The sequence below is a fragment of the Solanum lycopersicum genome, chromosome 12 (assembly GCF_036512215.1).
Source record: "Solanum lycopersicum chromosome 12, SLM_r2.1".
NCBI classification, from domain to species: Eukaryota; Viridiplantae; Streptophyta; class Magnoliopsida; order Solanales; family Solanaceae; genus Solanum; species Solanum lycopersicum.
Window position 1 is genome coordinate 47,273,804 of NC_090811.1, and position 72,089 is coordinate 47,345,892.

The 72,089-nt window shown below is 32.6% G+C and overlaps 2 protein-coding genes and 2 long non-coding RNA genes across 4 annotated transcripts; 1 reads left to right on the forward strand and 3 right to left on the reverse strand.

The window, feature by feature from the left end:
• Positions 1–7,435: 7,435 nt before the first annotated feature.
• On the reverse strand, positions 7,436–16,579 carry LOC138340737 (uncharacterized). Its single transcript, XR_011213499.1, has 4 exons — positions 16,507–16,579; positions 15,051–15,114; positions 8,528–8,594; positions 7,436–7,704 (listed from the first exon to the last, which is right to left on the reverse strand). It is a non-coding gene; the product is annotated as an uncharacterized lncRNA (long non-coding RNA).
• Positions 16,580–20,752: 4,173 nt separating this feature from the next.
• LOC101255276 (uncharacterized) lies at positions 20,753–22,887 on the forward strand. The gene is made up of 3 exons (XM_004252380.1): positions 20,753–20,806; positions 21,832–22,104; positions 22,783–22,887. Exons 1-3 carry the CDS (start codon positions 20,753–20,755, stop codon positions 22,885–22,887), a joined length of 432 nt encoding a protein of 143 aa, XP_004252428.1.
• A 9,295-nt stretch (positions 22,888–32,182) lies between these two features.
• LOC112940480 (uncharacterized) lies at positions 32,183–36,016 on the reverse strand. The gene is made up of 2 exons (XR_003244717.2): positions 35,767–36,016; positions 32,183–32,631 (listed from the first exon to the last, which is right to left on the reverse strand). It is a non-coding gene; the product is annotated as an uncharacterized lncRNA (long non-coding RNA).
• A 30,373-nt stretch (positions 36,017–66,389) lies between these two features.
• LOC101256262 (protein SAR DEFICIENT 1-like) lies at positions 66,390–69,692 on the reverse strand. Its single transcript, XM_004252182.4, has 7 exons — positions 69,459–69,692; positions 69,290–69,365; positions 68,619–69,168; positions 68,158–68,318; positions 67,870–68,064; positions 67,663–67,768; positions 66,390–66,933 (listed from the first exon to the last, which is right to left on the reverse strand). Exons 1-7 carry the CDS (start codon positions 69,548–69,550, stop codon positions 66,755–66,757), a joined length of 1,359 nt encoding a protein of 452 aa, XP_004252230.2. The 5' UTR covers positions 69,551–69,692; the 3' UTR covers positions 66,390–66,754.
• Positions 69,693–72,089: the final 2,397 nt, after the last annotated feature.

Genomic DNA, 72,089 nt, shown 5'->3' on the forward strand with positions numbered 1-72,089 from the left:
ATTTCCCAACGACGTCAGAAAAGTCAGACCTTTCCAACCAATGGCAAGAGTTTAAGGAAAGTGACTTGTCTATACAATGTCACTTTCCTAAACATCATTCATTAGTTTTTCCAACTTGAAAAAGTACTCTCAAGAACACTTGCAAAGGCTATAGAAAATTAAAGTGAAGAATTATTCAACAACAACTGAAAACCTAGGAGCATATCGTGTAGTTGTTTAAGAATATATTCTTTTGGTCTTACATTATAAACATTTCCTAAATCTATAAAGAAATCAGTGTGGTGGTGTCGAAATTCTAAGTTGTCTAGAAGGGATAGCTTATTGGGTAGAATAACTTCTACTTAGGCTTATCAAGCAATAGCGTCATTGCTTGAACGTGAGATTAAAAACTTTTTCTCACATTTGTGTAACTGGTTTTACTTTTGCTTGCAAAGATTAGTGAAACAAGTGTGAAAATCCTGTGAGACAGGTCGTGGTTTTACTCCCTTAAGCAAGGAGGTTTCCACGTAAAATTGTTGTGTTGTTAAACTGCATTTACTTTCTGTTCATACTTGTTTGTGTGTCAAAGGATCTGGTCCATTGACTGATAAGTGCACACATATAATCTAACACACTCATAAGTTCGAACTGAAACACGCAATACATACACTAAAAACACAGCAATTCGAAAATGAAAAAAAAGTCGACAACAAGCAATTCGAAAATTAAGAAGAAGATGATAACAATTCGACAATAAAGAAAAAGTCGATAATAAGCAATTCAATAACTGAGAAGAAGTCGACAACAATTCAAAAATAAAGAAAAGTTAAAAATGAAAATTACCTGAAAATTGAAGCGATACGACGGAAAAAGAAAAACCAAAAGTATTTATCTGTAGCAAAGTTCAAAAATGCATGGCACATTGAAGCAAAATTAAAGCAACAAAATGGAAGAGGGAAAGATGAAAGATAATACCCTTTTCTTTCCTTTGTGAAAACTAAAAAGAGATCTCGAAGAACCAAAAGAGTTATCTGCTCCCTTTTTCTATATGAGAACTGAAAAGTGTTTTCCACTATGAATAAACTAAAGTGGAAAGAGGCATGGATGTCACGTACAACACATCACTGGCTAGATGACCACGTGAAATGAAAAGGAAGGGAAGTTGTAAGCTAAAATGACCAAATCGACCTTGATAAATAAAAATAATAACGAAAAGCAAACATGTTATTAATACCAGTTAGCATACTGAGACTCCACTATGGTAGAATACCTTTATAAAAATAAAATAAAAACTAATATGGGATATTAATTGCAAACTTCATTTATATTTTAACTTTATTAAATAATTACTGATGTCTTTTCATTTTTCTATATTTTCTTTTTTCTCTGAAGTATGTTTTAGATAATTTATATTTATGTATAACATATGAATATATGAGAATGTACATACTATTAGTTTGCCACTACTTATTTTTAAGCAGACAAAAGAAATCAAAGGGACACAAGAAAAAATAAGGATTTATATCCTACAATTATTATTTTTATTATTAATAATAACAATTTTTTGTTGGTGTACACCACAAAATTTACAATAGTCATCTACTAGCCATTTTAAGAAAGACATATGTTGATTGAAGTTCTATACTACTTTTACAAAACATAATCATTATTTGACAACTGATTCTTAATATGTATGCAAATATAAAAAGATAGAGAATAGAACTTCTTTGAAAGGAGATGAAAACTTAAGATGAAAAATATTTTCAAAACACACTCGACATTTAGCTTGCGAGTTATGTTATATTAAGCAAAAGAAACTTTTGTCAAGTTGAATACATGATATATTATAAGAATTGCATAAAATTAATGTTTGTTCTAATATTCCTTTTGAAATTTATTCAACAATAATATGTCGATATGTCGATGTATCTTGTAATTAATGATAATAATATCAATTGAATAAATTTATTTTTCTTCGATTTGAACCTGTGTTTTTCTCTTCAATTTTTGTATAACTTATGACACACTTTTTATAGTATTTTGAAAGTGTTTGTACTAACTAGCTTGGGATACACATGGTGCAAAGCATGTGTTCAGATTCACACAAGTTAGCATGGGAAATACGTGCAATGCACGTATTCGGAGCTAGTATCTTTTATAAACATAAAAGCACATTAAAGTCAAACCTACACTCTACCCAAACCCCAAATAATAATAACTTAGCCAGTACATTATCCTGGGAGAAAAAGGCTTATACTCTCATTAATCCTAAATAATCTACCACCTAGTAATCTCACTTCTCTTCTACAAAGCCGATTAAACTATCTTAAGGGATCATCTCCATCACATCAACAACAAAAATAACCTTCCACACATTACTAATACAAATAAAATTAAAGAGCCTGATTTGGTAGACATTATATTTGTCACGTATTTCTAAAGTAGAAAGGTCAATTCAAATATTAATTACTAATTCAATAGTTCAACCGATAAAATTTAAGAACGTAAACAACATCAAATTTTTCAAATTTAGAGTATTTAGAATTAATATTACTTTCTCTCGTAACTTCATCGACATAAATTTACCTCTTTGAATAGCAAGACCAAAACACCTATATGTTCACACTATTGGAAAAATACCAAAAAACTCTTCTTGTTCTTCTCGCTCATTCCATCATGGATCAAAATAAAACAAATTTCATCTTTCCACCGATTCTCATTAAACTAGTGAATGAGCAATCGGCGGGAATAGTCCCCATTTAAATGATATCATTTCCAGCTTTCAACACAAACACATCATCTTGGATCGTAACAGGGTTAAAGAACGATCAATAACTTTGAATATCTTAATAGAAAATCAAGAAAAAGGGCTAATGATTTAAAACTCATATGTACTAGCACAAATAGTATCAGAGGAGATAATTATATTCGTAGAGACGGACACACGTGCATTCCAGAAGTAGTAATTCTTATAAACTTAAAAGCCTAGTGGAGGCAAACCTACACTATACCCCAAAACCAACTATTGATAAATTGACCCCTACATTATCTTGGGAGAAAAAGACTTACATTTCCATTAATCCTAAATAATCTACAATCCAGTAATCTCACATCCCTTCTACAAAGACAATTAAACTATCTTAAGGGATCATCTCCATCGCATTATCTGCAAATTGGCCTTTGCACGTTCATAGAACAAGTAACATTTAAAGAGCCTGATTTGGTAGACATTATATATGTCACGTATTCCTAAGTAGAAAGGTTAATTTAAATAATCATTACTAATTTAATAGTTCAACTCACAAAAATTTTTAGATTCCAAACAACATAATTCTTTTCAAATTTAGAGTATCTACAATTAATATTACTTTCTCTCATAACGCCATTGCCATAAATTTACCCTTTTAAATAGCAAGATCAGAACACATATATGTTCACACTATTGGCAAAAACAACAAACTATTCCTCTTCTCGCCCAAACCATCATGAATCAAAACAAGCCAAACTCTTCCTTCCAAGTGATTCCCATTATACTAGTGAATGGCTATCTGTAGAAATAGTCTTCATTTACATGACATCATATGAAGATTTCAATTCAAATCCATCATCGTGGGTCGTAATTGGGCTACAAGAATGATCACTAACTTTGTATATCTCAATAGAAAATTAAGAAATGGTGCTAGTAATTACAAATTCATTTGTACAAGCACAAATAGTGTTGGAGGGTATAGTGATAGCCGTGGAGATGTACGCATGTGAAATGCACACATCCAGAACTAGCAATTCTTATAAACTTAAAAAACCAGTGGAGGCAAACCTAGACTCTACCCCAGCCCCAACTAATGATAACTTGGCCCCTACATTATTATGGGAGAAAAAGACTTACATTCTCATTAATTCTAAATAATCAACTACCTTGTAATCCCACATCTATTGTACAATGACGATTAAATTATCTCAGAGGATCATTTTCATCACATCAACTGCAAAATGACCTTTCACACGTTAATAAGACAAATAAAATAAAAGAGAAGGTTTGGTAGGCATTATATTTGTCACGCATTCCTAAAGCATAAACGTGAATTCAAATATTAATTACTAATTTAATAGTTCTACCCATAAAATTTATAGACCCTCAACAATATCAAAATTTTAAAATTTAGACTATCTACAATTAATATAAATTTCTCTCGTAACTTCAAAGACATAAATTTACCTCTTTAATAGCAAGATCAAAACGCCTATATGTTCACACTATTGACAAAAACAACAAACTACTCCTCTTATCGCTCATTCCACTATGAATCAAAACCAAACAAACTCCATCTTCCCACCGATTTCCTTTATTCTACTGAATGGGCTATCTGTGGGAATAGTCCCCATTTACATGACGTCATTTCCAGCTTTCAACAACAATCCATCATCTTGAGTCAAAATGGGGCTCCAAGAACGATCATCAACTTTGAATATCTTATTAGAAAATCAAGAAACGGTGCTAGTGATTCAAAACACATCTATACTAGCACAAATAGTATCGGAGGGCATAGTGATAGACATGGAGGCAGACACACGTTCAATGCACATGTCCAGAACTAGTAATTCAAATAAACTTAAAAGCCTAGTGGAAGGAAACCTAGACTTTGCCCAACCCCAACTAATGATAACTAGGACCCTACATTATCCTGGGAGAAAAAGAAATACATTCCCATTAATCCTAAATAATCTACCACCCATTAGTCTCACATCCTTTCTAGAAAGAAGACTAGTCAATCTTAAGCAATCATCTTCATCACATCAACTGTAAAATGACCTTTCACGCGTCAATAACACAAATTTAATTAAAGAGCCTGGTTTGGTAGACGTTATATTTGTCACATATTCCTAAATTATAATGTTAATTGTTTCTCCTATTTCTTAAATCTTATTAGCTATTAAAATTGGGTGATGTGTTTTGGAAAAGTAGAGCTTTAGAAGGAGAAGAAATAGATATTTAATCATTAATAAGTTATATATTGTTTGTCAAATGGTCTTTGGAGGCTTTGTGATATCTACGTTTTACCTTTTATTTCGAACATTTGCTTAAATATCATTTTTCTATTTACTTTTGATCTTCTTTTTTTTTCTAGAAATATTTATTTACAATAATCCAGCCAAAAAAATCACGAACCAAATCCAAGACTATTCGAAATAGAAAAACTTCAATTATTCTTATTTTTTTAAGGGATAACTCCCAAGTACCCCCTCAACCTATGCCCGAAATCTCAGAGACACACTTATATTATATTAAGGTCCTATTACCCCCCTAAACTTATTTTATTAATAATTTTTTACCCCTTTTTAGCTTACGTGACACTATCTTGTGGGCCCAACGATGGTTGACTTTTTTTTCGAACTAGTGCCACTTAGGCTAAAAAGGGGTAGAAAATTACATATATAATAAGTTCAGGGGGGTAATAGGACCTTAGTATAGTATAAGTGTGTCTCTGAGATTTCGGGCATAGGTTGAGGGGGTACTTGGGTATTTTCCCTTTTTTTTATAAAGGAAAAAAATTAATAATTTTCGCATTGAATTCATACGTGCTTGTATTTTTGAGTTACCTTGAGATCATAAAATCTTTCTCTTTTGTGCAAGTTTGAACAAAGGGTTGTCTTCCAAAGGGTACTTTGAAAGCATGGCATGTATAACATGAAAATAGGGATGCCTTTTTAAGTTCTCTCCCTACTGTTTTAGAAAAATCTTTTTTCAGATGATATGTTGCTTACATTTCATGGATTTTATTAACTGGTTTACATTTCATATGCTTTTCAACATCCTTTAGTAGTTTTGTGGCCTCAAAATGGTTTTGGTTTAAATATAGTAAGTTTTCTCTTCTCGGTTATACAAAATTGACAGGATATAAATTGTGTATACTTTGTTCTGGTTTTTTTTGTTTGTTGTGAGAAGAGACAACTGCAAAACTAAGTACTACTCTTGGATGTACTCTTTTTACGCTATTATACAATTTTATCACTAGAATTGTAGATAAGAGGATTTAATATTTCTGTTGGAAAATTCTATTGCTAAATAATATTTCCTCCGTTTCACAAAGAATGACCTGATTTGACTTGGCATGATTTTAAGAGTATAAAGAAGACTTTTTAATGTTGTGATCCTAAATTAGAGTTAGTTTAAATGTACAAAATTGCCGTTTGATCTTGTGGCCTTCAACATGCCATGTGGAAAACTGGAATCAAAACGTTACCAAGAAAATAAAGAGGTCTTTTTGAAACAGACAAAAAATGAAAGGATATCATTCTTTTTGAAACGTAGGGAGCATTATATTTCTATAACTCGAGTTTACTTTTTGAAATTGTATATATATGTTGGTATCAATACGATCTGATGTGCTTATTTTTTATTTGGTGTGGCAATTGCAACATCATTCTGCTCTTGCTGAGATATATTTAGTGTTCCAAGAACAGAAAAGATATATTAACATGTAACTGAGTCTGGGATTCCGTACAAGGACGCGAAAGTTATGTGCATTAAGTTTGCTGAACTTAAGAAGTTCCAAGAAAAGGTTGAACATGCCTGTGCACTATAAAAGCACTCATCTCAATTCACGGACCCTAGATCCGACCTTGATTTCTGGAACAAGTGGAATGAGTTAGGGTGCAGCACTGTAACAAGATCATCTTCCAAGAGATGCTCCATGTAAAGAGGACTGTGCCTTCAAACTACAACCAGGTTAAAAATTGCTATCCTATTATTCAAATTTTCATATGTCCCACACCTAATAGGCTTGTATGGTTTGAATAGGTTATTGTAAAACTTGCCATTTACAAATCTGTTCATTAATTATATCAATTTTTTTACGTTTGTTTTTTTAAAGTAAAAAATGCTGCCTATTTGTCATCAACTATTGTACGACGGTCTGTTCATTGAATTTTATGTTCAATAGAGAAAACAAATGTCTCTTTTTACTTTATAAATCTAATATCCATTTTTGCACTTCTCTTATTTTATATTCATAGTTGGTTGAATTATTATCTTTGGATCTTTGAACGCACTTCAAAACTCCTCCTCAAAAGATTCAATTTGTAGAATAGCAAACATTGACTATTGAGATGGAAAGTATTGTGCGAGCTATGAAAGTGTAACTTACAACAAGGGTCCAAACAACCTCTGAGTTGTTCGTCTCAAGCTTTTTGTGTTACTGATAACATCTTATAGTGCAACAACTTTGAAAGAGCTAGTACAAGACTCTTAATCACGACTCTTAAAGGGATTGTTATATGAAAATCTACGGGGATAACGACTCTTAAATGAGATCACTCAAGAACCATTTTTGGTCCTCAAGCGATCCCTAATCATGAATGACTAGAAGCGATAGACTAACTTAAGCATGTAAAAGCTTAAAACAGAATAAAAATCATGAAACTGAAATACAAAACCTTAACTCAGAAGAAACACTGATAAATATAATATGTTCAATTCTCCATAAAATAGGCAACTTAAGTCTTTAAAATATTTAATAAAATAAATGATTAATACAGACTCCTCAACTATATTGACTAGCTAGGAAGCCTATAACTGCTAATGATGGAAGTCGGGATAAGACCCATGACATAATGACTAAACTGAAAAGTAAATGATATCCTACGGAATCAAGGAAGCTCACCATAGCTACTCAAACTCTTGGATGTTTCAACGAAGCTCCTGTTGATGATCCTGACTACATGTGTCTGCATCATGAGAAGATAAAGGACAAATGGCTCAGTACGTGGAATATACGAGCATGTAAGCGAAATTCTAAAGCCTAACATAAACTGAAATTTGATAAAAATGGAAACATACTTACCTCTTTTCAAACCTACTCAACTCAAGGAATACTCAACGATACTCAAACTTACACAACTCAAAAGTATTGAAGGATAAGATACTCTACTCAAAGATTAGATACTCAACTCAAAGATATGAGACTCAACTTTGGATACTCGATTCAGTATAAAACAACAATACACATGCAATATATGGAAAGATTTATAAAACAGTAACATCAACTTAGTTCGGTAAAGAAAATGTAATAACAAACTAAACTTTACTTATAAAATAATGTAATATAGTTTTTTTGGAAGTTTCTCTAACCGACAACGACCACTATGAGCCTAAGTGGTGATACAATACTTCACCTCATGTTGCCAAGGACCATTGTCACGCCTCGAGACTATCCCCGAGACGCGGACACGGGAGCTAGGACCATAAGTGATCCCAAGCTTACCCCGTTGGCATGATTATGAGCATACTAAAGAATATAAATTATTGTGGAAGCTAAATCATAATGTAATCCGAAAAGATGGAGGATACCCATATTTTATAACTGAGATATTTGAAAATAATGAGTTTAATATAAAGGAAATATTTACTCAATACTAAGCTAAAACTAACTATGTCTGAAAATAGCCTCTAAATTTACTAGAAATGCTAGGACAAGCCCTAGCTAAGTCTAGCAAAAACTGAAACTAAAGGACTAAATACTGAAAAGAAACTCATGACTATTGTCCTCACCATTGAATCTGCTGAACTGGAGATCGGATATCGATCTAAGCGTGATCTGGATGCTGAGAAACTAAACCTACATCACGAGAATATGTAGCGCAGGTATGCGTCAGTACTTGAAAGTACTAAGCATATAGGATAGAATAAAGCATAAATAAAACATAATTGAACAAGCACAAAAGCAAATATAATAATATGAATATGATATACTGAATAGTGAGATAACTGGATGCAATGATCAATTTATAGCATGAGGGAACTGAATATACTAATAAATGGTCAATGCAAGAGTTCTGACCAAACTGTGGGAGCTAGTAATGACCAATAATAAAACCACATGAGCTAAATGTGGAGTCTCATGTATACGCCCCTTTAGAAGGACCCAATATACCTTGCCAGAGGTATTAAGGCATGATGACATGATCACTAAACTGATTTCCCACATAGGGAACTTACAACCTACTTGGCTAGTAGTTTTGGGACTAATGGGTACGTTGAACCCTAGCCCAACTTGGTATTATGCTACTCCCATTGATTTATTTACTTAACTGATTATCTTTGAATTTTCCGTAAATACTGGATAGCTCAAAACTATACATGCAAACATAGATTGAAAAATTTAATCTGACAATGATCCATTAATAACTAAGGCATGTACAACTGAATAACTAAAATATCTGACCTAGCATGTGTAATTCAAGAACTAAATAAATACATAGCTAGGGTTCTAAAATTCATGTAATAATCTTAGTAATAACATGATAATCTGATTTGGAACATATAACTATTGAATTCATGAAGTTCTATTGAAGTTCTAGAAACCCTAGGTCTAATCATGATTTGGGAATCATGAATATGACTGAAAATTAGGTACCCAATGGGTGAAAGGAACCCACTAGCGAAATCCCACATACCTAGTGATTAAATTCACAGAGAAATGTTTAAATTTTGCGGCTGGAACTGTTGGAACCTTGTTGCATTCTTGAACTACGGTTCTTGACCTTTTTCTCTATTCTTACTTCTAATTTTGCAAGTTTTGATTAATTATTTAACTTAGATAAGTTTTAGTTATGTTTCTAGGCTTAAACTGAGTAAAATCTGATGATTTAGGGTCAAAACAATATATCTTAGGGTTTAAACAAAGTGGAAAAATACCAAAAGACCCCTGAGTTAGTTGTCGTCGGACCAAACGACGACCTGGACTAACGGTCCGTCGTTTGGGTCCGTAGGTTGGGCCTGTTTGACAGGACCTTACTAAAACATGCACAACTTTTTACTCAGAGGTCTGATTTTAGCAAGGTTGGTGGCTTTGGAAAACTAATCCAACAATCTATCTGTGGGTATGTCATGGGAGACCTAATTTTGTTTTTGCTAAGAGTTATGATCAATTAAAGTTAACCCAACTGCATTCTCCCCATAACTGTCTGTTAATTTTCATCTATGGTTAGACCTACGGACAGTAAATCAAACGACGGTTTGAGATGGTCAACCGTGGTTCGTATTAGAGAGTGGGTGAATGGGGTGTCGATCGACGGACACAGATTACGGACTGTGCTTTGACCTACGGATCGTAGGTCCATCTGTCGATCTGGTTTTAGCTAAATTTTCTGAACTTGAGTTTTTTGGGGGGTTTCTTACTCAATCGACGTATGTGCAGGACAGGCCGTGGTTTAGGCTACGGTTCATCGATTGAAACAAACTTTCCACTGCACCTACAGATTTTTAGAAAAGCTGATTTTTGTTCTATTTTGGCTACGGGGTGTTACAGCCATCATATACCTTGCCATCAGTATAAGATCTATCTTAACTTAGTGGATCAACTAGAATAACTTAAAGAGTCATGTAAAAAGTATGATCATTTACTACCCATAATGGCTACATGGTTTTATAGAGACTTGAGTTAATATGAACTCGCATCCCCGTATTGGTGCTCAATACTACTCCCAAAATATAAATAACTCATATGTTTTTAAAACAAACTTCTTTCTTTGGGTTGAGATAATTACTTACTACTTAGCCTAAAAGCTCTCTTGGAATCATTGTTCCATTTTCTTGCTCAAAACTCTTTCGATAATCTCAGTTTTCTCTTATCTTAAATGTGAACATTTATAAATTATTTAGTAATTACTTAGTTCCCTATAGCTTTTTGATAAGTGAAATCAAATTTTTACTCTTAGCTTAACTTGAAACTTTTATTATTAAAATAAAGTTAAAACATTTGCAAAAGACCCTTCAAAACTTTGGTAACTTCACTTGACCTGCTCTTAACTTCTAGACATGACTCTTAACTTCTCTTGACTTTGATCTTAGCTTTGCTTAAATTAAATTATGGATTCAAGGTTCTTGATCTCATGTTTATGGATGATTTCATGATGTTCCACTTAGAGGGTTAATGCATAATTATGAGCATTAACTACTCAACTCAAGGACCCAAAGACACTTCTTATCTCAAGATTGTTTGACTTATAGCATTGATGGGAATTATGGGCATGAAGTAGTTAACTGAAGAGCTTCATGGGAGCATGTGTTAGTCCCATGATTAAAATTATAATCTCAAAGGGGATAAGGAACTCAATAATCAAGATTTAGAACTTGAAGATACTACTCCTCACGGTGATACTCAAATTTATGGAGTCCATGCAGAAATTATAAGCATGAACAACTCGACTAAAAGGTCTACAGACATATTTGGAACTCATGTATACAACTCTTCTCATTCTCTTACTTGCTTCCTCGAATCTTAACTCAAATCAATAGTTGATCTCAAAGGATTCACGATTGTACCCAAATACTTTCTTGAACTCCACTCTTTATCTCTCTTGAATGTGAATTATGAATTCAAGAGTTATGGTTCATCATGTGAAAGATCTCGTGATGACAAGGTAGACTCATAAAAATGTTTTTCAGATACTCTTACTCACTTACTCGGTCCTTGAAACAAATTATTAGAAGTTTTAGAAGACTCCTCAAAAAGGCTTAGGGACACTCTTAGAATGTTCGAATAAATTCTCAAAACTTAACTCTTAACTCTACCTTGAATGTGATTTATGAATTCAATATTGTGATTCTTGGTAGGAAGGATCTCATGATGTTTATAGTATTTTAAGATAGCTAAATATGAGAAAAAGTCACGAAATCACCGTGTTGGAATAAGTTCGTGACGCGAAATCATATAAATAATTACTCATGAAATTAAATTTTGAGACGGAGGAGTCCGCTTCCTAATCGTGTCGCGGAGAAAACTTTTACACATAGGGGGAGCAAGTCAGCGACGTGGACTTGCATTCCATATCACACTCGACTTTTTCCTTCTTCATTTTCTAACCCCAATTCGTCTAAATTCGATTTTTATGGCTCAATCTCTCTTTAGATTCAGATACCCAACAATGTACACTATAATATAACTCTAAGAAATCTATAAATTGACACAATACCCTCAAGAACTCCTCACTCTCATCCCAGTTCAAGAACAAAAGCGACTTCAAGAATACATGTCAAAAACATTAAAGCTTCAACTTTTAGAACGAATGTAAATCTGAAACTAACATGATTGTCATGTGGGTGAACAAACTCCAATCTATGAAAGATTACGTACCTGAAAGAACCATCTTCTTGAATAACTTGGAGCAAAATCTGGGAAGATAGACCTAGACTTAGCATTTCTTGATTTCTTGAGTATAGAATTTTGGAGTGGATGACAGGGTTTTGATTTAAGAAAACTGATTTTCTACACGTTTAGTGAAATTTAGATGGATTTCTAAGGGTTGTAAAGACTAAAATACCCCTAAAGAAATAATTAAATGAGTGGGGAGTCGAAACTATTTTTTATCGGGCAGTGAATCCGTATTGGCTCCGCATCGTGGAGCTGCTGCCAAGTTTGTGCGTCTTAGTAAATTAATCATAACATTTTACTCAGAGCTCGGAATTGAGCAAACTCAGTGGTGGTTGAAAGAGGACTTAAAGGGCTTTAATTCTATATCTTATGAATCTACTAACTCATTCCGTACATAACATTATGGCCAGTTAAATTTGACCTAAAACTTTAGAAAAATTAGGAATCACTTGAGTACTTTTCTCTTCGGTTCTTCTTGGAACTTAAGGTTCTACATCTAGTGACCTTACCACTCAAGAAATTTTAAATTCCTTGCAAAAAATATATTATTCACTGGGAATAACGGTTCAAATCTTGGTTCAGAAATAGTTCTTGGGTGTTACAATATCTTCACCTTGAGTTCATTCATCCAGGAATGATGGTTGGACTGGGTATAAAATGGAAAGTATAAATCTCATTTTGCATAAATATGAAAAGTGGAATCACCCATCAAACTGCTGCCCTATTCACCTAATCTAATGGGGGAAAAAACCAAACTTTAAACGAAATGATGGGGGAATTCCTTATAAGTTCAAGTTTACCACAAAACTTGTGTGGAGGAACTATCCTTATTTTAAAAGGGAACAACAAAAAGTCTTTCTTTTCAAAAAGAAGGCAACTTTGTTTGTTCAGGACACAATATATTCCATATGAGAAATGGAAAGGAAAGAAATCCAACATGAAATATTTCAAAGTGTGGGGGTATCTAGCCAAAGTCCAAGTTCATAAATCTAAAAGGATTAAAATTGGATCTAAGAATGTGGAATGTAAAATTAGGCTTGAGTAGTTTAGTGAAATGTCTAAAAGACCTTGGAAAGAACAAAAAAAGAATGTACTTAATAAAGAGATTCATAGGCGTAGTAATTTTCAATAGCACATCTACTTTCTTCAAATATGATTTTGTACCATTTCTTGTGTCTTATGTAGACTCCTCCTTTTGAATAAATAGTGTCAATAGTAAGATTGACTTAATGTTGAGTAATACTATTGGAAGTTGGTTGATCTTCCTCCATGAAATAAACCTTTTGGGTTCAAAGTGAATACTTAGAATGAAAATGAAAGTCGATGGAACTGTTGAAAAATATAAAACAAGACTTTTTCTAAAAGACTTTAGACAAAAACAAGGTCTTGATTTTTTTGACACTTACTTGCTAGTAACTAGAATTACATTCATTTGGACGTTAATTGTGTTAGTTGTGGTATATGAACTACAAATTCAACAAATGAATGTGAAAATAAATCTCTTAAACAGATAATTAGAGGAATAAATTTACATGAAACAACCCGAGAGTTTTGTGGTTCATGGTAAAGAAAAGAAAGTGTGAGAACTTGTTAAGTCAATTTATGAACTAAAACAAGAACCCAAACAATGAGATAAGAAATTTGACCAAACTATGTTAGCAAATGGATTTAAGAATGATGGAAGTGATATATGTGTTCACATTAAAGTCACAAGGTCAATATTTGTTTATATATTGGTGATATGTTGATCATCACTTAAGACACTTATAACATCAATGCTACAAAACATACGCTAGAAAATAAGTTTGATATGAAAAATGTTGTAATTGTTGATGTGGGATAAGAATCCTTAGAACTCCGTAATGTTTAGCATTATGACGGTCTCATTGCATTGAAAAGGTACTTGACTAGTTCAAATATTTGGATTTCAATATCGTCAAGTCTAATTGTGCTAAAGTATAAAGAAGTATGTTGTCTATTACGAAGTGTGCGCGATCAGATATATCATGTGCTATTAGTGAAGAGAGTCGGTTCACGAGTGATCCCAATTGAACTCATTGGATGACAATGAAAAAAGTTTTGGAGTATTTAAGAAACACTAAAGCTATGTCTTGCATTATAACCATATCCAATAGTAATGAAAGGATATAGTGATGCATATTGGATCACTGGACAAATGAAGTAAAATCCACAAATGGATATGTATTTACTCTTGGTAGAGGAACAATATCTTGGAAATCTTCCAAAACAAGAAGACATGTATCGCTAGCTCTACAATGATCTCTAATTTAGGTGGTCTAGATAAGGCTAAAGAATGAGTTGAAAGACTCCAAAATTTCTTGATAGATATTCTTTTTTGCCCCAAACGATTGACATTAGTATGCATACACTTTGATAGTTAAGATGCAATAGGTAGGTCATAGAGCATGATGTATAATGGAAAGTCTCGTCATATAAGACATAGACATAATATGTTAGAAACTTATTCTCTAGTTGAATCACAAAACAGGCTATGTAAATTCAAAGGATAATGTGCCAAATTCACTTACAAAAAGGCCTAACTGGAGAGAAAGTGTCACAACCCAAAATGAGTCGTGAGTGGCACCCACACTTACCCCCCGTAGGTGGGCGAATCAACAAGTCTGAACCCCAACATACACCAATAATTCAACTATAAATAGCATAAAAAATGTGGAAGCTCCAAAAGTTATTAAGTAACCAATCTAAATAAGTTTCTAAAGTTTAATACTTTTATCCAAAAATCTGATAGTCATCACATTAAGGACATCTATTTTCAAATTACCAAGTCTAAAAGTGTTTAAAAAAACAAAATAAGCAAAAATATGGCCCATGTCCGAAATTCAAAGACATCAAGACGTGAATGAGAGAATTCAGCACGAGCTAGAATTAATAACTTACCCAAAACTCTGATATGCTGGAGACTGGCTAGGCTGAGGGCGAGTCGAAGTCGATGGTACACTTGCTGCACTCCACAAAAGAACAGAGAAGAAAATACAAGTAGGGGTCAGTACAAGGAACACGTACTGAGTAGGTATCATCGGTCAACTCAAAATAGAAATCAATATATAATGAATAATAATATAAAATCAACTACGATACTTAACAGGTGGCAAGCAACAAACACATGAACCTTTGACAACAACAACACCATAATAGGTACAACATCAAGCACACCTATGAGGACTTATGCCTCCACACCATACTCATTTGGAAAATAGGTTCCTAATTGAGATTAAGTATATTAAGTTACTTCAAGATTCTTTGCCTTTAATATTATTGTGTCGGAACGTGACACTCCGATCCCATAAATCCGTGTCGAAACGTGACACTCCGATCCCATAATATTGTGTCGGAACGTGACACTTCGATCCCATAATACTGTGTCGGAACGTGACACTCCGATCCAATTTTCTCATTATTTTATTTCAGCAAGTCTTCTTTATTCAAGGCGTCATTTTAATAGGGAGGGTTTAAGATTAGAAATTCAACACTCTCATAATTTTAAGCCAACCACAAACCACACAATCAAAACATACAACCACACAATCAAGTACATAGGAGACTTTACAATATCACTCAATACATATCAATCGCTATTTAGAGTTTATCTATCAAATAGAAATAAACCATAACCTCCCTCCACCGAAGAACTGAAGTCAAGCAAGTTACTTCTCCAATACTTTTTCTTTCCATAATGCCTCCGAATCTTTCCAATCTATCAAGTATATATGCATAATTTATAAGTTAACGAGTCTATAAACACTTACGTTATTTTATGTGCATCCTAAACCCACAACACATCTAACTTATAATCTTCTTTTCTAAAATTTAAACCTAAGGGCAAGTCTTAATTCCTCCAATTAGCATAACTTTAGTGGAATTTAAATAACCCAATACACCTAATATTTTATTACTTCACTCAATAGTTTAATAATTTAATACGCCTAATTAAGTGATATACGAACTAGGAATAACCTAAGTCACACGAATTGTAACAACTGCATATGAAGAATATGCAAAACCCATTAACAAATCATTAACTTCACAATTTGTCCCATAGTTTAATTCTATTTTATTTATATAAGTATCTATATATGTTGTGTCCTATCTTCTACCTTAACCAACACATGAACACATTCACTATACATATACACTTTAATGCTCCCACTTTAAAGTATAATAATAATAAATACTCAAGTCAATATCACCTAAAATTGATCCAATCATCACGCTTGTACTTGAATTTTTTTTTCTTTCAATCGATTTTGTGAAATATATATATGATAATAAATGTCATGCATAATTTCATAAGGTACTCTCTGCAAACAAGGTGCATATCAATTCAATAATTTACCTGTCGTATTATCTTTGACATGCGGCTTCTCTTGATTCCCTTCTTTTCTTTTCTAATTCAGTATAAGAAAAATGGAAAAAACCCTATTGATTTTATAATTAATTATAACTATATAATAAATGTGACCCACTATTAATTTTAAAGTTTTTCTATTTAACCACCAACTAATTAAATTATTTAAAACTACCCCACTAATTTTATAATTATAATTATTAATAGTTCAAAACACCCATTTAAAATCTATCGAAAAAATATTTATGAAATAAAAAAGCTCTAGTACTCAAAACGACCAAAAGAGTCGTTACAGAAAGTTTAAACATCATCTAAGGGAATGGGGTTTACGGCTTAGGATAAAATTGTGACTGACAGTTCAACATTGTCCACAAAGTCAATCCATTGTTATGATGAAGACGATGCTCAGGAACAAGGATGCAACATTAAGGCTTGTTAATGAGTTAATCAAACTTAATGTTTTTCATGATATTCTAAGATTGGCTGATTTTACCGAATAGTGTATCTACGCGATAACATGATTAAAAATCACCTATGTGAGTGGAGTGTTAGCAGCTTCAAAGAGAATTATTGTCAAAAGTCTATTCTCTATACACTCATGAAACCAGGAGGTATTCATTACTAAAACTAACACAATCGTAAGAATCATAAAAGGAAAAGGATTAATTGTGTGACATATGATTGTCTAGGTATAACTAGAGCTCGACGGTTCAAACATATCGCATCTATCAATTGACTGAGTATATTTGACATATGTTCACTACAGAAAGTCCAAGGGAAATTCTACTTATCCAGCTGCAATAAATTTTTCCTTGTAAAGTACACATACTTTTCCATTTATTTTTCGTGGAGTCATTCCCCATTCCTGCGGGGGACTGTTGAGTTTTAAAAGGTGTGAATGGAAAATGAAGAGTTGCAACTTTTATTAAGAGTTGCGACTTAAATGAAAAATTGCGACTTTTATGAAATATTGTGATCTTTCCCAAAGATTGTGGTTTTTCCAAAGGTTTGTGACTTTTTCGGTAAGGCACAATATGTGATTTCCCAAAGGTTTATGACTGTTTCGGTAAGGCACAATAAGAATTTTTCAACACTACCCTTTGTTTTCTATAAATTGAGAGATTTCCTCTCAGTTTAGTTGAACCATTTTTTCTGAACTTCTTTTTCAACTACTAAATCTAGTATTCAATGAGTATTCTACAACCGTTGAGTAATTTGTTGACACCGTGGGTTTAGGTACGATACACCGGTGAGTAAGTGCATTCTATCCTGGGAGAATATATTCTGTTAACCTCGGGTACTTGAGGGAAATAATTTCCTTAAGGACACACTCAGTTTGCGATTCTATTTCCTAATCAGTTTGTGATTCTATTTTCTTAGCTTGTCTTATATTTTCTAGTTTTGAAAATACTCTTTAATGTTTGTTGTTTATTACCAAGTTCTTCAAAGTTTTGTTTTAAGTATCTCAAGAATACAAGATGAACAACGTAGTAATTTGCTGCCCTCCAGAAATTAGAAATGTCTTAAACAAAGGTTGAAGTATGTTGTGACAGAACCAAGTTCCACATTTATTTTATAAAAGAAATACAAAAAGAATATTCTTCTGTTTCAGAGTAAGTATGGTATTTCAGAGATGATGTACTGTTTAAAATTTTGTTAAGTTTTCCAATTCGAACAGCCTGATAGGGTTGCAAGATTTAAAAGACTATACATTTTTAATTTAAGATTCCAAAATTTAAAAATATTGCGTAATTTTTTAAATTTCATATGTCAAGTTAAACTATGAATTAGGGGATCGAGGGGATGAATGCAGTCCCAATAGAAAAGGTGAAAAACCGAATCACAACTTTAAAATGTATAGTAATATCAACATTTGATAATATATGAATGCTAACTGCCCATGAAATTCAGGAAACAAACTGTTAAGCTCTCCTCACATAACTATATAAATACTATTTATTTCTCCTTTTCAAAATCATAAAATACATAATAGTTGAGATACTTAATCTCCCAGAGATCATAAGGCTTAGTGTTTTAATTAACTATTAGACAGTAGATATATAGATGTTGAGAATTTTATTTTCAAATATATATTTGTCCATGAAATTAGATTAGATTTTGATTTTCATGAAATATTTTCAAGTTTCTAATAATCTTGCTCACAATGCAAGACTAACAAATTTAGATTCAAGAAATCAGCAAAGACAACATCATTACTCAAAGTAATTTACCGAATTAAGCGTCCTTGGTAGAAATGAATGTTCACCAATTATTTGGCAAGTGTAGTATTTAAAATGATTGTCTTAATATGTAATCATGTTGGTGTATTGATAATAATGAAATAGTCAACATTAGTCACAAGATAATGGTCCTACCTGTCAAACAAAATACATAAACAACTATATTGAGAGTAAATTTTTGCACGGAGTAAAATAAGCTCATAATATAAAATCATTGATTTCTTTAATTTGTTTGTATTTAGACCAATTTAGGTGATCTGTTTATTTTATTAACTAAATTTATTTTAATATGTTTAATTTAACCTATTTTAAGATTAGGCTAATATAATGTCTAAATTGATCCATGTAAAGTTTTATTTAATATGTTGATGTTGATGTATTATATATAGTCATATATAAGAAAAAAGTTGTATTAGAGTACACAAATTAAAGAAATAAAACTTAATAACAATTTGGTAGATTGGGCTATGACTCGGAATTTAGTCCACTTCAATCCAAGTAACATGACTCGTTTCTTTTTTAACTCAATTCGATTGAATATGCCCAAATTTAATCTAACCCATTCATTTGACTATAATAGTTTAAAATCAAATCGAAAAAAATTATTGATCGATAATGAGTTATTCATTGGTGATTTTGGTAATAGTTCTGATTTTTTTACTATCAGATATTGCTTTTTAACGAGTTAATGTCTTTTCTTAACGAGTAATCGATAACCCCCTAGTAAATTAAAAAATTTATATTTATACCGTTTAGTATATAAAGTGTTTGGCTTAGAGTTTTGTTTCATGCGCATATTTCTGATTGTTTTAAACTCTCAAATATTCTAAAATGTGAATATATTTGCTTTTGAGCAAGACACAATTTGTCCACTTATATAAATGATTTACTTAGTTTGTCACCTTGTTTCTAAGTTATTTTTTATGATTTTTTAAATCAAATTTCAATGGTTAAATCAATTAATCAATAACCGATGGATAGTATCTTAATGATTTAACATGTCTAACAACAACCGATAGATCCAATCAATAAATTTTAAAATCGAATCAGACCAATCAACACACCACCCTACATTTGATACTTCTAGAATAAACAATTTTTATAAATAAATAATTAAAAATTATCGATTATACTTTTTATTAATGAATTATCAAAATAAGAATTGCTAGCTACAAACTAGTGGAGGATTAGCAAAGAATTAATATCCTAACTGATTCCTTTTTTTCTCCTAATAAAGGAAAAGTCATGATTATTATTTAGAGGCATTTTAACATATTAGCTAGAAGTTGAAATAAAATGATCTTTTTTTTAATGAAATGTAATTTAATGATAAAAAGTTTTATTCACTAAAAAACACTTGCTTAATTACTAATTCTAGTGTGATCAACTTGAATAAATGAGTAAAAATACGCGTCAAATCTAATGTATATAATCCGATCCAACTAATGACATTAATAATCACATGAATAAGCTATTATTGAAATCTAATTAACGCTAGTGATGTAACCTCTTATATTATAAGACTACAATTTTGGCATACTAAATTTGTATAACTTAATAATCAAGACTTACATTTTTTTTAAAAATAAATCTTTAAGTAAATTATATTTATTTAAAATCATTTTAATTGTTTATTATTTTAATTGAGAAAAAAACTTACATTGTTCGTGTAGATGAGAATAATCATGATTTTCCATAGAAACTAATGATTTCTTGTCAGATCTCAACTTGTATGACAATCAAATTGGGAGTGGAGAGACGTTTGAAGGTGACAAGTTGTCAGATCTGAATAGGTCTGATACTTGTCAGCCGCTTATAGCTTTTAATGAGGTGGTTGAAATAAAAACTGGTGTTGGTAAGAAGAGAAGTCCACCAAACCAAAAAAGGAATGGTAAGGGAATGATTGAATCAAATTCTGATGTTGATGGAGCCGAAGCTAAAAGAGAATCAGAACATGAGATACACATATGAACGGAAAATAAAGGAGAAAGAAGATGCAAACCTTGTTCAAGGCTCTTCATGCATTGGTTCCTACTCTACCTGCTAAGGTAAAAAAAGTTCTTTCAATGACATGCCTTGTTTTTTACTATTCAATTTCTTATCGAGGAAAATTATTCAATAAATTTGTGATTATCTAAAAAAAAATTTATTTTTATTTTATTGTCTTCTGCAACCTTAATTAATAATTATAATCATATCATCAAGAATTATTCCAAAAATGGACATGGTTTTTTTTAATCAAATAAAAACTTGTAAAAGATTATTAAAGGAGATATGATTTTATATATATATATATATATATATATATATATATATATATATATATATATATATATATATATATATATATATATATATAATATGTTTAGTAACAAAAAAATAGAGAGACAATTTCTTGTAGAACCTCAATCAAATGGGAATAAATTTATTTGGTAATATACACATTCCTCTTATTACTAATTTGTACATATCTACATGTTAGTTTTAAAATAGAATAATAAGATGTGTTTTGTTTATCAAAAAAGTGAAGAATAAAACAATATAGATCTTCTGATTTTTCGCAGATAGTTAAAAAGATCCACAAATTTATTTATATTTTCTGTTCTAGCATAAGAATATCAAGTTCTCAACATTATTCTAAATTTTCCAAAAAGAACATTTTCTTAATATGTATAAAGTACTTAAAAAGTATATCATTAACCATATAGAACCATTATACTCGTAGTAATGTATTTTCAGTTGTTATTACCGACAAACTTGCTTTTTTCATATTAATTGCAACCAATAACATTTTTTAATGTATAAATCAGTTATTACAATTAATTTTATTGTCTGCTGCGTGATAGACAGGATTTAAAGATTATAAATTTATAATTATGGCCTTATTTTGTAATTTGTACTTATTAAATGAATCTTTTTAGACACTTATAAATGACTTGAAACTAATTAATTCGTATATGATATGTTCTTGATTTCTTCATGTGTGTTTACTTTTCCCTTAGTTAGTGAAAATCTCGACTTCGCGATATGAAGTAGAAATAAATTAATTTCATATTTGTTTTTGTATATGCAGACTGATAAGTCTACAATAGTTTATGAAGCAGTGAACCACATCCTAAAGCTGCAGAATACTTTCAAAAAACTTGAAAGTCAAAAGCAAGAAAGGCTAGAAGAATATATCATAAGGTTGATGGATTCACAACAAGTTGGTAATAGTTGGGAGAAGGATGTGAGTGATCAAGGATCAATATGTAATTCAACAGCTATTACACCAACTAATCCTGGTGCTAGTCCCCTTATTCCAACAGCTTCTTTTATATGGAGTTCACCAAATGAGATACTAAATGTATGTAGTGGAGATGCACATATTAGTATTTATTTGTTGTCCTAAGAAGCTAGGGCTATTTACCATCATTTGTTATGTTTCGGACAAACATAAGATGGACATTGTGTCTGCTCAAATTTCATATGATCATTTGAGAAGCATGTTCATGATCAAAGTTCATAGAAGTCCTTTCTTTTTTTTTTTCAAAATTATATATAGGTCATTTGAACACTGTGAACTAGGGTTTTTAGTTAGCACACTCTTCGATTTATTTTACGTTTCTTTGTTTGATTGATCAAGAACTTGAAGAATTACAAGTGTTAGTAAATTCTTTTAAATAGGGTGTTCGAGAAATATATAGTTGTTTATTCTTTTATAAGTTTGCGTCTAATTAAACATATATCTTCACATGAAATGGAAGTAAAATAAAAGAATATATGTCTATCCTTTTTTTAGAAATGCCTCCTCCCACCTAGTCTCACCCTGAGGTTGAAATTCACTATTTGCTACTACTTATAGTTTAGTCATAAATTATGTTTAGAAATTATTTAGATTAACTTACCTGAGTCAAGTGTTTAAAATAAATATACAGTTTTTCTACTTTTACAAGACCATATGGATAACATGTATACATATATATTTAGTAAGTATATTATTACTGCTTAGTTCTAAAAACATGTTTGATCAATGTATACTCAGGCTAAAGGTGGAAGTGGCATATCTCAATTATCGAATGTCTTTACAGTGGAAAAAAGGTTTAAGCAAGCTGTAATTGAGATAATGTCCTTGACAACCCCCAAATAAAAAGTTTAGTTTCAAACTAAAGTTCATGCGGTTTTAGAGGATGGACGGTTGTTTCCGTGAAGGCCATATAGTTCATCCAATTGAGAATAAACGACTGCGGCCGTAAAGGCTATTTTATTTACTTTTGTATTTCTTTTGTGTATCGCTGTTTAGGCATTATCTATTTACTTCATAGTTCATCCGTTAAAGAATGAACAGTTGTGTCCTAAAAACTATTTTATTTTATTTAGCATTTTATGATGAACGTCTGTCTCCGTATAGGATGCATGAAAACTATGAAAAGTTTCTTACAATGATATTTATAAATTAAATAGCAAAATGTTCGTTTATGTGTTTGCTTTAAGGGTGTGTTTGGTATGGATGGATGTTTATCAATTCCAAGAACCAAAGTTTTAATTTTCCAACTCTCACCAACTCTTTTTATAAATACAAAAAATAACTTATTTATTTTTAAAAAAATTATAACGCATGAGTGCTTTTTTTCTACTTCTTAAAATTCAAATATGACGAGATGCAAAACATGAATCACATTTGTAATTATGATTTTTCTATAATTGAAGGCCTATTATAATAAAATTAAATTCGACTTTAAAGCGCTTATAATTAATTTTTTGAGCTGCTCCTAATTCTCGACCCTCATTCTATAGCATTTTTCTAAATTATAATTTATAAATAGTCTTGACATAAAAAAAAATCTTACCTACCAAATAATAGAAATAAGAAATAAACTGAAATTACTCATTCTTACTCCCTTCCAAACAAGCCCTAAGAGATAAAAAAAATTATCACGTTCCTTAGGTTTTCTGAAGAGGGTAAGCTAAGAAAGTTATTTATATTTTGTTATGTAAAGAGAAATTCTCTTTTAAGTCGCATGATCTATAATTGAAGTATATCATTATGAAACTAATCTTTTATTAGCCAAATCTTTATACTTATTCGTTTCCCCTTTTTTCTTACTTGCTCATCGCGCGGTTCTATGAAGACTAATATATTAGTTGTTTATTTGGTTAGTATTTACAAAGTTTAAGATTGATGTTTCAATTACTTTCCCAACACTTAATTCGTCCAAATATCGGTACGTATCACACATGAACAAAAGCAAATGCCTAATGATAGTAGTTCTTTTTTACAATTAGCATGTAAGTATAGCTTATGGATTGGTTATTTGCTTAAGGGGTTGTTTAGTAGGATGTATAATAATAGTACTACTGAATAGGATTATATGATGCTTGATATATTTGTGGTGGAGTTGCATAATATAAATAGAGGCATGAGGTTCGACGTTAATAACATGTCTTATGAGGTAATTAAATATGGTTATATTTTGCCATCACATAATTTCTTAATACATTTCGCATATTGTATCACCCTTTACAGATTTGTTTTTAGTTATATATATTGATTTCAAGAGATTTTCATCCCTATAAATAAGTTTATAAAATTGTAAAGGTGTTGGTTCAACTTATCTCTTCTGCTTGCATTCCTTAGGAATTATTGGCATTGGAGTGTGAGTCGTGCAATAACCTTATTGTTTTCCTTGTAATTGGCTCAATGACTATTATTCATCTGCTTCAAAAACTTAATTATCTTTTTATTTTGTTTTGCAATTACTTGATCACATAGTTATATTTACATGTGAATCTTAAGAAAAATTATACTCTTGTACTGATTTGAAATATGATCCCTAATGTATTAAAAATGACATAGATTTATTTTATTTACCTGCTAGACCATAGTTGTCTTTAGCTTCGGTTATGGATTAAAATAGCTCTTTTTCTATATATTGGATCTTGATTTTTTTTATGGTAAAAAATGTCCGTACTTAAAACATATTATGAAACTTTATTTATCAATTTTTAGTTTAATAGATGGTGAAGAGTTATTGGTACATATGAAAATAAGTCTCATTTTGTTTGAATTTATTAATTGGTGGGGATGGATTTTTAAGGACTAACCGTTATATGGTTAAAGGATGATCATTAAGAAGTTGAGTTAAATCAATTGGAGTTTGTTTGGATTGATTTTATCCTTTGTTAAAGGGATGACCATTAAGAATAAAGTCTTTTTGAATATATTAAAGATATTTTTGAACCTATTTTTTTCTTCAAAAATAGAGAATTCACATACAATGAAAAAATCGATAATAATATATTAAATTAAAAATAGAGTGTGAAAAAACGATATTAGATATGTATGAAAAGTTTATTTCTATTTTAATTTGAGAATAAAAAAACTATTTTCAGTAGACTTAATTCAATTAAAGTAATTTAAAACAAATAATAGAAACAATGTGAAAAAATAGCATAGTAACAATAATAACTCTAAATCAGTACTATATAATAAACAGACATCATAAATAAATATATAATCTATTGAAATTGAATAAATATTTATTTTATAATAAATATTATATCTAAATATTTGGTTAATAGTATATAGCAAAAACTACCCAAATGCACATCTTATTTTTATCATAATCTCTAAGATTCCCTACCATTTAAAAATAATAATAAAAAATCCTCTCTCGGATACATTCATTCCTTGTGTATCTGAAACCTATCTCTTTTTAATACATTCCTCACCTCTCGGTACATCTCTCTCCTATATAACCAATGTCATATGCCCTCTCAAATACATATCTCACTTACGTATCTGGAATATTTTTCAAAAAAGAAGTAAAATATGGTACTAAGAGAAAAAAATCAAAAAGAAAATGAAAAAACAAAAAGCCAAAAATCATAATTACAGTTTTACAACAAACGCAAGCATAGAGAGAGGCCAGAAAATACTCAAAATCATGAAACATAACAAAAATGGTTCATATCGACAAACCCCTATTTGCAGCTCCCTTTACGTCACACCATACATAACTATTTTCTTCTGGCGTCATATACTTTATTTTCATTTTCGTTTGATGTTCAATAAGTATTTCGAGTCTCTATTTATTTATGTGGAAAGACTTCAAATTTATAGTTAAAAACAAAAAAATAATTGTTAATTACTTTATCCATTTTCAATGTTTATTAGCTATTTATACGGTGAAGAAAAAATTTTACAGTGAATTAACTTTCATATCAGTGAAATTCATCATATTTTGTGGAAAAAGGGTAAAAGATGCCCCTCGACTTTGGTTTATGATTTGACTTTACCCTAGCTGTTAAAATGAAGTTAAATTTACCCCTCCCATTACTAATTTCACCAAATTACCATATATTAGACGGAATCCCCAAAATTAACCCAAATTTAACCAATTACCCAATTTTTTTTAAAAAAAATCTTATTCCCTGGTTTTAACCCAATAACCCGACCCCTCTAGGATAACCACCAACTAACCCAATTAACTGTATTACCAATTCACATTTTCTCCCAAATTTACCCATTAACTTCTCCTTCAATTATCTACAGTGATCTTGATCAACAAATCATATTTTTGCCAACGTAAGGTAAGATTTTTTGATTTTAGGTTGATTTTTCTACAACATCTCTCTATCGTTCTACCCACTGTTCTTCCAGCATCTCACTGTTGGAATTAATACATTAACTTCACACCTTGATGATTAGTATTTCAATAATGTCTCTTAGTTTCTCAAGAAGTCTTTTAAAATTTTGTAATACATGTTCTAGTAATTTGTGACACATGTATCTAGTTAATTGTGCAAGACTTTTTATTTTCTATTTTGAATAGTATAAACAGTGATATAGTTGATGATTGTAATCATCTTAAGTGATTAAAACTTGAGCATTCTCTAAAGATAGTATTCTTCTTCAATATTTTCTACAAATTTGTACTAGAGCAGGTTTCGTTCTTAATCTGGGGTTGAGTGAAGAAAACCTATGACATCCAAAACAAATGAAAGTGTTGAATCTTCAATTGTTCTTACTCCATTTTCTGGTGGAACTAATTTTGAATATTATATGATAAGAAAGAGAACATATTTGAAAGTTGAAGGTTTGTGGGCTGTTGTTGCAAATGGCTTTGAAGAGCCAAACAACGATGGTGATCTTACAGCAGTAGAGATAAAAAATCTTGAGGTTAAGTATCGTCAAGATGCAAAAGCCCTCAAAATTTCTCAAAAAATAAACAAAAGAAGAATTACATCCAAAAAAGAAGCAGGATCATGTTGATTCTTCTAAGAAGATTGACGAAAAAGGTGAGAAAAGTACTAGTCTTTTTTTTGTAAAATTTGCAAAAGGACTAATCACAATGCAGAAAAATGTTGGTACAAAGGCAAGTCCCAGTGTAATTTTTGCAAAAACTTTGTCCATATTGAGAATGATTGTCGACACAAGTAACAGGAGTAAACAAATTTTTGTAAAGAATAGGATGAAGAAATGGAAGACAGTTTTTTTTGCTTCTCAATGTGATCTTTCAGCAAAAAGCAATGAATGGTATGTCGATAGTGGTTGTAGCAATCACATGACTGGATATGAAAAAGTTTTCCTCTCAATTAATAATAGGATCACTACTAGTGAGAATGATGAATGAAATCGTAGTTGATGAAAAAGGTAAAGGTACCATTTCAATGAACACGAAAGGGAGCGGTAAGTAAATTCATGATGTTCTTTATGTTCCTGACTTGAAAGAAAATTTGCTTAGTTGGTCAATTCATGGAAAATGGTTATTTTCTTGTGTTTAGAGATAACTATTGCAAGATTTATTATAAAATAGAGTCAAATCAAGTTATTATTGAAGTAGAGATGATAAAAAGAAAATTTCCTTTACAATACATTCAAAAAGGAAGTTGTAGATTTTTTATGGCTTTGGCACGAAAGATTTTGTCACTTGAATTTTCATGGTTTGAAGCTTCTCAAGCAAAAATACATGGTGCTAAACCTTTCTGAGATACATACTAAGAATAAGGTAGATAATACTTCTATTATATCTTTAGATGTGTCAAATCCCTAGGTGAGGCGGACAAGTACCTTATAAACACATGCTTTACAAGTAATCTTTGATGAGAAAGTAAACTACTATGCAGATTACTGATGAGAAGCTTCATATACAACACGTTTTGAAATCTCAAATGGAAGTACATATGAAGTGAAGACATATAACTTTCAGCCAAGAGATTTGAACTCTATATGATAGCCAAATACTCACCAACTAATATTAAAGACAAGGTATTCATGAATGTAGAACCAAGGAAGAATATGGACAAATACAACTTTAGGACGGATAAATATTCCTAGCAAGTACATACATATAAATGTACAATGGAGCAAGTAGTGATCCCGTGAGGTAACATTATAGTCTAACACAATGGGAGTAATAACAAAGAAAGGGAAAATATGAACATGTGACAAGATGACATACTTATAAACAATTGAAACAAGTTTGCAAGATATGGGCAGACCATATATCCATCATATTAAACATATGTACCATGTGTAATCTAGGATCATTTTGACTTATATAAGGGAAATACGTGCTAGGGGTACTTTGAGAATGAAACAAGTTCAAACCTTGCATGCTAACACTTGATAGAATAAACACACACATTTAGTAACAAACTCATATTAGAGTACCCACTTCAATGCTATAGGGAGTAGGAACTGAACCTATGGATCAGTCACTACCAAGGGCACTTAGAAAGCTCACTTTTTGTAATGCAAGTTTTGGATTCATGCCAAAGATCTAGGTTTGTATAGTAAGGTATGTAAGGTATGAAAGGATGCAATCTATCTAGTGAGTGTTTTCTTTCCTTCCCCATCCCTTTAATCGCGTCTATATACTGTACAACCTTCACATCAGGTCCTCCCCAAAACTCCATGCAATATTTAAGTCCTTTAACATCTCCATAACTTCCCCGCACACCCATTCACATCCCTTATCATAACATACATAAAACAATCTTTGAACATAATAATGTAATAGAGGCAATATGAATCATGGTTTCTGATCACCAGCACTTGTGCAAGTAACATTACTTTTAAAGTTCTCAAACAAGCTCATAACTTAATTTAAAGAGGACTCCCCACCATAGCTGTCCCAACATGCACTAATCACCAGAACATCCTCCCTAATACTCACCATGTAAAAGTAACAATTCAAACTCACTAACACATACCAAGTATCCTAATTAACTCAAGCACAAGAGAGAGAAAATTGCAGTAGCTTACAACAGCGGCTAGAAACAACTCAAAGTTGACATCAATTATATGCAGATATTAGAAGGAGAGGACTAGAATTTTTTTATAAGGGATTGGGTGTTCTTGAAGACGTCTCCGATGAAAGGGGTAATGAGGTTTGGTAAAAAGAGAAAGTTGAGTCCACTCTATATAGGGCCATATAAGATTATCCGAAAATTCGTCCAAGTAGCCTTTGAGTTAGAGCTACCACAAGAGCTTTCATCAGTTCATCTGGTATTTTCATGTCTCAATGCTACGAAAATGCGTAGGTGATCCATCTCGTATTACTCCTACTGAAGATGTACAGGTGCACAACAATGGATATCACAATGAGTTAACCAACTTCCTTTCAGATTATTTTCTTGCTAGACAGAAACCTTAGTTGCCAAGACTTGGACTCTTTAAGGTTTAGGTTGTCCTTTCTAACTTATCTTGATGTTAAATCAGATTATTCACTTAAATTTCTTAATATGGGAGATGTTCTACCATCTTGTACTTTAAAAACACTTGTTTCCTTCAGATTTTAATGGTGAAGTTGTGGAACAGAACTCTTGGAGCTTCCATGGCTTTCCTTGGGAGTAATTTCTAGAGAAGGAGATATGATAAGCTTGATGCTTTAGAGGAAATTTTGGAGTAACGATATTGAAAATGACATGGGAAGCAAATCTGACACCAACATAATACTTATTCAATGAGTCAGTACGCATTTTTGACATCTCAAATTGAAGCACATACGAAGTGAAGACATATAACTTTCAGCCAAGAGATTTGAACTCTATATGATAGCCAAATACTCACCAACTAATATCAAAGACAAGGTATACATGAATGTGGAACCAAGGAAGAATGTGGACAAATTCAACTTAAGGACGGATACATATTCCTAGCAAGTACATAGATATAAATTTATAATAAATCAAGTAGACATTTTGTGAAGCAACATAATAGTCTAACACAATGGGAGTAATAACCAATAAAGGGAACACATGAACATGTGAAAAGATGACATATATGATGGAATAGACTATTGAAGCAAATTGGCAACATATGGGCAGATCGTGTATCCATTCTATAAACATATATACCATGTGTAATCTAGGACTACTTTGACTTATATAAGGGAAACAAGAGGATGAGGAAGAAAAAATGTCCCTCAAGGAGGACAAATCTCATATTCAGACGATGAAGAACCACTTCTAAGAAGAATAAAATTGTTGAGTGACATTTATCAAAAATGCAACTTCGTCGGTGTTAAGAAAGAAAAGTATGAGGAGGCAATAAAATATGATGTTTGGAAGAAAGCCTTGGCAGAAAAAAAATTGGAAGATTGAGGAAAATTATGCTGGGAGTGTGTGAGTATACCCAAAGAAAGAGAAGTTGTAAGTCTAAAGCGGATTTGCAAAACCAAACTCAATCATAAAGGAGATATTCAAAAATGTAAGAGAAAAGCAAAATTCAATTGCAATTATTGTCAGACAGAAGAACAACTTGCTGACATCTTCACCACACACTTCCAAGTGAAAAGTTTTCCATCATCGAGAAGGCATTTGAGTTTTCAAGGAAATGCATTAAGGGGGAGTGTTGTAATTAATGCATTTACTTTACACCTTGATGTATAGTATTTCAATAATGTCTCTTAGTTTCTCAACAAGTCTTTTAGAATTTTGTAATATATGTATCTAGTAATTTATGATACATGTATCTATTTAATTGTGCAAAACTTTTTGTGTTCTATTTTGAATAGTATAAATAGTGATGTAGTTGATGATTGTAATCATCTCAAGTGGCCTTAAGTAACCTATATAAAACTTCAGCATTCTCCAAAGATAGTATTCTCCTTCCATATTTCCTACACTCTCTTTTGTTCACCTCTGATTTTCTTAAAGAAAATGTCACAAAATAGTTATTCATCTCAAAGAAAATGTTCTTGTGATTCTATGGTCAAAACTCTAATTTCGAGTATTACAACTAATCTGGGAAGAAGATTTTTTTTGATGTCCTCATCCCGATGTAAGTATATGAAGTGATACTGATTTATTCCTATTATTGATCTAATTTGGTATTTCTTCATATGAACTGATTTCGTATTTCTTCGTATAAACTGATTTCGTATTTTTTGGTATGAACTTATTTTGAGTATCTTTTATGGCATATTTCTTCATGTGGATATTGGGAATGGGAAGAGCAAGTGTTTCTTGAAGTAGATTACCTACGTAATTTAGAGTTGTCGTTGAAAGATGTCAAGATGAAAATGGATAATTCAAAGTTTGAAGTGGAGAATTTGAAGATTGAAATGGAGAATCTGAACATAGTTGTGGAAAATTTGAAGATAAAAGTAGGTCATTTGTCGGAAACAATTGTTAGTGTTTACTTTCAGCATCAGCAGTTAGAGTTGAGTGAATTCAGTTGTTAGTGTCTTTTGTGGTGTTTGTTCCATTTTTGTTCTTCATTTTGGTGTTGTAATGGAAGGACCTTTTTGTTCGTTCATTTTGGTCTTGTAATGGAAGGACATTGATAAAATATGAAGTAATGTTTAGTAGTTGAAGTAATACACACTAAAATGTAATGTGCAAACTTGGCACCATTTTGAAAATGTATTTGCTTAAAATAACAGATGCTTTTGCTTCCTACTTAAACTGCACACATACCAAAATTACATGCAGTGCATCTATAGCAACAAAGACTACTAGTCCCTTCATTATTGTCATACAACAATAAACCTGCTCAAAATTTTCATTATCATAACTAATGCAAAGTTGAATTCTAATAACAATGTGCATTCTGTCATGAGAACTCGAGACTTTAGTAGAGTTGAAAGTAAGAGTGTAATTTTTTAGGGTCCAATACGAGTGTAACATGTTTTTGGAGAAATCGAGCAGCATACTCTACAATTATCACTAATGAAACAAATAACCGGACTAGCAAAAGAAGCATTCTAGCATGACCTTGATCAAATAACGAAAAAAATATGGTCAGAAGTCAATAATAAGTGCCTAAAGTTGAGTCCAAATCATGGAAAATGCAGCTACAAATGTCCATGTAGCTGCAAATGTCTCAGCTGCAAATATGGAAAATGCAATTGTTGCATCACAATGAGTCTCCATTGAAATACAACTTAAACTTTTTTCGTTCCTGTCTTCCTCAAACCAGCATGGACAACTTAAACTTTTTGCCAAACAAATTTCTTTATTATCCACATTCATATATTTACAGAACCTGAACAAAATTGCACATTTACAGAACCTGAACATTTATGATCCCTCCCTTACATATTTACAGAACACGATGTACACTTCATATATATTGACAAAAAAACTTATTAGGAAAGTGTTTACGGTCACAATTACAAAAAAATGTCTTCAAATGTCGTAACTTTTTTCACTACCAAATTCGATGCCTGCAATGTAGCAATTTTTTCAGACAAATGAGCTACTTTTATCTTCAAATTTTCCACAACAATCTTCAAGTTCTTCATTTCAATCTTCAAATTCTCCACTTCAATCTTTGAATTATCCATTTCCATCTTGAGTCTTTCAACTACGACTCTAATTACGTAGATAGGCGACTTCAAGAAAAAACTTAATCTTCCCATTCCCAATATCGACATGAAGAAAACTGCCACTAGAATACTCGAAATCAGTTCATACGGAAAAATATGAACTAAGTTCATATGAAGAAATACGAAACCAGTTCATATGAAGAAACATCAAAGATGAATAATAGGAATAAATCAGTATCAATTCATATACTTACATCCGGATGAGGACATCAGAAAATCTTCTTCTTGGATTAGATGTACTACTCGAAATCAGCCCCCTCATCCCTCACCAAAAAAAAAAATTATTTCTAAAAAATATTTTCAATTTTTTTTACCCGTCTCATCCCTAGCCCCACTCCTCGCGCCAACCTCATATAATTATGTGTTATTTGCAAGCATGTCTAATTGATTTTTAGAGGCCAAATTGAGACTTGTATTGCTAAAATGACCGTCTTGTTTGCCTTGTTTGTTTGACTTGGTTTCTAGGAGGGCCTTATATTTTATTTTGTCTAAACCCACCCTTTAAGAGTCCAATGCCTCTTGGACATTAAACTGGGACAACTAGGCACCTTTCAGGTACGAAATGAATGTGGTAGTGGGGTAGGGGTTGTTGGCCCTACGGAGATGATGACATCGACCCAGGCTTGAAAGACAAAACTTGGTTTTGTCTGTCCCTATACGGCAACCTATCGAAAAATAAAAGAAAATAGAGTGTTGATCCAAAAAGTCTCTTTTAGAGTCTCTCTTCCCTTTATTTGTTTGTTTAAGTACATTCGGGGTAGCTTAAAAATTTATTTATTTGTCTCTTTTCTATTCCGTCACTTATCATTAAATTTTTATTTAAATGTTTTATTTATTGTTATCATTTAGTTTTGCATGCTTAAATAATTAATTAAAAATAATAAATCTATTTTTCAATTGTTTGATATTTTATCGCTTAGTCTCGTATGCTTAAATATTAATTAAAATAATAACATGAATTATTTGTTCGATTTGTTTATCACATAGTCTCGTATGTTAAAATAAATAAAAATGAGCTTGATTGTTTATTTATTGCTATCACATAGCCTTGCATGTTTAAAAAAATTAAAATAATAAAATATTCTTAATTGTTTTATATTTCTTATCACCTAGCAAACATGCTACTTAAATATAAATGAAGTGACCTTATTTACTACTTGTAACCCCCACATAGATTGCATGAGATACGACCGGGACCACATTTGTGTACCTTGAGGGATGCCTCACACCTTCCCCTCGAGGTAATTTGAACCCTTACCCTGATCTCTAACTCATTGATCTTAGCTAGACTTAGTTAGGTTAGATAGGTGCCCTAACGCGCCTTAATTCGTTCGGTGACGACTCCAAACTCAAAATCCAAAAGAGTTGTTAGGTCGTGCACAAAACTCGTTTTTGATGAAAAAAATGGGGCGCGACACTTACCAAATGACCAAAGTAACACTTTTGACTATAGTTTTAATAGCTGCCTTTGTATCTAATATTACTTCACATTCGGGTGTATCGCATGCAATAAGTTTTACTTTCAAGATTAGTTCTTTAAAATTGTTATCAAACAAAGTTCTAAAAGCGAAGTGAGAACAAAGGGTTTGGGCGAAGGATAAGAACCTAGGTCATTTTACAAGCTCACATATTACCATCAAAGATAGATAAGATTTATATAATTTAGGTGACTTAAGTATCATTTTCCGAGATTAGAAGGTACGTACAACATTCATATTAAGTATTTTTCTTAAAAAAATATGATGTTATTTTGATCTAAGAAGATATATAAATCACCTTTTATCCTTTAAGACAAACAACACACAGTTAGGCACACATCCTTTAAGACAAAGAACATACAGTTAGGCACATCTGCTAAACAAAAAGGCACAAACAACTGAAACACGATAATATGTAAAAACGATGATGAAACAGAGAGGTAAAAAGAGTAGAAGAACCTCTTTAGCATCCTATAAGAGAAGCAACAACAACTGATATCTCTTGGCTTTATCTTTGATGTCTCTGGGCGGAAACTTATTAATAACTTGTATTTTGCATATCCAATCTTGCGGGTAAGTCTATTTCAATATGTGTTTATATGAGGCGTATATGCAATTATCAAAGAAATAGATAGAAAGACAATACTATGTGTATTAGTCGTGATGATAAAAAGACTCAGCTCGTAAATTTTAAAAAATAAAGAATATCCACATAACTTTTATGCCGTGCAGACAATTCAATGATAGAGCGAAGTGTTTATTAAAAGTAAATAATTAACAATTACGAAGCAAGAATATCGGAAATCAAAGGGTAAGAAAACTTATAGAATTAGAGGAACATGAAAATTAACAAACCTGAGAGTGGTAGTCACAACAAACTCATGATCAGTCACCATGATTTATGGCTAAACAAATGAGGTTGTTTCTGATGTTTAATTAATATTAGCAAAAAAAAATATAAGTATCTATTAACTACCACAATATTTCAAATTTTCGAGACTAAGTGGATAGGTCATTGCCCATAACTCAGAGACGAGAAGAGCAAAAATCAAATAGAACTAAAATTGCCTAACTCTTTTTGGGCTTTTGATGGGTAATCGGGTGTCATGCTATTAAATAGTGCAAACTCTGGTGAATGTTCTTAAAACTTGGGGACAACTTTAAATTTGAGAAGAACATATTTATATCAAATCAATTTTTAACCAACGTACAACTTATAATTTAATGGATTAAAATCTTGTGAACAACTCTTAATTGAGACGTTAACTTTAATTTTTTTAACCCATGTGTATTTTCTCTACATTTTCACATAAGATAAGAAGAATGTGTAATATGAAATAATTTATTAACCGACATATACAACTTTTAATGGATTAAAAACGTACGAACAACCCTTAATTGAGTTACTACAAGAAACTAAATAGTAACTCAGACGTTCGGACTGAAACACGCAATACATACACTAAAAACACAGCAATTCGAAAACTAAGAAGAAGACGACAACATGTCAAAAATGAAGAAAAAGTCGATACCAAGCAATTCGAAAATTGAGAAGACAATTTGAAAATGAAGAAAAAGTCGAAGCTAGAAACAAAAATTACCTTAAAAATTGAAGCGATACTACGTAAGACGAAAAACAAAGTCAAAAATGCATAGAACATTGAAGCAAAATTAAAGCAGCAAAATGGAAAAGGGGAAGTTAAAAGTTAATACCCCTTTCTTTCCTTTGTGAAAACTGAAAAGAGCTTTGAAGAACCAAAAGAGTTATTTGCTCCCTTTTTGCTATATGAGAATTGAACAGTTTTTTCCACTATGAATAAATCAAACATGAGGCTAAAGTGGAAAGAGGCATGGATGTCACGTACAAGACATCACTGGATAGATAACCACGTGGAATGAAAAGGGAGGAAAGCTGTGAGATAAAATGACTTTGATAAATAAAAATAATTATGAAAAATAGACATGTTGATACCAGTTAGCATACTAATACTTCCACTATGGTAGAATACCTCTATAAATAAAATAAAAAAAACTATTAATTGCAACCTTTATTTATATTATAAACTTTATATTAAATGGTTACCTAAGCCTTTTCATTTTTCCGTCTTCTTTTTTTCCTCTAAAGTATGTTTTAGATAATTTCTATTTATAATAGGTAGAGATTAACCTTGCGGGCCCAATATAATCCCAACATAATGGAGACTTAAAGCTAGAATTATTTGACTGGAAACAAGTTATCTTAAATAATTAATCTCGAAATAAATTAACTTACAATACAAAAGTTATTATATATTTTATTACTATGACAAAACTAATGAAATAAATAAGACAATTACTACCTAATATCTCCTACTAAACATAAAATAAAATAATCTTACATTTTATTCTGAAATTGTTACATTTTATACCTCACACAAAATGAATCTTTAAAGTCGGTTTTATTTTTTAAAAAAATAACCACAATACTAATTCAAAAGTCAACAATATATTTAAATTTATATCCATAAATTTAACGATATCTATGTATTTTATATTTACATATTAACACAATGCTATGAATCAAATTGGAGGTCAGCCAGGATATATTCTTATTTGTTGCGATCTCCGACTTGCCCTGTTACATCAGATGAACAAGGTAGAAATTTAGTATTCGTAAAAACATAAAATATAAAAAAAATGGTATATAAAGTAAAGCATAAGTAAAAAAACAAGCAAATAGATCCAAAGATAAAAAGGTGCAAGTTAAAGCTAAAGAACACATTTAACCAATAAAGATGAAAATAAGAGAAATAAACTCAGGTTTGATTCCACCTTTCAATAAGTTGTTTTTCAGTTCCTAAAGTCGCCTTTAAAAAACTCAATTCATTGATTTATTAAAAGGTTATTGATAAGGTCTTCCATTGATTTATTAAATGGTTATCGGTAAGGTCTTTTTGTATAATCTAATGTAGCAGCTTTCTCACAATTCCCATTAACTATAGCAATTATCGTGACAGCCAAACTATGAGAGTTCACATCTTCTTTCTTCCTTTAAAAGGAAATGGGAACTGGTTTTGAAATCGAACCTTCATTGCACCAATTATGTGAAAGATCAAGTATCCAACAACTAAGCTACAAAGGTTATTAATGGGAGCTCAATTCATTTCTTTTTTTGTCTCATTTTTCAAGGCAACAACAACCTTCAATTGCATTATATAAGAAAAGACAAAATAACAGCTTTGAAAAGATTTTTCATGCAATAACCGCAGGTAAAACCTCACACAGTGACTAAATAACATATTTTGGACACCCTTGACACAAAAATATGATGTAGCCTAGTTATTTTTGGCGCCCTAAAAGAGTAAGAACTTAAAGTGTTTGTATGATCGAATCTCAATAGTTGCAAAAAAAATCACTTTTTAAGAAGAGCAGGTTCACTTGGACACCCTTCCTGAAATTTCTAGCTCCGTCACTGTCTTCAATAATATATTGTGCACAACCCAAATATTTTATAAAACAATAAGCTATCTCTTCCAATGCAAAACTCTTAATTATGTGATCTAATTTACCTTTGAAAATTAGTCAAATTGACTTTCGATAAACGCAACATGACAAACAATTCTGAACGGAGGAAGTATCTTATAACTTAAATATATCCTTACAAATACCATAACAACTCGTTTTTCGCATCATCATTATTATGTCAAATTCTAAAACATCTACACATAATAGTCCATTATTCAATACGTAAACTTCAATCTCAATTGCAAATTGATAATTATTGTGTCAAACAGGAATCAAAGACAATATTAAACAATCAGAAATTGTATTGAAATAATTAGATGAATGTATCACTTACCTGCTCACTTGTGTTTGCTAATAATCTACAGGTACACGATTTTGATCCAATTGATGGCACTTTGTTTTTCAATAGAAGTCTTTATGAATTGAATCACATGAAAGAAGAAGATGTGCAGCTGCTGAAACTCCATTATAAACATGCAACTAAAAATCTGTGAGAGAATTATGGACTGCTGAAGGAGTTATAATCAATGTATAAAAACTTCTCATATACAGAGGGTGTCAATGTTGGCAGATGTAATAATATGCAAAGCACATGTTTGATATTCTATACCCATCTTATGCCACCTATATATGATATTGTATGCGTTGACTAATTTAACCTTTAACTTTTTTAAAATTGACAAGAACCACACATGTTGAAATAAGTCTTTTCTATAATAGTAGTAATAATATAATATATGAATATATGAGAATATACATTGTATTAGTTTGCCACCAATAGTTTTAAGCACACAAAATAAATCAAAGGTACACACAAAAAAATTATAATTTATATTCTACAATTCTTATTTTTATCATTAATAATAACTACTTTATGTAGGTGTATATCATAAAATTGAAAATAGTCATCTAGTAGTCATTCTAAGGAAGATATATCTGTTAGGACCGGAAATAAGCAGGTGTAAATGCGGAAGCTAGCAATGCAAACCTCGAAAGACCATGAGTAAGAAGACAACGAGAAATATACCAAAAGACACAAAGATTTAACGTGGTTCGTCAATCGACCTACGTCCACAAAGGAGATGCGCAATTCACTATAAATATGAGAGTACAAAATACAGAGGGAAACAACCTCAACCAAATTCACTCGGAATACATGGGAGGTTCACACAAGTGATAACGTATCAAGCTTGTGAACCACAAATTCTCCCTCTAACCAAAACTCTCAAAGCCCTTAAGACTACATTGTGAATGCTGATTAAGTTAGAGGAACATTCCTCTATTTATAGAGTCCTAAACCTTTTCATACAATAAAAGGATTAGTCAATCCAAAACCTTTTCCTAAAAGAAAAACCTATTTATGGTAAGAAATCAGGACAAATAAAACCCAACTAATCTCCCCCTTAACCTGAATTTCTCACAAAATAAATTTGTCGGCCTTCTTCACTTAATCTTCAACTACTTGCTTCTCCTTAGGATTAGTCAAACCAAAACATTTTCCTAAAAGGAAAACCTATTTATGGTAAGAAATGAGGACAAATAAAATCCAACAAATCTCCCCCTTGGCCTGAATTTCTCACAAAATAAATTTGTCCACCTTCTTCACTTAATCTTCAACAACTTGCTTCTCCTTAGGATAAGTCAATCCAATACCTTTCCTAAAAGAAAAACCTATTTATGGTAAGAAATCAGAACAAATAAAACCAAACAAATCTCCCCATTCTGATGAATAAATGAAACCGAAAATCTAACAATAAAGAACACCAAGTTTAACGTGAAAAACCCCTTCAAACCGAAGGTAAACACTACGGGATCGACAAGATCCAAATTGATTTACTATACCAATAAGAGGGTTACAAATATTATTTTAATGGCTACATAACAAGTGCCAAAAGAGAACGAACAATAGCTACTCCAACAAAAGATAAATAGAAAGAAACACCACCCGAACCCAGCTTCTTTTCGAGAACTAAAATAGGATCTTTCTGACCTCCGAATCTGATCCCCACCGTTTAAATCAACCACCAAGATGTCAGGAACACTCAGAACAAATTTCATCCCGATCCTAACGGTTAGTTAATCGGGAAACATGATCTGAACGTTGCTGGTCGGAGAAAAAGACTGCAGCAAAAAAACCTTTTCTTTCTCTCTTTTTCTCTTGTTGAAAGCTCTCTCAAAAACCTCTCTATGTTCTAATGTCTTTCAAAGACAATACCAATGAGCAATTAATTATTCTCTCATGACCATCCTCTATTTATAGAGTTGTGCTTTTCATTACAAAGCCAAAACCAACTACAAATAGGATTACAATTTCAATCCTTTTCCTAATAGAATTGAAAACCAAATAAAGAATATAATTTCAATCCTTTTTCAAGTAGGATTAGGCCATGGGCCTTTGGCTGAAACATGGGCAATATCCCAACAAACTCCCCCTCCATCCAAGGGGCCAAATGGACTTCAAGTGGAGGATCTCTTGGCAGGCTTCATGCCTGTCGCACTTCTACAAAACTCATGCTTATCTACGATCACCACTTTCGTAAGCATATCTGAAGGATTGTCATCAGTGTGTATCTTCTCAACCTCAAATAATTTCTCTTCTAGGGCCATTCTAATCCAATGATATTTTCCACTAATATGCTTGGACTTAGAATGAAAGGTAGATGCTTGGTGAGATAAATAGCACTCTTATTATCACAAAATAAGACAAATATTGATTGTTCAAAATCAATATCTTTGATAAACTCCTTTATCCAAAGCAATTCCTTGGCACCTTCAGTAATGGCTATATATTCGGCTTCTGTGGTAGATAGAGCTATGCACTTATTAAAATGATTAATTGCCAAGAAATAGCTCCCCTTCCAAAAGTGATCAAATAGCCAGAAATGGATTTTGAATTGTCAAGATTTTCTCCCAAATCAGAGTCCGTGTAGCATACTAGTTCAGACTTGCCACTACCAAAGCACAACTCCATATCTGACGTACCCTTTAAATATCGTAGTATCCATTTCACTGCACCCCAATGTTTTTTTTCGTGATTGGAAAGAAATCTGCTAACGGTACCAACAGCATGTGCAATATCTGGTCTAGTGCAAATCATAGCATACATCAAACTACCAACCACGGAAGAATATGGAATACTCGCATCTCATTTTTCTCTTCATTAGTCGATGGACTTTGAGTCGTACTCAACTTAAAGTGTTTAGCAAGAGGTGTACTAACCACTTTTGTCTCTGTCATGTTGAACCTCTTGAGTACTTTCTCAATATACTCCTTTTAGGATAGAGATAACATCTTCTTGTGTCTATCTCGATAGATTTGTATGCCTAAGATCTTCTTTGCTGGCCCCAAGTCCTTCATCGCAAACTAATTGCTTAACTCTTTCTTGAGGATTCCAATTCTAGATTTATTTTTGCCAACAATCAGCATATCATCCACATAAAGTAGTAAGATAATAAAATCATCATCAGAGAACTTCTGAAAGAATACACAATGATCTGAAGAAGTTTTCTTGTATCCCTGATTTTCAATGACAAATTCAAACTTTAAGTACCACTGTCTTGGAGCTTGTTTCAAGCCATACAAACTCTTTCTCAATTTGCAAACATGGTTTTCTTTCCCATTAAATACAAAACCTTCAGGTTACTCCATGTAGATCTCCTCCTCTAAATCCCCATGAATAAAGGCAGTCTTGACATCCATCTGCTCAACCTCTAAATCTAGACTTGCGGCTAAGGCTAGAACCATACGAATGGAGGACATTTTCACAACAGGAGAGAAAATTTCATCAAAGTTGACCCCTTTTTTTGACCAAAACCTTTGACGACTAACCTAGCCTTGTATCTAGGTGCAAATGTATGTTGATCTTGCTTTAATCTAAATATCCATTTATTTGTTTAAGCTTTCTTACCTTTCGGTAACTCCACTAACTCATATGTGCCATTCTCGTAAAGTGACTTCATCTCGTCTTCCATGGCTTCTACCCACCTATATCTATGAGTATCTAGCATTACTTCATCATAACCTTCAGGGTCTCTCATGTCAGTTAAGAGGATATACACATTAGGAGAATAAAGTGTTGAGCCTCACTTTTCTCTAGTAGATCTTCTACAAGAGGTTTCTGGAGCATCCGAAGCGGTCATCCCAACATGAGTTGGTTGATCATCAACCACAACATCATCAGTAGGAACAATTATATGTTCTAGACTCTCATCATTATCTTGATCATTGCCTTGGGTTCCCTCAGGTGCAGAAGATGTATCAATAATAGGAATTGGATCAACATCAACTAAGCTCTCATTAGTATGAGAATCTAGTTTCTCAGTCTTGTCAATATCTTTAATAGTTTGATCTTCAAAGAACACAACATCACAACTTCTAATGAGTTTCTTATCAATTGGATCATAAAAGCGATATCCAAACTCATCTTGACCATAACCAATGAAGATACATTGCTTAGTTTTAACATCCAATTTCGACCACTCATCTTTTGGAACATGCACACAAGCTTTACACCTAAACACTTTCAAGTGATCATAAGAAACATCCTTATCAAACCAAACTCTGTTTGGAACATCACCATCCAAAGCAACAACAGGAGACAAATTGATAACATAAGCAAAAATGTTAAGTGTTTCAGCCCAAAAAGAATTTGGAAGTTTAGCCTCTGAAAGCACACATCTAACTCTCTCAACTAAAGTTCTGTTCATCCTCTCTGCCAAACCATTTAATTGAGGAGTCTTCTGATGACGTATTCCTTGCGATTTGCAGTAGTTATCAAAGGGACCAATATTACCACCATTATCAGTGCGAATACATTTTAATTTCTTTCCCGTTTGTCTCTCAGATAAGGCTTGAAACTGTTTAAACACATCAAGCACTTGATCTTTGGATTTTAAAGGATATACCCAAATCTTGCGAGAATGATCATCAACGAAAGTAGAAAAGTAAAGTGCACCACCTTTTGACTTCACTTCGAAAGGACCACACAAATCTGAGTGTACTAGCTCCAATAGCTTAGACTTTCTTGAATGAGGATGATTGTGAAAAGAAACTCTTTTCTGTTTCCCTGCTAAGAAATGAACACATCTTTTCACCTTTGTTTGTTTCATACCATCAAGCAAATTCTTCTTAGCCAAACAGGTGATTCCTCTCTCGCTCATATGACTAAGCCTCTTGTGACACAATTCTGATAAAGTCTCGCTCTCCACAAAATTTATAGTGTCACCAAGAATCGATCCTTGTGTCACGTATAAGTTTGAATGTTTTCTTCCTCGAGCTAAAATCAGTGAGCCTTTAATGAGATTCCATTGGCCATTGCACAGGTCATTATGATAGCCATGATCATCTAGTTGTCCTACAGAGATCAAATTTAAGAGAATGTCTGGAGCATGCCTGACATTCTGAAGGACCAGCGTTGAACCGGTATTAGTTTTCAAACAAACAGTGCCAACACAAAACACCTTAACTTCACCAGCATTACCCATCTTTAACACCTCAGAGTTAACAGAAGTATAAGATGAAAAGAAGTCTTTTCTTGGTGTGACATGTGATGTAGCTCCAGAATCTACTATCCAACTTGTATCTTGAGATACAAAATTGATGATGTCTTTATCACAAGTGAAGAGAAGGTCATCTTGGACAACAACAACAACATTATTTTCATTGTTTTCTTCCTTCTTCCCTTCTTTAAGATCTTGCTTCAATTGTTTACAAAATCATTTAATATGTCCTTTCTTTCCACAATGATAACATATAATATTTGGATTCTTGAATTTTTACTTGCTTCTACTTTTACCTTTACTCCTCGAATATCTTGTCTTATGTCTCCCTCGATCTCCTGTATATAGAACATCTGAATGTGAAGATGTGGCTTGATATTTTCTTCTAACCTCTTCATTCAACACACCACTCTTTTCATATTCCATAGTCACCTTTCCACCAGTGGCAGAATTTGTTAAAGAAACACGAAGAGTTTCCCAAGAATCCGGTACAGTATTAAGAAGCCAAAGTCCTTGTATTTCATCATCAAAATTAACACCCATTCCTTATAGCTGATCAAGAATACCCTAATAATCATCTATATGATCAAGAATAGGACTTCCCTCCTTGTATTTAAAGGTCATCAATTGCTTTAACAAGAACAACTTGTTATTACCAGTTTTTGAAGCGTAAAGCGTCTCCAACTTTTCCCAAAATGTTCTAGCATGTGTCTCATTCACAATATGGTTGCGAACATTATCTTCAACCCATTGTCTTATATATCCACATACTTGTTGGTGCTCAAATTCCCAATTTTCATCGTTCACATTCTCGGGTTTATGAGCAGAAAAAAATGGAAGATGCATCTTCTTCACAAACAATAGATCTTTCATCTTGTTTTTTTCATATGTTGTAGTTTCTTCCGTTTAGACATACCATCTTGCTCATATTCCCCTCCATATAGATAACCTTATCTCTGATTCCATTTGTTAGGACCGAAATTAAGCAGGTGTAAATACGCAAGCTAGTAATGCAAACCTCGAAAGACCATGAGTAAGAAGACAACGAGAAATATACCAAAAGACATAAAGATTTAACGTGGTTCGGTCAATCGACCTACGTCCACAAAAGAGATGAGCAATTTACAATAAATATGAGAGTACAAAATACAAAGGGAAACAATCTCAACCAAATTCACTCGGAATACATGGGAGGTTCACACAAGTGATAACGTACCAATCTTGTGAACAACAAATTCTCCCTCTAACCAAAACTCTCAAAGCCCTTAAGACTACATTGTGAATGCTGATTAAGTTAGAAGGAACATTCCTCTATTTATAGAGTCCTAAACCTTTTCCTACAAGAAAAGGATTAGTAAACCTAAAACCTTTCTCTTAAAGGAAAACCTAGTTATGGTAAGAAATTTAGGGCAAATAAAACCCAACAATATGTTGATCAAAGTTCTATACAACGTTTATAAAACACAATTCTGATTTGACAAATAATTCTTAATATGTATGCAAATGTAAAAACATAGAGAACTTAACTCCTTTTGAAAGGAGATGAAAACTAAGGGGAAATATATTTTCAAAACACACTCGACATTTAGCTTACGAGTTATGCTATACCAAGCAAAAAAAACTTTTGTCAAGTTGAATACGTGACATATTATAAGAATTGCATAAAATTAAAGTTTGTTCTAATATTCCATTTAAATTTCATTCAACAACAGTATTTCAAAATGTCGATGTATCTTGTAATGATAATAATGTCGGTTGAATAAATTTATTTTTCATCGATTTGAACTTATGTTTTTCTCTTCAATTTTTGTACAATTTATCACGCATTTATTATAATATTTTCAAGGTATATGTATTAACTATCTTGGGATACACGTGGTTAACTTGCATGTTTTCAGTACGTTCAAGAAAGTTAGGCCAAAAAGAATTAGTGCATATAAGCATTTAAAAAGGCTATAAGCTAAAATGTGGTTTTTCAAAGAAAAAGCTCAAGGCTCAAAGTAGGACATACTAAGGGTCGATATCATTTGGTAGGCTTGAAATGCTCAAACGAGTCAAAGGAGACCTATAATCATTTTGCAATTCAAACATTACTCAGAATTTTGCCTCAATAAACATTTCGGCCAAGTTCTAGATCAACAATGTAACACAATTGAATTTTACATAAAATTCACCACACAATGTACATGAAACAATGAATCTGGTTTTGTTCTAATCTTGAATGTATGCAAAAGAATATTTTCAAGTTTAACAAAAGTATGAATGAGAGGTACCAAAAGAATCTATGGTTTAACAAGAAGTCACTCTTCTCTATTGTATAAATTATTTTTCACATGCACACCTGAATTGTGTTGCTACCAATCAAGTCAAAAATCAATTTAAAAATATGAACATTTTAAAAAGAATAAAAACATTAAATTTTTTTTAATAAAGAATACCGAATTCAAAAAGGGATGCCTACGTATCTCATTGATGAGAATCAAGTTTGCGTAGTTCGTATATATCATAAAACCTATATTTTGACCAACAAATGAATTTTTGAAAGGAAAAATAATGAAAGTGAAAAATCAATGAGCCACTTTGAAAGGTGGGCAACCTAATTTTAACAAAAAATATTTTTTTTTATTTAAAGAAAATATAACAAGAATGAAGAAATCATTGGTCACATTGAAGGGCGGACCACCCAAATTTAACAAAGAGTTTTTTTTATTATTATTTAAAGAAAACTAAAAAAGGTAAAAAAATGAATGAGTCACATTAAAGGACGGACCACCTAAACTTTAAAAATGTTGAAAAAACAATTTTTTTATGGAATATGAGATAAATAAAATCAAAGATACACAATAAATATACATTATGTATAGAATTTAATGCAAAAGATACAAACCAACTCGGAAAGCTGACTCATAAAGCTGGATTCTAAGTACAACGTTGGTGATATTTTTTATGGAATTCCTAGAAATTTTGCCCCTGTTTCTGTTTCAACAACCTCCGGTATTCTTGTGACAACTATCTCATTTGTTAAATTTTTAGAGACCTCCCCAAAATATTTTGCCCCAGCTTCCGTTTTAAAAAATTGAAAAGCTTACGGGGAAAATGATCGAGCCCTTATGGCATATATGTATCCCATCGAAACAGAAATCAGGTCAAACGTAGTTCAAAAAAATTCTGACTTGAATGAAAGTTAGAGTTGGATTATAAATATTCTAAACTAGGTTAGCAAGAGTGGCTTTGAAATAATGGACTCTCCTACAACATATTCATGTATAACATGTCTATCACATAACATACCAACAATGAATGCGCATGTCTTATACAACTATGTTTTGAGTGTTGTGTCATGCTTAATATGAGTTTTTTGCTTTGCTCTACATTAGCTGACTAAGAGTTTGTCTTAAAAAGATACCAGGTTACCCGAGTTGGATAAACCACGGTGTGTAAATAATAACGATATTAGATGATCACAAGCCAACTATTTGTTTATCACTGTAAAAGAATTCAAATATACTTTACTGAAGGACAGTCGTGAAAAGTCATGTAACCGACTTTGTTCTAATGCATTCTACTTGCCATTTATCGAAAATTATGTCATGAAATGCAATAACAATATACGATGAATAAATAGAACAATATGCAAATAATCAACAAAATATACAAGATATAATAAATAACACAATAAAAAGAATAGGCTCCTCAATTTGAAAAACTGAACTCATAATGGTTAGTTTCTCTATGTCTTCGGTGGAGTCGTCATTCTGTTGACATCCTTTATAAATATATACAACAACTTCACACAAGTCAGAATGGGACATCCGTACAATTCAAGTTGTGGGAACTAATAATTCTTATAAACTTAAAAGCACAGTAAAGACGAACCTACACTATACCCAAAACCCAAATAATGATAACCTAGCTCTTACATTATCCTGGGAGAAAAAGACTTACATTCCCATTAATCCTAAATAATCTACCACCCAGTAATCTCACATCCCTTATACAAAGCCGATTAAACTATCTTAAGGGATCATCTCCATCACATCAACAAAAAAATGACCTTTCACATATTAATAATACAAATAAAATTAATGAGCCTGATTTGGTAGACGTTATATTTGTCACCTATTCCTAAAGTAGAAAGGTCAATTTGAATTTTAATTACTAATTTAACAGTTCAACCCATAAAATTATAGATCCTAAACAATATCAAAACTTTCAAATTTAGAGTATCTACAATTAATATTACTTTCTCTCATAACTTCATCGACATAAATTTACTTCTTTAAATAGAAAGACCAAAACACCTATATGTTTTTGGAAGAAACAACAAACTCTTCCTCTTCTCGCTTATTCCACATAGATCAAAAAAAAATCTATCTTTGCACCGATTCTAATTATGCTAGTGTATGGGCTATCCGCGGGAATAGTCCCTATTTACATAAAATTATTTTCAACTTTCAACACAAAATCGTCATCTTGGATAGTAATAGTGTCTAAGAACGATAAAAAACTTTGAATATCTTAATATCAAATTAAGAAACAGTGCTAATGATTCAAAACTCATATGTACTAGCACAAATAGTATCGGAGGGGGTTAGTTATAACGTGGAGATGGACACACGTGCAATCCACGTGTCTAAAACTAGTAATTCTTATAAACATAGAAGCCTAGTTGAAGAAAACCTAGAGTCTACCCCAACCCCAACTAATGATAAATGGGCCCCTACATTATTTTGGGAGAAAAGACTTACATTTTCATCAATCCTAAATAATCTACCACCCAGTAATCTCACATCCCTTCTACAAAGACGATTAAACTCTCTTAAGGGATCATCTCCATCACATTAACTGCAAAATGACCCTTCACACGTTAATAACACAAATTAATTAAAGAGCCTGATTTTGTAGATGTTATATGTTCCATGTATTCCTAAAGTAGAAAGGTCAATTTAAATATTAATTACTAATTTAATATTCAACTCACAAAATTTATAGACCCCAAACATAAAAAAAAAAATTTAGAGTCTCTACAATTAATATTACTTTCTCTCATAACTTCGTCACCATAAATTTACCTTCTTATATAGTAAGATCAAAACACCTTTATGTTCACACTATTAGGAAAAAAACTCTTTATCTTCTCACCTAAACCATCATGAATCAAAACCAGCCAAACTCTATCTTCAAACTGATTCCCTTTATACTAGTGAATGAGTTATCTGTAGAAATAGTGTCCATTTACATGACTTCATTCAAGATTTCAATACAAACCCTTCATCTTGGGCCGTAATTAGGCTACAAGAATGATACTAACTTTGTATATCTCAATAGAAAATCAAGAAACGGTGCTAGTAATTCAAAATTCATCTGTACTAGCACAAATAGTGTCGGAGGTGATAGTGATAGCCGTGGAGATGGATACATGTTCAATGCACGTGTCCAGAATTAGTAATCCTTTTTAGCTTAAAAAAACTAGTGGAGAAAAACCTAGACTCTACCCCAACCCCAAATAATAATAACTTGGACCCTACATTATCATGGGAGAAAAATACTTACATTCCCTTTAATGATAAATAATCAACTAAGAGTAATCTCACATCCATTGTACAATGATGATTAAACTATCTTAAGGGATCATCTTCATCACATCAATTGCAAAATGACCTTTCACATGTGAATAACGCAAATAAAATTAAAGAACGTAGTTTGGTAGACGTTATATTTCCCACGTATTCCTACAAATAAAGGTCAATTAAAATATGAATCGCGTACTAATTTAATAGGTCAACCCATAAAATTTATAGACCCTAAACAATATCAATTTTGTAAAATTTAGGGTATCTACAGTTAATATAATTTTCTCTCGTAACTTCATCAACTTACCTCTTTACATAGCAATATCAAAATGTCTATATGTTCACATTATTGACAAAAAAACAACAAATTCTTCCTTTTATCGCTCATTCTATTATAAATCAAACCAAATAAGCTCCATCTTCCCACCGAATCCCTTTATACTACCGAATGAGCTATCTGTGGGAATAGTCCCCATTTAAATGACATCATTTCCAGCTTTCCAAAAAATTCCATCATCTTGAGTCGAAATGGGGCTCCAAGAATGATCACCAACTTTGAAAATCTTAATAGAAAGTGATGAAACGGTGCTAGTTATTCAGAACTCATATGTACTAGCAGAAATAGTATCGGAGAGGGTAGTGTGATAGCCATGGAGACAGACACACGTTCAATGCACGTTTCATGAAATAGTTATTCTTATAAACTTAATAGCCTAGTGAAGGCAAACCTAGACTCTATATCCAATCCCAACTAATGATAACTTAGCCCCTACATTATCTTGGGAGAAAAAAACTTACATTTTCATTAACCACATAGTACTCTTTCATCCTTCCTACTAAGCATATTAAACAATCTTAAGAGATCGTCTCCATCACATCAATTGCAAAATGACCTTTCACACATTAATAACACAAGTAAAATTAAAAAGCCTGATTTGATAGACGTTATATTTCCCACGTATTCCAAAAGCATAATGCTAATTATTTCTCTTATTTCTTAAATCTTAATAGCGATTAAAATTGGGTGATCTAGTTTGTAAAAGTAGATCTTCAGAACAACAAGAATAGATATTAAATCATTAATAAGTTATATATTGTTTGTCAAATGATCTTTGGAGGCTTTTGTGATATCTACCTTTTACCTTTTAATTTGAACATTTGCTTAAATATCATCTTTCTATTTACTTTTGATCTTTTTTTCTAGAAATATGGAGCTACAATAATCCAACCAAAAATAACATGAATTAAATCTAAGGCGATTCAAAATAGAAAAACTTCAACCATTTTTATTTGCTTGATGATAGGAAAAAATTTAACAATTTTTTTTATTGAATCCACAAGTGCTTGTATTTTTGAGTTACCTTGAGATCATTAAATCTTTTTCTTAATAGTTAAAATCACTACCCTTTGTGCAAGTTTGAACAAAGAATTGTATTTAAAAGGCTACTTCGAGTGCATGGCATGTATAAGAAGAAAATTGGGATGTCTTTCAAAATTCTCTCCCTATTGTTTTAGAGAACTCATTTTTAGATGATATGTTGCCTACATTTCAAGGATCTTATTAAGTGGTTTTACATTTCATATGCCTCTCAACATGCTTTAGTAGTTTTGTGGCCTCACAATGGTATTGGCTTAAAAATAATAAGTTTTCTCTTCTTCTGGGTTATACAAAATTGACTGGATATAAGTTGTTTATACTTTGTTTTGCTTTTTTTTTTTTTTGATTTGTTTTGAAAGAGACAATTGCAAAAGTAAGTACTACTCTTAGATGTCCCCTTTTCGTGCTATTATATCATATTATCACCAAAATTATAGATAAGAGGATGTAATATTTTGGCAGACAAATTCTATTGCTAACTAATATTATATTGCTAGAACTCGAGTTATTACTTTTTGTAATTGTATATGTATATTGGTATCAATACAATCTGATGTACTTATTTTTTATTCGGTGTGGCATTTGAACCTATCATTTTGCTCTATGCTAAGAGAAAATTAGTGTTCCAAGAACACAGAAGATATATTAACAGGTAATTGAGCATGGGTGTAACACCTAGAAACTAGACGAACTAGAAAATATTTTAAAATATGAAAATACTTATCTTTGGAAAGAATAAGAAAATCAGGAAAATTTGTCTAAGTTAGGAAGGTGAGTTTTGGTCATTTTCAAACGACCATAACTCCTAGCTCAGGATGAGTTAGGAGTAGTTAAAGATATGATTGACAATCTCTTAGAATAATTTTTCCAATTCCGCCAAGTTTGTGAGATATCGATGCCGTATGAGTGAGTTATGTCTTTCAGAAGTTGGACCATTGGATAAAGGAAAGTCCAATCCGAATTTGGAAAGGACAATTGTATTTTCCTTACCTAATTTAATTAATTCTTTTTAGGTATTAAATTGGGGTTAAAACGAGAATTTATTCAGTTTAGGAAAAATAGAATTCACAATAGGACTTGGAAAAAGGAGAAGAGAAGAAGAAAGAGGGCAAGATTCACCAAGTTCATCAAATTAACTTGAGGATTTCATCGGTGGTGATCCCTAAAAAGGTATGTAAGTCTTCCATAACGTTGGGTTCGTTCAACCCACGTTCTAAGCATTTTTGAGTTAGTGTGATTTCATCCTAAAAGATTGAATTTTGAATGTTCTTGAATGTTGTTCTTGAATTGCTTTTGTTCTAGAACATGAGTTGAAATTTATGAATTTCTTGAGGTAGAAAGTGTTGTTTCATGAGTTTTTTTGGTTAGATCCTTGTATATACGAACTAGATACATAGATCTAAGATGAATTTGAGAAAATAAATTGAATTAGAACGATTTAAGGTCAAGAAAACAAGATGAAAATTGGTCAGGTGACACCTGTGCTGGGCAAGGACAGGCGCGCCCCATCTGCGCCAAAGGGCCTAGGGCGGTATGCCTGCAGTTCACCAGGATGAGGCCTCTGAACTTGAAGTCTGGCTAGGCAATCCTTGGACACGCCCGAATGAAATTTTTTGCCCAAATTTCGTAATTCAGTCCAAGACATCCTTTGAGCTAAGTTTTTAAGCACAATCATAGAAGCAATATATTTTAATAACATAAGAGACTATATTTTTAGAGTAGTATTGATCACCGAATGAGGGACGAACATAAGTCCAGATAACTCACATCTCCATAAAATCATGTAGCCACCGCAGGTAGAAAAAGATCATACTTTTTAGATGAACCATTTTCATAATAGACAAGTGGATCCACTAGGATTTTGAGGTATTATACCTTTGGCCGAGTGTAGGATGCGCTGGAAGTATGAGGTAGATCACTATATCATCACTATAGCTTTTAAGTGATAGTTGTCGGTTAGACAAACTCCTACATAAGTTTATATGTGTGTGTGTGTATATATATATATATATATATATATATATATATATATACACCCGCACACATATCAGTTTATTTATATTTTTACATATATTTTAAAGTTAATCGTATCCTTGTATACATTCAAGTATACAACATGTTTCCAAACAACGTTTCTTTATATTTCACTTGCTTTTAAATTGCTTTATATTGAAATGAATTAGTTATATTGATTTATGTTATTTATGAGTTGAGCAGATCCAAGGGAAGTGTTCCTTCTTACTCTTTTCAAGCTTAAGGTTTTTTAGCATTCCAACTAGAATAATCATACATTCAATAAACAGATGTCTGTTAGACTGCATCGTATCATGATGCAAACATAGGTAACGAGAATTGGCATCTGGGGCCCCATTGATCCAGTTGAGAAGTCCAGAGTCAGTTGGTGAACCTCTTTGCATTCTGAAAGACTCCTGTTATTGTTTTGTTTTTTTCCAGTATTTTCTTTATTAGGATGTTGTGGGGGTTTTCCTAACATCCATCTCAATTTTAGAAGGCTTGATAGATAGATAGTCAGAGGTGAAAAAATGAAATACAAAAAGATTATGATGTCAAAATCTTGCGCCCTTGTTTTTCCAATTTCCCTGCTACTGCGTGTTGATAGTCCTTTATTCTTTAATTTATTTCGATTTGCTAAGACTTGGGTTGCCACTTTTATCCAGATGAATGTTTTAAACCTTTACAAGGTTCTCAGTTAGTATGCTTTATCAGTTCAATTAAGTTTGATCATTTTATTTATTGATTGTTTTCTTCTGGTGAGTTAAGTAAGACAGGCCAAGGGTCCGCTCGAGGCCATCAATGGCCTTCGAGTGCCGGCCACATCCACGGTGTAGGCTCGGGACATGATATACTTAATATCAGATCACAGAGTTCAAGAGTCCTAGGGTGTCTATGAAGTCGTGTTTGTAGAGTCCTTATCAGTATGAAGTGCGCCATATATATTATTAAGAGGCTCCAACATTTAGGAAATTTTTCACTTCTTTCATATTTCTTTCGTGCGTTAGAGTTTATCTCTAATTCGTGCTTGCGCGTGTTCTCATATAACCATGCCTCCACGAATAGCACCAAGAGGTCGTCTAGCTAGGAGGAATGTTGAACCTCAAGAACAAGAGTTTCCTAATGCACCTGAAGTGCAACCTCAATGGGAAGTTACCAACAGTGAATTTCGTGAGACTATAGGATGTTGAGTCAAGTTGTGACTAATCAGGTTGGTCAACAAAGAGGAGCTCTACAAGAAGGGGTTGACACTTTTAGGATTCAGGAATTCTTGAGGAAGAATCCCCAAGCTTCACTGGTTCGAGCACTACTGAGGATCTAGAGAACTTCACTCAGGATCTGAAAAAGGTGTTCGAGGTGATGCATGCTGCTAACATTAGGAGAGTTTAGCTAGCTGCTTATCAACTCAAGGGTATTGCTAGAACTTAGTTTGATTATTGGAAAGAAGATAGAGATGAAAATGCACCACCACTTGTGAGTTAGGCTTTTTTTAAGGAGGCCTTCTAGGGGAATTTCTTTCCTCGAGAACTGAAAGAGGCCAAGGTATGTGAGTTCCTCACAGTAAGAAGAATTCTCTCAGGGTGCATGAGTATGGGTTGATTTCGCCCAATTATCTCGTTATTCCCCAGAAATGGTTAAGGACATAAGGAGTAAGATGAGTTTGTTTGTTTCTGAATTTGGTCATTCTTCAAGCAAAGAGGGTTGGGCAGCAATGCTTATTAGGACAGGGACATTTTGAGGTTTATATCTATGTGAATCAGGGTATAGAAGGAAAAATTAAGGAACAAAGAAAAGTTCAATTAAAATAAAGCTATTTTAGGGAATGAGTCCGGACAGCAGAAGTGTAAAGCCAAACGGTCATACTTCGAACAAAATCAGAAGGGTCTTGCTCTATCATCTTCTAGTGTACCTGCACCTAAGAACAAGGGTGAGTACTATAGTCAGAATTCCAGTTAAACCTACAAATTCATCGGGTAGTGTGGCTCAAGGGGGTCGTAAGTCTCGTGCCTGCGCCATGTGTGGTAGAAATCACTTTGGTGTTTGTCATGAGGTCTCCACTGGTTGATTCAAGTGCAGTCAGACCGGGCATTTCATGAGAGAGTCTCCAAATAAAAGCAGGGAGATGGTAGTGGAGGCAATATAGCCCAGTCTTCATTAGTTGCTCCACCGGATAGGGCTGCACCTAGGGGAGCTACTTCCAGTACTGGCGGGGCAACAAACCACTTGTATGCTCTCAACAATTGCCAAGAGCATGAGAATTCTCCAGATGTTTTCACTGGTATGATTCAAGTCTTTGACATTACTGTTTATGCATTGCTAGACCCAGGATCGAGTTTATCTTTTGTAACTCCATATATTGCCATGAACTTCAATATTATTCCTGAGCAACTTAGTATGCCATTCAATGTTTCTACACCTGTTGGTGAGTCCATTTTAGAAGAGAGAGAGAGTCTATCATGATAGTCCCATTCCATCAATCACAAGAGTACCATGGTTGATTTAATTGAGTTAGATATCGTAGATTCTGATGTTACTCTTGGTATGGACTAACTTCATGCCTCTTATGCCTTAGGTGATTGTAGAACTCGAGCAGTCAAGTTTCAGTCTCAAAATGAGCCAGTCTTAGATTGAAAAAGCAGTTTAGCACTGCCTACTGGTCGTTTGATTTCGTACCTTAAGGAAAAGAAGCTCGTTTCTAAGGGGTGTTTCTATCATTTAGTCCGAGTTAATGACTCTAGTTTTGAGATACCTCTTATTCAATAAGTTCCAATAGTAGAAGAGTTCCCAGAAGTCTTTCCATATGATCTTTCGAAATCCCTCTTGAGAGATATAGACTTCGGTATAGATCTTCTTCAAGATACTCATCCTATGTATCCCGCCATATAGGATGGAACCAGTAGAGTTGAAAGACCAGTTAAAACATCTGCTTGATAAGGGTTTCATTCGACCAAGTGTCTTACCTTAGGGCGCTCGGTCTTATTTATGAGAAAGAAAGATGGTTCCCTTGGGATGTGTATAGATTACCATCAATTGAACAAGGTTACCATCAAGAATAAATATCATCCTCCAAGCATTGATGATATTTTCGATCAGCTTCAGGGTGCTTCTTGTTTTTCCAAGATTGACCTCATATGAAGCTACCATTAGTTGAAAGTTAGGGAATGTGACATTCCAAAGACATCTTTCAGAATAAGATATAGGCATTATGAGTTTTTGGTCATGTCCTTTGGGTTGACCAATGCACCAGCGACATTCATGGACCTTATGAATAGAGTCTTCAAATCTTCTTTATATATACTTGTATCATATTCATTGATGACATACTAATCTATTGAATGAATGAAGAAGATTATGCTAGTCATCTATGATAGTCCTCCAGACCTTGAAGGATAGATAGTTGTAAGCCAAGTTCTCTAAGTGTGAATTTTGTCTTCAGTATGTGGCCTTCTTAGGTCACATAGTTTCTGGTGATGGTACTAGAGTGGATACCCAGAAAATTGAGGCAATGCATAATTGGCCTAGACCTATATCTCCAACTGATATTATGATTTTCTTGGGTTTGGTTGGCTATTATAGGATATATTTAGAAGGTTTATAGTCTATTTCGCTTCCTTTGACATAGTTGACTCAGAAAACAATGAAGTTTAATTTGTCTGAAGCTTGTGAGAAAAGCTTTCTGAAGTTGAAGAAGAGGTTGACTACTATCTGAGTTTTGACTTTACTAGGGGTACTCAAGGTTTTGTGGTGTATCGTGATTCATCTAGAGTAGGGGGTTGTGTGTTAATTAATTTATAGCTTATTCCTCCTGACAGTTGAAAGTTCATGAGAAGAATTACCCAACACATGACTCAGAGTTGAATGCCCTAGTTTTCGCCTTGAATATATGACGTTACTATTTGTATGGTGTTCATGTTGATGTCTTCACTAATGACAAGAGCCTATAATATGTGTTCACTGAGAGAGAGCTTAATCTCAAACATAAAAGGTTGGTAAGAATTGCTCAATAATTATAACATGAGCATTCTTTACCAAGCAGGTAAGGCTAATGTGGTTGTTGATCCCTTAAGTAGGTTGTCTATGGGTGTAGACACCCTTCGAAATGCACAACACAAGTAATATAAACATGTAATATACACACGTAATAAAATAAAGGCCTAACCCATTGGTGGCCCCTTAAACTTGATACAAACTTTCACTTAGGCACCTCAACTAGGCGATATTCATTTTAGACACCTTATGTAGAGTTAAGCTGTGTTACTTTGACATTTTTTGCCGACTCAGCGTAGCATGTGTGTTACACGAAATTAATGCGCGTGAAACACTTTTTTTTGTTCAAAAATATTTTTGCTCTCTTCTTCTTCCTCACTTTCTCTTCCTGTAGCTTCTCTACCTTCCATCACCCAAAATCACCACACAATTTTTCAAAAATAATCTGCTAAACTTTGTAGATTATATTAGAATCTAATTTCTTCAATAAAAGAGTCAATTTTTTTAGAAACATCACCAAAACAAATTGAGATCATCAATTCATCATCATTCTCTAAGAATTTGTGACTCTTTTTCTTTTTAAAATCAAATCACATAAAGTTTAACCTTTTCTACATTAATATTGTCTGCTACTACAACTAAGAAACTTCCGCCGCCAATAATGATGAGAAGTTCTCTTGATTTTCAATTTTCTTGCTGAAAATTATCCTAATTTTTTGTGTCTGTAACAATTAAAATTGGAGGAACAAGCTCTTATACATTCTGTATCTTCAACATTTAAATAATTGAATGCCCAACATTTTCCCATAGCATTCATTACAAAATCCCTTATTTTTTCCTCCATCTGCATTTTCACCATTTATATAATATTGTTATTTTTGTTTTAAGATGAATTTTTATTATTTTTTAAAAAAAAATAAAAAAAGAGGAATCAAGAAATGTGACACAAGAAATCAGAATTTTGTACAACACAAGAAGAACATGTGAGGGCTGAAAGAAAAATTTTAATGGATTGGAAGAAGAACAAAGAGAAAGAACATAACAAGATGCATAGAAGAAGAAGCTGGAGATGTGGGGGCTAAGGACTAGGGTTATAATTTGAAGAAAAAACTAAAGTAAAAGTGAGTTTTTAAAAAAATAAAAATAAAATTCCACATGTCACATGTTCATTCATTCATTTATCCACGTAGGAGGCGTTTGGATACACACGCTTAAGCCAGTTCTAATAATATAAAAAAAGTGTCAAAATGACATATCGAAATCCTATCTGAGGTGTCTAAAATGAACATCATCATCTGATTGAAGTGTCTAGGTAAAAATTGCTGCCAAATTTAGGGGGTCACCGCTTTTGCCTATTATTATATCTATTATCAATATTACAAAAAAAATTATAATTTATAAATCCTAAACTTACATATTTTACATACACATTATTTTGTTACATGTCCACACCCGGTTACTATCTCATTTATTTTTTTCTTTCACGTCTTAATTCTATACATAAATTAAACGACAAATTTCAAGTCTTTTAAACTCAATATTTATTTTGGATGCATTTATATAAGACACATCTGTATTTTTTAAAATATAAAAATGTCATACATTTTTAGTACATTTATTTATTTTAACAGTATGATAAACACACCAATATTAATTTTATTTTAAGGACATATATATATCGTACCTTATGTTTTACTTTTTTTCTTAAAAACTAATAAAATTTACTTACCATTGGTTTTAAATCAAATAAATAAACAAGTTTTCCTAATTATATTTTCCTAAATTGAGTTTAAGGACTATCTTCGGATAGGATCTGAGGGATTCTTAACACCTTTCCTTCGAGTAACCAAAACCCCTTACTCAAAATCTCATGGATTTCGCAAATCAAAACAAAAATTATATCCTGTTTTCCTTAAAATTTAGGTGGCGACTCTAAAACAAACAATTTTTTAAAAAATCAGAGTGTCAGCCATATTATATTGTGAACTGTTTCGATCGGTTCGAAATAGGGTTTGACATCTTGGCGACTATGATGGGGACTTACTTAGGTTTTAACCTTAGAAAACTTAATTTAGGAATTATACTGTTGATTACTTGTTTATTTCTATTTGTTTGCTTTTCCAAAATGATATATTGTTTTGACTAAAAGGACGCAAGTGAAATCCAAACTTGTGTTCCTTATTTGTTTTAAAACACTACTTGTTACTGCTTTCCCTATATTGTCATTTTCACATTCTATCGGTCTACTACGTACACGCACACATTGTACACACAAGGAGTGTTCCTACACTTTTTCGAAACTCTCTTTGGATTCCTTAGTTTTAGAGTTGGTGCAATAAGATAATGCACCTTCTCACAATTACTCAGTCCCACTCTCAATCATCTAGAAAAATAATATTACTCTTAGAATAAGTCATGTTGCATAGCCTTAGGTAAGACAGTATACAGTATTGTGGTTGCTTTTAGGAAATCACCCAAATGTCAATGAGTTTATTATCTAAAGCTTTACGACATAAATTTTGTGTGAGATTGATATAAATTATCCAAACTTAAACACTTAATGAATATGGAGCAAATAAACTCATTACACCCATTACCCTTTTTTTCAGATGAACCTCAACCAAGACATATCAGATATCCAAATGGTCATTTCAGCACCACACATTATACAGAATTGTTGGCAAAATATCCGAAGGATACACGACATTGAGATTCAAGGACACTTAGGAGCATTATTGTCACTTCTAGTGTAACACCCCGTAGCCAAAACAGACCAAAAAATAGTTTTTCAGAAAAATCTGTAGGTGATACCAACGGTGGCATCGACGGACCGTAGCCTAAATTATGGTCCGTCCTGCACAACCGTCGATGGGATAAGAAACTCCCAAAAATTTCAGCCTAAAAAAATTGGTTAAGTCTTGGACGACGGACGGACTTACGGTCCGTAGGTAAAACGACGGTTCGTAGTCCGTGACCGTCGATCAAGACTCCCTTCAATCACTCTATGACAAGAGCTATAGATGACCAGCATGGTTCGTAGGTGGACCTACGTTCTGTAGGTCTTACCTTAGGGGAAAGATTTGCAGCCAGTTAAGGGGAAATGCAGTTGGGTAAACTTAAAATGATCATAACTCGTAGGACAAAATGAATTAGGTCTCCCATAGACACCGACCTTGCTAAAAATCAGACCTCTGAGTAAAAAGTTATGTTTATATTAGTAAAGGCCTATTGAACATGACCTCACGACAGACCCAACAACGGGGCGTCGGGTGCACGACAGACCGTCAGTCCTGGCCACAGTGAGGCCCAATAGCAACCTTCCCAAGGGTCTTTTTGACCTTTTCCAGTCCGTTTAAATCCTAATTTACGTCGTTTTGACCCTAAATTACTAGATTTTAGCCATTTTTTGACTAGAAACATAATTAAAACATATCAGAGTCAAATCATTAAATCAAAACTTAGAAAATTATAAGCAAGAGAAAAAAAAAACCCCAAGAACACTAGTTCAAGAACGCCACAAGCTCCAGCAGATCCTGCCCCGAAACTTAAGTATTTTTTCATGGATTTCATCACCGGGTATGTGGGATTTCACTAGTGGTTTCCTTTCACCCATTGGGTCCTTAGTTTCAGTTAGTTCTTGAATCTCTTATCATGATTAAACCTAGGGTTTCTAGAACTTTCATAGAACTTCATGAATTTATTAAATATATGTTCCAAATCAGGTTATCATGTTATTACTCAGATTATCACATTAATTTCAGAACCCCAGCTTTGTATTTATTTAGTTCTTGAATTACACATGCTAGGTCATATATTTCAGACACTTCAGATATACATGCCTCAGTTATAAATGCATAATTACCAGATTAATTGTTGAATTCTCAATTTTCATGTTTAGTTTCAAGCTATCCAGTATTTACAAAAATTCAGATATAATCAGTTAATTTACAGAATTCATTAGGAGTAGCATAATACCGAGTTGGACTAGGGTTTAGCGTACCCAATATTCCCAGAACTACTAGCCAAGGAGGTTGTAAGTCCCCTCTATGGGCAATCAGTTTAGTGATCACGTCAGCATGCCTTTATACCTTTGACAGGGTATATTGGGTCCTCTCAATGGGGCGTATACATCGGACTCCACATTAAGCTCATGTGGTTTTATTATCGGTTATTAGTAGCTCCCACAGTTCAGTCAGACTCTTTGCATTGACCATTTATCACTATATTCAGTATTCAGTTTCAGCATGTTATAAATTAGTCATTGCATCAAGGTAGCTCAATAAACCAGCACATCACGTTCAGATTATTATACTTGTTTTTGTGCTTGTTCAGTTATGTTTTATTTCAGCTTTACTCTATACTACATGCTCAGTACCTTTCAAGTACTAACGCATACGTGCGCTACATCTTCTCGTGATATAGGTTCAGATTTTCAGCATGCAGATCACTCATAGATCGAATTCCCGATCTCCAGTTCAGCAGATTTAGTGGTGAGTCCTCATTCTCCGAGGACAAAAGTATGAGTTTCATTTCAGTCTTTAGTCATTTAGTTTCAGTTTTTGCTAGATTTTTAGTTGGGGCTTGTCCCAGTATTTTCTATTCTAGTTTAGAGTTTATTTTCAGACATAGTTAGATTCATCTTAGTATTGAGTTAATATTTCTTTTGTACTAAACTCATTATTTTCAAATATCTCAGTTATAGAATATTGGTATTCCCCATCTTTTCATTTTAAGTATGATTTACCTTCTACAACAGTTTATTATCTTTAGTATGCTCATGATCATGCCAGCAGGGTTAGCTTGGGATCACTTGTGGTTCTAGGTTCTGTGACCGTATCTCGGGGGTAGCTCGGGATGTGACGTCTAGGAACACAATGTGATAAGGTCTTTGTCACTCAGCTAGTGGGGTTTTAAAAACCAAGTACCGTAACTTTCAAATTCCTGGATTTTGAGATCATCCCTACACTAGAATAGTTCAGTAGTCTTACCAAACTAATGATTAGCAGGAGGCTACTGGTGATCCCATTATCTATTTATACAGGTGATTTCTTGAGCCTCATGTATCTGCATATATTTCGGTCATTGAGATGTGTGGACGGCGGACATGTTTAGTTAGATTATCTCTTTTAGAGGTTTGGGCATTTAGAAGGTTACTATGAGTATCAATGTGAATTTGATTGTACTCGCGAAGAATTGGAGCAAATGAGGCCAAAAGTATTCGTTATGGTTTTTTTGGAAGTTATGGTGTTCCCGATAAGGTCCATTTCTATCGATATTAATATATTATCGATGGTTATAAGCATCTTCAACGATCTATAGAGATTTACTTGAGTGCCCATGATCCTTGCCGCTTTCAATGACTGTATTAAGGACACGATTTCTTCGAAGAATGCAATATATTGTTAAAGATTTGGGCAAGGAAACATTTCTATAGATGTGATCCACAAATGGATTACTACATAGGTGGTCCTAACAAGATCAAAAACCATTACGATCATCTCTAAAATTGGGAGGGTGCACAAACATGAAGGGAAGAATGGCGCACATTTTTAATAACCCCACGGGAGACACCATCCAATGAAAGTTTGATTGGTTAACAGGATTGGCATATGCAAGGACTACATACCTTTTCTTTATAGAGTTTATTGGGCTCAGGGGCATTCAACCATATGCACCTCTCCGGGTTATGTGGCAATTTGGAGTTATCCAAGACATTCCGCTAGGGACAATGATGGAATTTAGTGAAGATGCATTTGTTGGATCGAATAAGAAATCTACAAGTGGAGTGGAAATCTACAATCAATTTAGAAATAGGTAATATACTATGAGTCACATGGCTCATCCAAGCGCACACAGACATTGGGGGTTTGTAGACAGACAACAAATTAATTGGATTAGAAAATCGGTGCTACCTCGCATGGGGTTCACCAAACCCATGCTCAACCAGATAATCCTGAGATCGTCAATTATTTGATCCAAGAAAAAGATCTAGAAGAGGACCTAATAGAGGACCCGGAGGAGGATCCTGAAGGAGACTCGGAAGAAAATCTGGATGAAGACATTGAAGAGGATCGAGATGAGGATCCCAAAGATAAACCAAAAGGAAAAGTGTGGGAAGATCACATAGAGGTTTCTAAGGCGATTTCTAACATTTATAACCCAATATATATATAGGTTATAGACATATCAATCGAATGTGTCCCCGACGAGTCTCTAGAGTACCACCAAGGCCATATTATGATGGGGATGATGATGATGATGATGCTCTAACCTGGCCGTAGATCACCTTTCTTCTTTGAACTCTTTTAATAAGTTCTTCTCAGTGCCATGTGGTTTATTCCTCCTGTATGCCTTATGGGCCCCCGTACTTTCATTTCTTAGGTTTTTAATTTCCTATCTCAATAAAACATCCAAGATACCTTAATCAATGAAGTTATATTTGCTTCAAATCTAAAATGTGTTTAAATGGATAATTTATTATCAAATTGATTGCAACGTAAGCCTACCTCAGGCAAAAAGAGGTTCTACATTACGATGTGTTTTGAATGTCGCCAAATTGACGCATATATGTGTTACACTTATATATTTGTTACCACTTTCAATACTTCCCAAACTAACATAGTTTTTCCTTTTTATTTGCCTCTTTTATTTTTCTTCATTTATCCCCAAAAGTACGTTGATTAGTGTCAACTTGCAAATTGGCTGACTCACGATACAACCTTTGATCAAAAGGGAAAATGACTGATAAAAACAAGTTCAATGTTGTTGCAAACATCATGATACCTATTGAGAACCCTGAAGGTTCTCGAAGCATGACTGACATCCAAAATGAAGAGAAAATGGATCATATGGAGCAAGAACTCGAAATCTTGAGGGAATAATTACGCCAAGTGCGAGACTTGACCAAACTATCAACTACCACTTTCCCTACTTTCAACACGCCTATCTACTTTACAAAGGTTGACTTGTCTTCTACCGACTTGCCAAATCAGCCATAACAAACTCAACACGCTCTCGATAACGGTCAAGTTCCACTAGCTTCTCCAACCGTACCTAGGACTATTCTCGACCTTTATAATTGTGACCCTACCATACTTACAATGCAGTAGATACTTGGGTCACATGTCGTCGCTCCCTATGAGCCACATGTTCCTCCCATATATGTCACTGGAGCTCCTACCTTCATAATGCCCACAGTTGTTAATGTCCTGTATGTGGTGGATCAATATACTGAATTGGAGAAAGATGCCCAGTGAAAAGAGGATGCGTCAATAAATGCCCAACTGCAGGTTTTAAAAATGGAATTGAAAATCTTGCAAGTTACTAGAGGAATGGAGAATCTGGATTATGATAACTTGTGCATCCATCCAGACATTGACATGTCGGTAGGGTACAAACCACCAAAGCCTAAATATGACACCAAAGCAGTCCCATGGGACTATCGAGTAGGTGCAATGGGCAAGATGATCGACACTATCGTGACTCAAGGAATGACTAGGTCGGGGAGGTGTTATGCCCAGAGAATCTAAATCAAAAAGCTCTTGGAAAAGAATAAAATCCAAAAAAGAATGTTATCGATGCTGAAGTCGCAAAAATTTGGAAGAAGATGCAGCCAAAAGACTATTAAGTCGAAGAGTATTTGAAGAAGATGCTAGCCCACATATCCATTTTTCTCTCCTTATGTGTTTTGAAGCTCATATGAATGCTTTGATGGAACTGTTAGACGGAGTGAACATTTCTAAAGAGACCACAAGTGAAACATTTAGTTGTATCGGTTGGAAGAATAGCGAAAGCTAATAAGATCTCTTTCCATGATGATGAGTTGCTTGAGAAGGGGTTGATCACAACAAAGCGCTTCACATTGCAGTCAAATGTTGTGATAAGATTGTGACTCGAGTCTGAATTGATGATGGTTCTGGATGCAACATTTGTCCTTTCACCACTCTAAGGTATCTAAATGTTTATATAGGAGAGATAAAGGAAAGTCGTGTGAAAGTTAGAGATTTTGATGGAGAACAAAGAAGTTTCATTGGAGAGATCTATCTCACATTGCAAGTAGGGCCAGCCAAATTCCCCATTCTGTTTCAGATGCTGGATGTATCATCCAAAACCTATTGTTAAGAAGACAATTGGTCCACATGGCAAGAGTAGTTCCTTCCACTCTTCACCAATGCGTAAAGTTTGAGGGGGTCGCACATAAGTTACCATCCACAGAGAGCTCAGTTACCCCATCCTTTCTGTCAATTCTATCCCAGTCGCTGATGATTTAAACGGAGCCACCTTCCACACTTTGGAAATTATGCAAGCTATTAGGGTCGGTGAGGAAGCCGAGACATGTAATACAAAGTTGTCAAGTGTGGCAAAAATAGTTATGTCAAATATGTAGAAGTATGGGTATCAGCCTAAGAGTGGACTTGGACCCAAGTCCAATGGCATAGTTGAGCCGATCCAGTTGTCAAGTGTGGGATATATATATATATAATATTAATTTTGACCATCTGATCATTCTCAAAATAACCAAGACTTTTCAGCTTTCCAAAATAGACTCCACCGCCCCTATACTCTGATTTGACCGAGAAATCACGCCGCTTCTCTTTCCGACGTTTCAACCTGTTTATCCACCTTCTCCCTTACACTACTCTCTACGGTTGCTGCATCATCGCCTATGGCTGCCCAAGACTCCTCTCTCATCAACCCCCCACGTGATTCCCAGACCCCCTTACTCTTCTTCCCCTACCCCTCTCGACTCTTCCCATCAATAACAGACGTGAATCACCGAAAGCAACAATATCCTACTGCGCTCCTCTGTCGTCCATCAATCACGACCCCCTCCTATCAACTTTACATCTTCTCCATCACCTTTTTTTGATGAAGAACAAGCCGCTAAGCTTCTACACCTCTGCTTTGACCGAGTTTTATTTAAAATATTTTCGAAATTCGTGGTGTAAAAGAGTCCAACAGATCAAAATCTAAAAAAAAAAAAAAAAAGGATGATTGATTTTGATATCAAGTTGCAACCCTTTGTTTTCCAGCATTATTTTAATTTTCAAGTTTAAAATTTGGACTCTGTTTTTCACCTATAAAAGGATGGTGTTTTCCCATCAAAAGACCAGAGAAAAAAGAATGAGAGAAAGGGACAGAGAAGGAAAAAAAACAGGCAAAGAGATCCATAAACGAGAAAAAGTCATTCATCAACTTCCAAAAACAATCTAGAAAGGAGGGAGAAAAACAAGCAATCTATTTCTTTTTTTGTTTCTTCTTCGAGTTGAAGCTCGTTTCAAAGTTGAAATCGCTTGACCTCAAAGCAATCTATTTTGAATTTTGGTTTCTGAAACTTTATGACCGTTTGAATATCCTCTCTTCATATAATCTGGTATTTCTAAATTTTTCACAGAATCTGTCTCATTTAGCTTTGATTAAAATCAGGCTGTAAATAGTTTGTTAAAGTTATGATTTTTTTATCATGTTAGAATTGTGAATTATGACTTAAAAAATGACTAATGGCTTGTCTTTTACTCCACTAACAATCTGTTAAATTTCAGATGTTTCTCTTTTTTAATCACGCAAATTTTGTATGTCGATAGATTTCTGTTTCAACACTGTTCATAGTAGATACTCTCTCGCATAGTTTGTTCCACATAGCTGGAAGCATCTCCAACTTTATCTTTATTTTGTGTGTCAACCAGATCTCTCTATCTTGTTGGTTCTTCTTTGTGATCATGTTTTTTCCTAAAAAAAATATTTCTGTATGAACTGTGATTACATATTGCCACTATTTGATTTTAAATTTGTCATGCCAAAATATATAAGTATCTTGATTAAAATTAGTTTTGTTAATCTTACTCAGGCCTCTTGTCTAGAAACGTATTTAATCCATAGTTATTTTGTTATCGAGCATAGGGAACTCTTTTCTTATAGTAAGTTCAAGATGAATAACTCTAGTATTTAATTCATAGTCATTTTGTTATCGAGCATAGGAAACCCTTTTTTATAGTAAGTTGAAGATGAGTAACTCGAGTATTTAATTCACAGTCATTTTGTTATCGAGCATAGAAAACTCTTTTCTTATAGTAAGTTGAAGATGAGTAACTATATTTTCCTTTCCTTTGATCTGACTGTGTATGTTATGTCATTTTAACATGTAGTTTCTTCATTTCACTTGGTATGGTATGTCACTTGACATGTGACACTAAATTAGATATCTGGAATAAGATGACATATTGGACTTAGCAGGACCTATCAATATGATCGATCTCATAATTTGTAGCTCAATTTGAAGGACTAGCCCAATGGAATTTAAAATAATAATCTAGTTATGTTATCCACAATATTTATTTGAATCAATGTATTTTGAATTTAATATAATTTAAATCACTTTATAAATTTTATGTACAATAATTTTTGAATTATTGTGAAATTTTATCTTGTCGTTCACATTAAACATAGTGGGATACAACAATTGAGATTTTATGAAATAGCAAAGAAAAAACTTTGATATTGCAAACCACACATCCTTTTCACAGAGGGGAGGCACAACTACCACATTTTTTGCCCCTCGCTTTATGGATTGGGTTACACAATTTGTATATGTACATCAAACAACAAGCAATTATGCTTCAATAACAAACAAATCAAGACATATCTATATGAATTTTCACTGTTCATGTCGTTTTATTTACTCTCGATATCAACTTGATCGTAAAATTCATTCCTTTGATGCCCTTAAATCTCATATTTTCCTTTAAAGTTCACAAATAATTTAATTCCTCCTTAGAAGAAGATTCTGAGATATAACAAACTCCATTTTGAATAGGCAAGCTAATGTCTGCTTGGTTAACAATCCAATCACTACACTCAATTGATCCATCTGTTGCAGTCAAAAGTGCACACCTAGGATAGCCATTTTGATGATGCACCCCTCGTTCTCCTAATCATACACAACAAATTAATTAATTATCAAGTATTTTAAGTATTATATCAAACACACACATATATATATATATGTGTGTGTGTGTGTGTGTTGGGAAGGAATTACTAGGAAAAAATATGCTAAATTCAATGTCAAGTAGTTGTATTATTTATTAGGCATTTGATGGCAAACACGTTGTACTAAAATATAGTAACGTAAAGGGTTGACTTACACTTATTCCTTATTTTAGATAGATTCCAAATTAAGTTCATGAGCTTTTTAGCCAAATTATGTTTAGCATCATTGTCTTTATAAGTAATTAGGAGAGCCTTTTGCATATGGGTATTCAAAAATGAAATAAATCCCCTTGTCTTATTATTTTATTTTAAACAATCAGGTAAATTTTATTATTACACGATAATATTATTGTTATAAAAATATTTAATAGAATTAGAGTTAATATCATTATATTCAAAGTCGCTAAAATTTTAAGCTACATGTATATAGAGTGTTAATTACAAATATATTTTTTATTACTAATAAATATAATATAATGATAATTATATTATTACTGTATAAATATTTGTCACAAAATCCTTTATTTACTGTAGTGTTAGTAAAATAAGGGAATATAGTTTAAAACAATTTCAATTGGGGAATAGAGAATAATCAAGTATCATTTATAGTGGCTCACAACCTACAAACTTTATATTATAATTTATACACGCAAGTATATAATTAAAGTACCTTGAGTGAGTAAAGCTGCAGGTTCATTGACTTGCAGGCCACCATCAACTTCTTCTAAAGAACTCCAATTTGTGAAGGCATTCCTCACCAAATTCTCAATATAGGACTATTAAAAAGACAAAAACGATTATTTTTTAAAAAATCAGTGAAAAAGTTCAAAACATTATAAATTTGTTACAAAAGTTAAAAAAAAAAAATTAAACTTACCCTTTGAATTCCTCTTAACTCTCTACTATGACAAATTTGTCCATTAATAATTGCTCTAATAACTTGACATATTGGATTGAGGATAAGAATGTAGTTTGGTCCTCTAGCTATGTATGATTTAGTTCCCATCTCACAAGTTTTTGCATGTCTATATGTTACTTCCCACATTTTCTCCGACATTCCATTTCCAAGTATCTGTCAGCAGAAATAATTTCAAATTTTAAATTTAATGAATTCAACGTTCTAATTTCTTTCGAAACCGTGTTACATAGTTGACAATACACGTACCCTTCTTATTTTATGTGGGTCAATATTAGCCAACTTGAGAAAATCTTGAACTGTCTCTATGCCATGTGAAATTAGCTTCTTGTGAAATGTTCCATCTTTTCCAATTTTTTCAAGACGCCACACATCATCTCCTAATGCTGGTGGATAATGCTTCTTATACACTACAAAAAAAACATATATACGTATATGAATTATGATCTTAGTACAAAAGAAATAATAATAGATTTCATTAATCTGATGCCTTCAAATTAATTATATATAACTCGATATCACTAAATTATCACGATAAAAATCACTCTCTCTATAAATATACTTGTTAATAAAGTGCACATATAGTATACCTAGGGTTAGGTATAGATGTGAGTGTTTGACTCAAAAGATATAGCAAATGACATGTGTGTGTGAGTAATTAATATATTTTGTATCGATACGATATAATTAGTGTGAAAAAAATGACTTACGTTCTCCGCGATGATCTTTAACCATAAAAGAATCAGTCATAGCTTCCATTATTCGTATTGAATTTTGACCATTTCCTATGTGAACCACTTTTGCACCGATACGAAATCTCCGGCTTCGAATCCAACTAGAATTATCAGTAAATTCAAGATCACCTAGAGAAGCAACACCATCTCTCATAGTAATGTTAAGTTCACCAGTAACCAAAGGTCTTTTTCCTGCCCTTTCTTTAACTATATTCTTATTGAAATCTTCATGTGTCCAATTTTCTCCACAAGGAAAGTCTCCATCTAGCACCACGATCTCGATTTTAATCGGGGTACCTAAGGTGGTTGGAACTAGGCAATCACCCGTCGCGTCTACAAGTAGGAGCTGGAGAGGGTATTGACCATTTGAATCCATAATTTTGCTATTGGTGAAGATTGGTAGAGAAAGTTTTTTGTTGAATATTAAACGTAGGTTTGATGGTTCAAGTGCTTTAATTCTTAGTGAAGGTGATCTTCCTATTGATCTAGAATATCTTCTTAGTCCACTTTCAACCTCTTCATGTACCTATACATAATTTCAATAAAGAAATTTAAATAAGTATTGACAAGAGGAGTTTCTCAGATGAACATCAAAATAATTATATTTTGTATGTAGGTCGAAATATTAAATCTTGAAATATATATACCACTTTTCGGAGCATGGGTTCCAAGGCTGAACAAAAGTTATCTAAGAAATTCACCTTCACCACTTCTTTAATCACACTACAAGCAAATAGAAACAAAAAGTTAATTAGAAGATGACATATAAATTAATCTTGAAATATTATATATAAAAAGTAATTAATCATGACATACGAAGCAAAAGAAGGTGTTTTTCTTAGACGTTTGTAATTTGGTCGATTGGAGTCAGGATCAACAAAGTCATCAAAGAATCTTTTGGTTGCCATTGGGGAAAAAGTTAGATGAAATTCAAAAAAATTTAAGAGGAAATGATATGAGGAAAAGAGGGGGGTTAGAGGGTTTATATAGGGTATAACATAAGGTGTTATGGTCTTATCTCAGATGGAGAAAATAGAGAGTTAAAATTATAAAGTAAAGTGTATATTATTTCCAAATATTAGAAAACTAGGTAAAGGAAGTTTCGTGGAATAATGAAAGAAAGAGCAAGGCAATAGAGAGGATTACCATTTCTAAGTGATTTTAAGAAAATGTGATGTAACGACTTTGACGTCAAGGCCTATAAGTCAACCTCCCATCCCCAAAAAAATCAAAGAAGCAAGACAAGCAAACTAGTATAGATTATTAAAATACTTGGAATTTTCTTATATCTAAAAAGTAATAATAATATTACTTAGTGTTATACATGTATCAATAATGTAAGGATTAATTGTAAACAAATATATGTATTATTTTATAAAGATATTAGTTATATAAGGATTAGTTATTTCATCTTTTACATAAAATGACATTTCCTTTGTGTCTATCTAAAGAGAGATTTATTTTGACATGACATGGGGTTTAACAAAATAAAGAAGATATTTTAATTTTGTGATCTTATATTAAATATATCAAATCTCTTTAATTAAATCTTAACATTTAAAATATATCACGTGAAAAGTTAAAAATAAAGTATTGTAAAAAAAGAAAAAGGATCCTTCATTTTCAAATAGAATATAAAAAAGAAAGCATGTAATTCTTTATTAAAAGGAAGGAATACATTGATTCTCTCGAAACTTAACATGTATTTGTTATGCGCTTCTGAGTTGTCAACAAAATGTCCTATTAGTTTTCATTGATAAATAACTTATTTTCTATTTATCGATCAAATATCATATAATTTACACAAAAATTAATAAAATAATTTATGCCATATTAAGCTATCAAATGGAATTTGTATTTGTGTAAAGCGAGAAAAAGAGACAGATAAAAGAGAACTGGTAGAGAAAAATCTATATTTGTATAATAATAAGTGTATAGGACGAAAATATATGTATTCGTATATACAATTTTCTCTTGCTTTATACAAACACAATTTATACATTTGTATTTGTATAAAAGTGAGAGAGGCCATGGAGAGTGGCGAGCGAGATTTCTAGAGACAGAGCCGAATGACAAGTGTTCGCTACAATTTAGAATTAAATGAAACTGTAATTATAGCATTTAATTTGAATTAATGATTTGTCATGTTATCCCATTTTCCTTTTTTTAGTAGGATATATACTCACTTAAAACTTAAAAGGCCAATTTTCTTAAAAATTACGCAGTTAAGCAAACTTATAGTACTTAGTTATTCATCATAACTATAATTTGCTATAATTACCACTCTCGACTAACATTATACAATAATTATGTGGATTGACTTGAGTTTGTGTAATTAGCCACGTTTGTATATGTATAATTTGTCACATGTGTATAATTCACAGCTAACAGTTCTTTGTTTGATTTATATTTGTATACAATTGTTTGTACTTGTTTATGACGATGATTTCCATTGGGTCATCATATACATTCAACATTTTGTGTATACCTTTTTAAAGTTTGTATAAACGTGTAATTTTTGAATTTTGTATAATATGATTTGTATAATGTAATTTGTATAATTTTTTAAAGTGCATATATATATGTTTATATCACTTTCTTATTTGAATTTTAGGATATTTGTATAATTTCAGACTTGATAGTACTCGATTATACAAAACACGTGAATTATATAAACTTACCTGCTAATTATAAAAATAAGATGTGAACTATACAAATAATTGTCCTCTCTCGCTCGCCTCTCTCCTCCATTTTCCAGTCCCCCGCCTCTCTCCTTCCTCTCTCAATCTCGCTCATCTCTCTCCTCCCTCTCCCAAGCGGGATGTATAATATAAAATTTTCAAAACGATATACATATACAATTTACCTCTCTCCACTCTTTGCCCTCTCTCGCTCGCTCTCTCATCTCTCTCCCAGTCTCGCTCGCCTCTCTCCTCCCTATATCATGTAAGCTAAAAATAGTAAATATCAACCTATAGTTATGGAGAGTAATTAGGCTATTTTAGAATGACTAGCTGTGAAAGTTCTTCTTTCTTAAAACCTCAAAATAAAAAGACCATCCAAAATTAAATAAGCTAGGAAACTTATATAAATATATTATATAAAAAATATTTACCAACTATAGCAATAATATTTTTTTCATTTAATCACGTTTAATACATGCATAATACAATTTTAATACATATTACTAAGAACAATTTATTATTCACATAAAATACATGTTTTATTGATGAATAATACACTTATCACACAAATTTAATATACTTATAATACAATGTGTCAATTTCTTACCAAACAAGCATAATATGTTTTTTAAAAACAGTTATAATATATATATATTACATACATAATTCACTTTTAATATATATTGCCAATTTAACATAGTGTTGCTATAAATAATAATAAATAAGAATTATCACTAAAATTAATAATTACTTTTAAAATGTA

Excerpts from the sequence above, each read along its gene's own strand:
- LOC101255276 (XM_004252380.1), top strand. The coding sequence starts at position 20,753 with ATGCAAACCTTGTTCAAGGCTCTTCATGCATTGGTTCCTACTCTACCT. Across the intron at positions 20,807-21,831 it reads TTCCTACTCTACCTGCTAAG|ACTGATAAGTCTACAATAGT; the intron begins GTAAAAAAAGTT and ends TTGTATATGCAG. Across the intron at positions 22,105-22,782 it reads CACCAAATGAGATACTAAAT|GCTAAAGGTGGAAGTGGCAT; the intron begins GTATGTAGTGGA and ends ATGTATACTCAG.
- LOC101256262 (XM_004252182.4), bottom strand. The coding sequence starts at position 69,550 with ATGGCAACCAAAAGATTCTTTGATGACTTTGTTGATCCTGACTCCAAT. Across the intron at positions 69,366-69,458 it reads AAAACACCTTCTTTTGCTTC|TGTGATTAAAGAAGTGGTGA; the intron begins GTATGTCATGAT and ends ATTTGCTTGTAG. Across the intron at positions 68,319-68,618 it reads TAAAGATCATCGCGGAGAAC|TGTATAAGAAGCATTATCCA; the intron begins GTAAGTCATTTT and ends TTTTTTTTGTAG.